The 72,089-nt window shown below is 38.4% G+C and overlaps 1 protein-coding gene across 1 annotated transcript; it reads right to left on the bottom strand.

Annotated features, from left to right (window-relative positions):
• Nucleotides 1-13,242: 13,242 nt before the first annotated feature.
• Nucleotides 13,243-68,602, bottom strand: LOC139712377 (steroid 17-alpha-hydroxylase/17,20 lyase-like). The gene is made up of 10 exons (XM_071624203.1): nucleotides 68,414-68,602; nucleotides 33,045-33,170; nucleotides 32,147-32,282; nucleotides 29,926-30,018; nucleotides 26,669-26,833; nucleotides 22,056-22,271; nucleotides 19,400-19,552; nucleotides 18,946-19,055; nucleotides 16,418-16,778; nucleotides 13,243-13,421 (listed from the first exon to the last, which is right to left on the bottom strand). Exons 1-10 carry the CDS (start codon nucleotides 68,528-68,530, stop codon nucleotides 13,243-13,245), a joined length of 1,656 nt encoding a protein of 551 aa, XP_071480304.1. The 5' UTR covers nucleotides 68,531-68,602.
• Between the last annotated feature and the right edge of the window lie 3,487 nt (nucleotides 68,603-72,089).

Here is a 72,089-nt window from a genome sequence, read left to right as displayed (position 1 = left end):
AATGACGTAGTGCCGGGTTTATATTAAAATCGCTGTGTTCTTGCTGCATTTTTCGTGTAAGTATAGATAAAATAACATAAAACGTCGCTATTTTTTAGTATAAAAACTGTCTTACATTAGCGTAAAGTGTGCTAAGATAGCATAGCGCTCCACGGAGGCCTGTCTTCACAGTGTTATCAAAAGTGGGATCGCAGCTAATGAAATGCAATGAATGTTGCTACCGAGTTTGTAATGACTGCAGTGATTACTCCTGGGTTTTTTTTTCCGAACGCATTTTAATAACTGTGCATCATTTCTTCAAACATGTCAAATACTCATTTTGTTGTTTCACACCCCTGCGAAACGTATTATTTCGCATACGCCCGGCCCCTCCCCCAGCCTTGCTCATACAGAAAAGGAAAATGCTTGGTCTCACCCAGAGCATTCTTTACCTCACCCAATCCAGGCAAAGATTGTCAGTAAGTAATGTAATGTGAGCTGAAACAGAATTGCTCTGTTCAAAGAAATTGCTGTCCAACTCCACAAGTGTATTTTGTGAACAGAAGGTACTCCGATGTGTTCTGTTGGCTTAACTGTCGGCAAGGGAATGGGGAGGCTGCATTATCATATGACTCGTGGAGAGAATAAGTAATTGACCCTGTTGTGCAAGGACACAGGACCATGGACATGGGAACGATTTTGTCACCATAATTGAGAGTCACAAAACTTGCAGACGATTGCCAAAGTAAGAACGTTGAGTGTAACCTAGACATAATCATGATGGAAAACCTGTTCCTGAAATTCTCTAACGTGTGTATGTATTTATATGAAATAGTTATGGAAATAGTATGAAAGACACTGAATTAATGAAAATACGCAATTTGATATCATGGTGCGGAGAAGGTGAGATATTACTCCTATCTTGTATAAGCAGGCGGAAAGACGTAAGAATAATGCTTATCAAATAAGTGACATAAGCGATTAATGTTATAGGAAACAGAAGTATGAAATATGCCAAAGTTCTAATCTTGTCAACGTGTAAAGTTTCGTATAGCTTCTTGTCATGCTTTCCGTGGACGTTTGATTAGGCTTTATCTTGGGATTGGTATTATCAGTGAAATAATCTGAAGACAAACATGACAAATTTAATTCCTGGTCCAGAACTTAATTACTGTTTTTCATTCATTTCTGGGTTGTTGTTGTTTTTTTTTTTTGTCTGATTCGACAACTACTAAGGTAAAAAGTATACTAAGAGGCTCTGTCACAGAAAAAAATAATGAGTTTTCCTCCACCTAAAACATTTTGCTGAATAAAACAGACAGCCAATAATAAAATCAATAGAGCGACGATGCTAGTGATATATTATGTGAGCAATATTGGACAGATAAAGGACATACGGCGAAGAGTTTGACATTTGTGCAATGCTTAGTATTAACAAAACAAATTGGCTGTGATCTTCAATTACCACACTCTTAGTTTCTTGTGCACAAAATGACCAAAATACCATGTTTTTGTTATACATGTATTTGTTTAATTCTCATCGTGATAATCCTTCTTGACTTTGGTGTTTTGTTTTGTTTTGTTGTTTTTTTTTTGTCGTAGATGGCGTTATTCAAGACGCCAGTCTGCTGGTCAGAAAAAAAAAAATGTAACTCGTGTAGTCATCATTGGTGCTTCGATTTCTGTTGAAATGAGATTTAATTTGATTCGGTTGATTAAATTACTAAATATATGGGCTGCATTGTGATCATGCTGCGCATTCGTGCATCAGATTATTGTGAGCCGACAGAATCACCGCTGATATAATTATACATAGCCGATACTCACCTGTACTTCAACTTGTGAAATTGTGTACGTTGCGATGCAAAATGAAGTACAGTGCCATTTTTTTTTTAATGGGACATCAAAAGTAGTACATTACTATTACTAGTAGCTTATCATGGCTATTTGTAGGCAGGTATATGATAAAATGCAATACATGTTGTTACTTTTCCATTTTTTTTTTCGTTTTCTCGCTCGAATTTCTTTTCGTTATCATCTCGGATGTTTTCGTTTTGATGGATAGGACGAAATGACTCATGAACTCGCAGTATCTTTTTATCATGTACAGGGGCTCTAAGCCAACAGAGGTATATATTTTTGTGAAGAATCCAAGTTGAAAGGTCACACATGGTATTTCGCTGACTCCGGATCGAAAGATGCGTATCACATTGATAGTAACAGTTATCTTCACATCTTCATTTTTTCTTTGTTTTACTGCTATGGATGCCTTGACATTGAAATGAAACAGACACAGGTCACAATTTAATACGACAATGCATTTTGTATCACAAGACAAAAAGTAGAAAAAAAAGTTGTTATACAGTACAAGAATCAGGTATTAACAGAGTGAATGGATGTTTTTTCGTAGATGTTCATCTTGTAGAGTGTACAAGGGTTGTTCAATGGATGGTCCTGACATTGTGGTTGTCAATAATTATTGCTCGCATGTTACAAGCTGTACGTTGATTGGGAATCTACGATGGATCACCGGGTATGTTGTGACTGTGATTTTTGGAGTGGGGAGGAATTCACAGTGGGTTATTATTTTTTTCTATAGTTTTTCATCTGAAGTCTATGTGTCTTTTCTATTTCATGGTGTGCATACGTGTGTCTATGTGGTCCTTTGTAAGTTTGTATGTGGTTTAAAATTCACGGTGTAGTGGCAAAGGTCCAGGTAACCAAACAAAGATACCAGGAAAGATGTAATAATTGTCAAAAAAAAAATAGGTGGAAATTGGGGGCCGACAGAAAGAGAAAATGAGGTGGAATTTTGAATGTGGGAGGATTCGAACCACCAATGAATGAACACTGAACAAGAAGAAACATATCACGACTCTTTTTGGACAAAGTCCAGATTGTTGAGAGCAAAGATGGTGGGATCGAACTTGCAATATCTGCATGTAAAAGAGAGATAAAAGAGAGATAGATAGAAAGAGAGATAGAGATAGAGAAAGAGTGAGTGAGAGAGAGAGAGAGAGAGAGAGAGAGAGAAACCAAGAGGTGTGCTTTCGTAATGATCGAGAAAATTCTTTTAGGGATTGAAGAGAGGAGTGCGGAATCAGAAATCTTACTCTCTTTTCGTTTCATGCGGAGGAGGACAAATCAAACGTATTTTGTATTGAACGGCTAATGGAAGTATCCGTCCGGGATTTGAAGACTCGCGCGATCGGAGGTGTCTGTTTTGTAACAAACTTTGATGAGTTGACAATTTTGTTATCAATATTATTATTATCATTATTATTGTTATTATTATTGTTATTATCATTATTGTTATCATTATTGCTATTATTATCATTGTTATTATTATCATTATTATTGATATTCTTATGATTATTATTGATGTTTGTTGTTATCATTATTTTGATTGTTTTGCCGTTCTCATCATTTATACCTGTGCGTGTGTGAATTGATAATAGTACTGTCTCGCTAACCGTCAAGTAAGTGTGTGCATTTGATTCAACGCTACTGCTATACAGTATTTCGATCTTAAATCCATTGTTGTGTGAGTTTATGTAGAAAGGATTGATTAAAAAAAATGTATCAATGTGTATGTATACCCTGTTTACGTAATGAAAGGCGGTAGCCCTCATTTGCATAGCTGAAGGGAGGAGGCGGTCCTTGCAGCAGCAGCTGCAGAACGCAACCATGTATAGACTGATGTGGGATCAAGTCTACTGTCGAATGCATTGTATCATTCGACGAAGACACTTTGTGACAGCAAAAAAAAAAAAAGATGATTTTTCAGAATTTTATCTATGAATTGACTATACTGGGTACACAGTTTCAGAATTCATTGCGAATGTTTTCAAAATTGATGAGAAAATCACAACGAACGAGGATGATATAGCAGCTTCACATTCAGAGTGCAAGATTGAATGCTCAACAAAGCAGAACAAAAGAAGAAAGCATGCATAAATTCTACACAGGTGAAGTTATAAGCAAGTGGCATGGTAATGGATTACCTTGCTACGTTACTCTGTTATAACTTAGCCTCCTATGTCATCATCCTTGTTCAGTGTAATTTGTTTTGGTATTTTCAGCGTAATAGTTAATCTGCTCAAGAACCACAATAAATTTCACAAATCTATATATACATGGCACAATCGATCTATGTTCTACATGATGTGAAATTATGAAAATCGTCTGGAATGCCCCTTAAACGAGAGGTAAATTATCTTTTTGCCACTCCAAGGACTTTCGGTTTTCTCTGCCGATCCCATGAGAAACTAGAACTGAATTGCGATTGTCGATTAATTTTGCATTTGGATTCATTCAATTTTTGCGCGCGATAGAGTGAACAAGTTAGTGAGGGCTACTGCTTTTTCATTTCCAGGGGTGCTGTTCGGTAGGGGGCGCGGCCCACATTTTTATGCTTCTAGGACTGTACGGAGATGTGGATCGTTGTTAACTAGTATTGAATTGTTGTGCCACTATAATGCATTTTTCGTATCTGTTAAGCACATCATCACCACGGGATCTGTCACAACATTATATACTCCTGTCTACCAGTCTTGCCATCATATTTCTAATTATTGAAAGCACAGATTATTGATATGGTATTATGAAAGCGTGATGGGATAAAGTTAGCAAAGGCATTCTGATGAGCAATAACAAACTGTGGATAGAGTGTGCATCAGGATCCGGATGTTCATTATTATAATTATTTTTGTTATCATTATTTCTGTGTTATCTGGTTGTGTGGTAAAGAGTAATGACAAGCTTGGTTACCGCGACCAAATGTGACTGACGTCTTACCACATCTAAATATAAAACATAATACCAGTTAATCTCCTGTTATGTTTAGTCCACACCCCTTTTTTCACTGGAAAGGAAACTTTTTCAATATACACTGTTTTGTGATTGTAAATCTTGAACAATAATAGCTCAAGTGTTGTCGATGACGATGACACCGAAAAATATCACATACCTCATGATATGTTTTATATTTATTCGCCAGATTATGTACGTGTAAACAGAGTTAGACGTGTTGTGACGATTTTCGTACGTATTTTGCTCTCGGAAAGTTTACATGGTTAGAGGCTCAGGATCCTGTGACTCGTGGTCCACCAATAAAAGTAGCAGTCTTTCTTGGTTGAGTGAGGTCCTATATTGGACCTTTCGATCGACATGCATGCGATCACGACAAAGATATGACTGTTCTCATCCACACGTCTTATATCATATTCCTTTTACGACCACGTTCATCCAAGAAAGGAAGCTACTTTACTTGGTGGGAATATGTCACAGAGCGCTTTGTACAAATGAGTATTCCAACACAGTATTTTGAGGACGCCACTCAACTGTATGGGTATGCAAGTATGGTTAGTCAGAACAGTATGTTATAGGAATCGTTTCTTTTTGGACCATCGTGTCCATACGCAAATAAGCGTTGGCAGATCAGGGTAAAGACAAGTCAGAGATTGTGTGAAGGAATCAAAGAATGTTGCCTGTGCAAAATCAGTCGTCGTAAAGTAACTCGTGTGTATACAAGAGCTCAGATTAGTGCAGGAAGGACCTTGAGGGAGCTATTTGTTGCTGGCGTTTTTTTTTTTTTTTTTTCAAACAAGTTTGCGGCCTATATCTGGCACCGTGCACGCAATGCATCTTAATGTTTTTATTAGCTACTACACGTCTCTCTTTAGATGCATGTTTGTTGGAATCGGATGAGCACGCATATTATGATAATATGCAGGTATTTCCATTCGTCATTACCGATTTTCATTCTCGTCAAATTTTTAGTTGAAAAAAAGAAAGAAAGAAGAAGCTTCAAAAGTAATCCAGTCAAGGTTCGTGTAAAGTGTGTGACACAGATTCTGCGTCTGTCTACGCTCAAGCCTTATGACATTCAAAGTATGATTGATATCCATGTATTTGTGGAATTTGTTTTGACGTCTGGTAGGAAAAAAAAAGGATGTTTAATAAATTGCTCAATGAATGCAAAAAGTGGAAAAAAAAAAACCCACCACAAGTTATGGTGTGCAGAGGATTGTGAGTCTTTATATTTTTCATCATTTCCCTTGCATCATTGTAGCTCACTGTGATGTTTGTGCTATACGTGAAGTGGGATGTGCGATCTTCATTCATTCATTCATTCATTTATTTTTTCATTTCCAACAAAAACATATAAATATATTACAAAAATTGAATACAGTGCATAAATTTCATCATACAAAGTAAAGGATAAATTTACAGAAAACTTGTAGGTATAGGAAAATGTTGGAAATGGGGAGGAATGCTAAAACGCTGAGCTTCTTAGCATGGCTGCATTCCCCCCACACGTAATACAAGAAATTATATGATCGATAGACTGATAAGCATTGAAAATGGATGAAACAAAGAAACTAAGACAAAAAGACCTATAACCTAACTTATCCGAATCTTGTGAGGGTTCTAGGACATTATTACCCCCGAGACAAATACTCCCGACCCTTCCCCAGTGTCCTGACCCTAACTCTAATCCTAATCCTGAACCTAATCCTAACTCTAATCCAATTTCTACCCCTAATCCAATTTCTACCCCTAAACCTAACCCTAGTCTTTACTCCTTACCCTATCACTAACCGGTATTTAGCCGGGGGTTGGGGGGAGGGGTGATTGGCCTGATACGCTTGTTAGATGCAAAGACCGTTTGAGGGAAGATAGCATGTGGGTGTGTCGAATGCTTGCTTCTTTGTCATAACCAGTCAAGATTTATATGCAGATTGTTTGAGATGCTAGTGTGCGGATTTGCACAATGAATGATTATCCTATCTGATGATGGTGATGATGACCGTCAATGTGGTGGTAGTGACGGCTACAGTGCTAGCTATCCCGTTATAATCAACAATCACGGTTATAAAGAGATTCTTGTTAACAACGAAGTCAAAATTCAGGTCCCAAAAGTATTATCTGAATATCTTCCTGTATTTTACGGTTTGGCTGTGATAAAATTTTGATATCATAACGGAAAAAAAAACAACTGCCGGTCACGGGACTTCGTCATAACTATAGAATCGCGTTTGTAGCTTGTTTGAAATACAGTCTGTACCAATACTGTGTGTGGGCTTCCTCAATGATTGATGATAATGATGATGATAATGATGACGATGATGATGATGATGATGATGATGATTGCTATCATTGTTATTATTGTTATTTTTATTATTATAATTATTATTATCATTATCATTATTATTATCATCAGCAGCATCTTTATTTATTCAGCATTTGCAAGACAATACAAGTGAATTGACCAAACAACAGAACAAAAACAAAAACAAGCGTAAAGGGTACAAGATGTCAGGTTTTCCCTGATGCACTCTCCTACTGAGTTTTCGGGTTGGAAAAAAAGCAGTCAAAATCATTATGGCCCTTGGGCCTCTTAAGGAAGTACATCAGGGAATAGCTGAAACACACACAAAGAACTTGATACATTAATTTCAAATTGAGCTTGTATACACCAGGGCCCTGTTTTATGAAGAGTTAAAATTGATTGTATAGTTGATTTCAACTGAAAGTCAGTGGCAGCCTGTGTGGTAAGGAAATTTAAAATCGATTTTATCTTTTGATAAAACGGGGCCCTCGGTGAATCACTGTACATACGAACAAGAAACATCACTATTATAGTGAGTGGTGCTCGTCCGCCATCTCGTCCTTCATGTGTTCCGTAACAATTAAACCTAAAACAAAAACAAAGACAAAATATATCGACAATGCTAGACAGCCAACTGTAGATAAACAATAACAAATTAAATACTATCATCCTGCGTAATGATGGTGGTATGGTGATGACTAAGATGAATATGGCTATAATGACTAAGATGGTATAAAGATTATAAATGGTCATGGTGATAATGATCATTGCTTCCTAAAATTCTACTCAATTCAATTCAATCACTTCATTTCCAGCGACCAATAAACGATACACAGTACCAAGTATGCAAGTAAAGAAGTACTACTTACAAACCAGAGTGAATATATATACGCAAAGTGTCGCATGGTCTCTTTTGTTACGAGATCAGTCATTTCGTTGACGAAATAACAATTTCGTTAACGAAATGTTCACTTCGTTGACAATATGTTCACTTCGTTGACGAAAATGTTCACTTTGTAGACGAAATGTTCATTTCGTTACGATATGTTGTCATTTTGTAACGAAATAATCACTTCGTTCGACGAAATGACCATTTCGTTAACGAAATGGTCATTTCGTCTACGAAATGACCGATTTCGTAACGAAAGAGACCATGCGACACTTTGGGCCCCATAAAAATGTAGGAGGTACATTGACAAAATATCGTTCCGAACATGCAGAGCGATAGCCTATAGATATGGAATATCTGCTAGGTCAGTAATCGGCCAAAAAACAAAAGCAACAAACAAACAAACAGAAAAAAAAACCAACACCCAATCAGAAATACGAAACTTCCACATTCAAAACACCTGCCATGCATCATAGTCCCGGTCACGACCTCAGCTGCCTGAAGATCACAGCCATGGAGACGATCAAAAGGCGCTCTCGTCCCACTATCCTGCGGCGCGCGAATCGTTCTGGATCTAGTCGAGTAAACGGTGACATAGACCATGTATTACATTGTACATGACCTGGAAAAGTTTTTATGTATAAGGTTTTGTTGTTGTTGTTGATGATGATGACGATGATTAGTGTTCTAGAAGGGTATTGGAGTAAATTTAGCTTGGTTACCACCTTGGCAACCTTGGGCAACTTGTTTTATTCGCCTAATTAGCATAATTACGTAACTTGCATATGTAAAAAAGTGCAATATACTGCATTGTTAGTACCCATCTAAAACACAAATCTACAAAAATCTTGTCCATACCAACTTTTCCTGGTCAGATACAGTACATGGCATACGGTACCATCTACTGGACTATTGTACACTGTACACTGTACATACATAATATGCTAATTACCTCATTATGCAATATTATGATATCTAAGACACTTCCATCGTACAAAAGTACAAACCAGTGTTATAAATGGATTCCTGGTCATAGTAGGAAACCCTTGAAGAGACGTATTATACCTGGGTTTCTGCGGTGAAATTAACGATATGTTACGTCCTGCTCCAATTAGCTGAATATGCTAATGAGACTAATAAAATGATTGATTAAGGTTTCCAAGGTACCAACCACACTCAGTTTACTTCAATACCCCTCTAAAATATGAATCTACAACAACAACAACAACAACAACAAAACTTTGTGCTTAAAAACATTTTCAGGTCATATACATGGTACATACAATGTATTGCCATTTACTTCGCTATTGTACATTTGCAAATTAGCTACTTATGCTAATCATGATATCTAAGACACCTGCATCATTTGAAATTGAAAATTGGTGTTGCGAATGGATTCCTCGTTACAGAAAACCCCAGAAAAGTTCTATTCCCCATGTTTTCAGGCTTCCTGTATTATGATTAGCATAAATTACGTATTTTGAATATGGTAATTACATGATTATGCTAATTAGGCTAATAAAAAAAGCTGCCTAATTTACTTCAATATCCTTCTAGAACACGAATAAAAAAACACCTTGTGATTTACAGCTTTTCCGGGTCAGAAAAATTTATGTTGTTGGACTAATCGCTAAACTCAGAACTCTTCAACCTTATGAATTAACGCTGACCCATGGTAGGCACAGGTATGTGGTTTATTTGATTGTCTCTTACTCTGATGCATGCTTATTGTCATCTTCAACTGCACATGTTATGTTTTTTTTTTTCTCATGAGATGTAATACATGATTATTATATTTTATTGACTGTAACTTGAAATGCTTATGAAAACAGTTTTCATAGGCCATAATTAGTGATCCTCGTCGGTCGAAAGGTCCCTTATCACGTCACGTACAGTCAGGGTGGACTTTGATCCCCTTGAAAGTCACGTACTGCCTGGCACTCCTACCTTCCCCAATTCCGAAGCCATCAGATGACGGATAGCATCCAACAGAATTGAGCCTCAACTCGTTGAGTTGAGTGTTGTTGTTGTTGTTGTGGCAAAAGGGAGAATAATCAACACACCAATTTGTATCCAAACTGGTAGCACCAACGTGGGATATATCGAATATAGTCAGTACTTTGTTCAGACGCACGCATTAGTTATTCCAATGCGTTCAGCAAGTATCTACATGTATATTAACGTCGAGTACAGGGTTGAAGAAGTCGTGAGCTGAAATACGTAGGAGCAAAGTACACGGATGGATAATTTAATGCTTGTCAAAAAGTTTCAAAAAACTACCGCAAAAAAGTTCCAAACCTGGTAAACGCCTCACTAAAGCAATTACTTCTGTCTACAAGGATCATGGATCAGCATAAAACATAGGCCCTATATCTACTGTCAAGACAAATCGACTGTAATGCCGTCATGACGAGAAACCAGACATTTATAAAACAATAAACAACACCACCAACAGCAAAAAATCTGCAACGTGAGAGAGCAAAGGGTCAGCTGTCTTTATGGCTTGTACGGCACATTTTCTGTTTGGCTAAAGTCACAGTCAAATATACATTATGTCAATAGAAAGTAAACTGTAGCTATTGCGGCTCTCTCTTCAACTTAATGATTTTGTCTGACTCATTTGTTTGTGTGTGTGTGTGTGTGTGGTTTTGTTTTTGTTTTTGTTTTTGTTTTTGCTAACGTACATGACGAGTAGGAAGACTACGAGCGGTAAGGACACACGGGCCAGGAGGCACATTTTCCTCCGACGAACAAACCAGACAGTCAACATGAAACTGTACATAATTCCACAGTTTGAATCCTTTCATTTCCCTGCTCAAGAAAATAGAGCAGGGTCACAACTTTTATCAGGATCGCGTTAATTTGGATATCTCAGCCATTACAAAACCAATTCCTCTTAGAATTATATGCTCCTTTATATTTCATAAGATATTTCATTACCTCACAAAATCACCGTCAAAAATCGTTGAAATCCTCAAGCCCAATCTCAACGGAAACTGTAGCATCCTTTTATCTCTTACTTACTTAGAGTGGAAGTACGAAATTAAACAAAGCAAGTATTAACATCTGTAATTTGCCCAATTTTGTGATGAATGAAACGATCCTATTTGGGGGTGATAAATCCGAATCTTGGTGATTCAGCTTTTGCATCCTTGAGGGTTTTGAAATATTCAAGATGGCACAGTAAAATAAAGGTAACTCCTTGGATAGTGCCCAAAGTTACCCCTATCAATCATAAAACGTATTATCCACACGGCCACTTACAAAACATGCATTAACCCCAAGGCGATTGCAGTTATTCCAATGAAAATGTATTTGATTTTGAAAAAAAAAAATGTCGTTCGGCCGTCTAGCATTGACACTTTTACTCCCATGAAATGATAATGGCATTGACAGCGGAAACAATTTTCAACAATACCTATAATTAGGCCCCTAAAAAAAAAAAAAAAAAAAAAAAACACACACACACACACACATTCAAAGCGACCTACGAGGTCAGGAACCCGAAGTTATCACGGTACCCTCACGGCCCGGTACAATACAAGGCCTACATTAAACGAACGCGAATACAGCAGCTTTAAGCGTAAAAACCTTTTAAACGTCTTGCTTTTATTGAAAAGCAGTTTTATTTCCATTAATATGCCATGGAAGTTACGGTACAGACATTGTTCTTCAATATCTATCATGTCTATGAAGTGAAAATGCTTCACATACGAACAATGTGGCAGGTGCCAAAAATTACCCCATCCCTAGGCAGTGTAACACAAGCAATAATCATGTACCAACGCAAATACACATGTTTCATGGGTACATGCCCTTAAAAGGTCATTCCTGTCCTCTAGCAAAGACACTTTTATTTCATGAAATTTAATGGAGTTAATAGAAGACTGCCTTATACCCCTCGACAAGTGCCCACGGTAATTACCATTATCCTATAACGCACAATACGATTTGCAATCGAATCAAATTTTCTATTGAACGCTTTTAATTCAAATGAAAATTCTACTAATTGTATTGCAGTGATCTATTGTAAAATCGTTTTCAAAACTTTACTTTAAACGATTTCCCCCCAATCATACCGTTTGAGAGTTGGAATTCCTTACCAAAAATAAAGAAGCCGCTTTTAGTCTTTATATGAATCAATTCATTGTCTTGCATAGCTGGTTCGTTTTTAAGCCATTTTTTATACAACATTGATATTTTAAATATGAATTATTCCAAATGATTTCATTTTCATAAATTTTCAAGTTGTCAAAATGCATCACTCTGTCAATATAACGTAATTCAGCCCATGGACATGATGGAGTTGGCAATCCCAATAAAACATTTTGGTAGCGAATATATATTTATCAAAAATAGTACCAATAAGAAAACTATTTCGCACTACATAATGATCATAGTAATGATGTACTCCCTAATTTATTCATCAAAATCGATGTAAGTATACTTTCGTGGGAGGTCATCAATGTTTATAATATAGACAACCAAGAAAATTTAAGAGATTTCTTTTCCTCATGTAGGGTCCTACGTCAATCGAACATGAACCCATACATTGAAGGGGATAAATAGAATAATCTCTCTCGACTCATTCTCCCTTCATTTTTAATTCGATAGAATTCAGCAGATATTACATCTACTTCTTTGACTTAACTCTTAAGCGTGGTATATCATGTATCTTATGATATTGCCAGTGGAAATTGTAAAAATTTGATGATTTTTTTTTCTCTCCGGTAATATGTCAAATTGTTCTTCCTCAAAGGTTAATTCTTTTGATTTATCCTGCCTCAATTAACTGACAAGCTTATTTCGTTAAAGACATTTGCCATCGTGTAAAATACAATAGAACAGTAAGATTTTCCATTGGTTCTACTGACCGATTCAAAGTACGTAATACTACACAGTTTTTCATCAAAACCCGTGGTCTTACTGTACTTTTCCTCGGAGGCCATTTACTGACCGGTAGTGATATCTCCAACTCGATTTTTACTCTTCCAATGTAGGAAAAGTGCCTTATGCTAAATTGTCGCTAATTAGATGCATTATAATAGGGTTTCTCACATCTCCTCCACATTCTCATCATGATACCAATGGCTCCGTTAGCATCTGCTCAGATGCCACTCTATAAAGGCCAGTACCAAAGTATCTTTGGTGGTTTTTTTCTAGAGTGTGGCTTAGCATAGCAGTAGTGCGACAATCTCTTATATTTAACTAACACTCCTCACTAGCATTGCTTCACTCTCTTGGCATAATTGAGTGAGATTTAACGCTGTATGGCGCATGTTTGATACTTCGTTGGTGCAGTTGTAAGTCCGCTGACGCCCTGCAAGCTTGGCTGGGGTTGACCGGGTGGAATTAGAAACTCAAATCGCTGGAATAGATAGGTGAAGAAGAGATAGATCTCCATTTTGGCCAGCTGAAGTCCCAGACACTCCCGGCGACCTGAGCACCCAGCAATCGAGATAAAGTGACACAGAATTAAAAGAGTTCAACTTAAAGGGAAATGGCTTATGCCATACACAGATGTATTCGGCCTATTTTAATTCTTGGTGTTCTTATCTAATACAAATGAGACATTGCTATGAATCAGTCTATTATATAACAACGCCATTGGAAATAGATCGGATAGATGTATGATAGATATAATAATAGTATGTGATGATATAGACAGATGAATAAAGAAACAAGTAAATGGATGAATCAACAAAAAAGAAAATAGTTGAATAACTAAATAACTATAATCAAAGATAGAGCATCGTCGCAATTATAAAAGCCCAAAAGCATATTTTATGTAGGCCTATACCATCAGAATCTAGCAATATCCAAAGACAGACAGACTCATCTGCATGATAATTAGTGGCTTGTTGGAGCGTTTACTGAGAAACGACAAAACAAACTAAAGAGAGAAGTTGGAACGGGAAGAGCTCATGGTTCCATTTAGGGTGTCGTATTCTCTTACATTTCATTGTGGCAATAACTCTATTTCGCCTATATACTGCCATTTATGCTACACGATGAATATAGATGATAATGTGCATGTTTCTGAGAGTGAATGGTTAACAATGTGGAATGCTGTGGGGTTTATCACTATTTCAAACCCATACATTGTATATTCAGGGCTCGACACTAACTTTTATTTTTGGTGGCCCGATCGGGCCACCAAAATCATGGATTTGTATTTTTTGGTGGCCCGAAAGTAATATCAGGTGGCCCGAAAAAAAAAAATCAAGAAAAACATTAAAAAAAACTAAATCGGTCCTACTAAACATAGAAACATAAATACAGTGTATAAAGCATTCATGAAGTAATACAGGTACTCATGTCCAAAACAAGTGGATAGAAAATTCAATCATCTTGCCGTTATTCTGAGTTCTAAGATTTAGCAAAGAGGCTTATATATTTAAATTTTATGCTATTTTCGTGGTCAAAACTTCCGTTTGAAATGAGAAAGTGGGAGCATTTACAGACATTTGTAAACATCCGACATTTGTTTTAGCATTGTAAAGAGCCGAAAGTTACCGTTATTCGTTTCTGATTGTAAAAGCAATCATCCAACACTTACTAGTATTTTAGCACCTTACGGAGCCGATTGTTACCGTTATTCGTTTCTGATTGTAAAAGCAATCATCCAACACTTACTGGTATTTTAGCACCTTACGGAGCCGATTGTTACCGTTAATCATTTTTAAATGTAAAAGAAAACAACCGACATTCATTTTAGCATCTTACGGAGCTGAATGTTATCCCTATTCATTTCCGAACGTGAAAGCAAACATGCGCTATTCATTTTAGCATCTAACTGAACCGATTGAAACCGTTAATCATTTCCAAATGTAAAAGCAACAATCTATTATTCATTTCCAAATTTAAAAGCAAACATCCGGCATTTATTCTATCATCGTACGGAGCCGAATGTTACTGCTGTCCACTTCCGAAAATGAAATGAATCATCTGACAATGTTACTGTTTTTCATTTTTGAACGTCAAGGCAGACATCAGACATTTAATTTTATTTTACCATCACACGCAACTGAATGTTACTGCTATTCATTTCGAAATGTAAAAGCAAATATCCGACAAAGCATCATTCGTATGGAGCAGAGCGTTACTGGTATTCACTTCCAAACGTAAAAGCAACAATCTGACATTTATTTTGCCATATTCAAGAGCCGAATGTTATTGCTATTTACTTTCAAAAGTAAGAGCAAACATCCGACATTATTTTATTTAATCATCGTACGGAGTTGAATATTATTGTTATTCATTTCCGAACGTCAAAGGGATCATTCGACGTTTATTTTAGCATCTTACGGAGTTGAATATTATTATTCACTTCCGAATGTCAAAGCAAACATTCGACATTCATTCCAGCCGCGGAGCCGAATGTTATCCCTATTCATTTCCGAAAGCAAAATCAAATATCTGACATTAATTTTAGCATCGTACAGAGCTGAAGGTTACCATTCTTCATTTCCAAAAGTATAAGCAAACATCCGACATTTATTTTAGTATCATACGAAGTCGAATATTACCGTTATTCATTTCTAAAATAAAAAGCAAACATTGACATTTATTTTAGCATCTTACGGAGCCAATTGTTACCGCAGTTCTTCCAAAATTAAAGGCAAACATCCGACTTTTTTTTTTGGTTTCAAATTCAAATTTCAAATTCAAGTTTATTCCGTTTCTCGACAGTATAAAAATAACATAACATACATCACTCTTTCTTCAGTGATAAGAATCGTACAAAAAAACAAACAAACAAACAAACAATCAAAGTGAGTTTAACAGAGTAAAACAGTACTTGTATACTTGCAGTAAAGATACATTACAATGCCTGAAGTAAATGAAAGTAAAGTTGAATATCAACGTACACAAGGCGAAAAACGGAGGGACCCACTAATAAGACGAAGCTTGTAGAGTGTGGGCCCTCAGGAGAGAAAGAATCAGTGAAAATATTGGTAATAATTATCGGTATCAGGACAGCAACGAAAATGTCTGAAGCAACAACAGCGAAAATAGTTGTAACAGCAGAAAAAAAAATAGAGAGGAAAAAATGTTTAAAAACATTGAGAAAATAGAATTAGAAATGGAAGCCCATAAAGAGTCAGACAGAAAAGGAAGAAAAACACAGTTGGGCCACCAAAATCTTCATTTCTGATATTTTGGTGGCCCGACGTGCGTTTTTGGTGGCCCCGGGCCACTGGGCCACCGTTAGTGTCGAGCCCTGGTATATTCATGAGACTCCAATACGTTTCGTTGAGTTGGTTTTTTTTTTTAATTGTGTGGAGACGGGTGCCGAGCAAAAAAGCAAACGTGCCTTCTGAATGTCAGGTTTCTTTGATATACGAGCAACGATTACATAATTTCATGAAGTTTGACTGCACTCGTTACACCGAATCAATCAAGACGAAGATTTACTGTTAAGATGCACTTACCAACGCCAAACGGCATCCACGCGTCACTTTTAATGACAGTTTTTCCGTCATCAGACAGGAATCGCTGCGGCTTAAATTCCTCTGGATCGGTCCACTCCTTGCTGTCATGGTGAACAGCCCAGATGTTAGGGATCACAATGGTTCCCTCAGGAATGGTGTAACCAAACAGTGAAGCATCGCATGAAGTTTTGTGGGGCAATAGGATGGGAAAAACTGGTTTCAGGCGCATCATTTCAAGTACGGTAGCCTCGCAGAAGGGCAGATTCTTCTTGTCGCTCAGTTTTGGCAGGGAGGTGAGAGGAAACCTTCCTGGTTTTGGCTGTCGTCCTCGCCCAACAACACTGTCCAACTCGGCCTGTACCTGTAGGTTCACGACAAGACAAAAGCACTGTTCAGTTAAAAGTTGCATACAGTTATGTTTCCAAATTTATCATGGGGAATAGGGTTCCAAGGTGTTAGAAGCAACATTCTTCAATGTATACATCTGTATACATCTGTACTATCAACTTTGACGAACTTTGACGAATTCACTCGCACTTGCAATGTTGTGTGTAAGCATACAGTCCCCTCTAGCAAGAGGCAAAAACACTCTGTCCCTCGGATAGGATATAAAATGGAGGTCCCGTGTATGAGAGAGTAAAAACTCACGCACGTAAAAGATCCTGCTTCATTCATTCATCGCAAAGAGCAGGGTGTTTAACCCGGTGAGGTGGTCCCACCTCACATCCAACTGGACCCCATGGAAGACCAGCTTAACGTAGCTGAATATGGGCTATCCAGCCATCTTCTCAGATGGAAAATGAACAAACAAACAAACAAACAAACAAACAAGGAGAAATCTTAAAGGTAAAACATAGTTCTCGTATCACGCCGGCAGAACTGTCAAATTTCGATCCTAAATGTACACGTATGCCTAAGAAATGTGTGGAATAACGCTGTAATAACAAGATATTTGTTGGGTAACTACGAAAATGCGAAATATTAACCAAAAAGGTTCGCCGAAGTAGCAATATTAGAACTTACTCGATCGGAGTTAGGTTAACTCGGCCCCCGCCCTCAAAGCGAGGCCGAGTTGCCCCTCTGGATTGTACAGTGCTGTACTACATGGAAGCGCTCGCGTTCTGGCTGGTCCAAAGAGATTACACCACATCTCTTTGCTTTAACATGAACGATTGCCCCTATTGAAAGTCGCCCTGAGAACATTTCTCCCCCATCCTATAGTAGTGGAGTCAGATACCGATGAAAGAATAATGGGAATAATAATTGTTAAACTTCGTTTCTTCAGGGAATATTATTGATGTGTTTTTAGTCAAAGACAATGTCATAGCACATGGATAGCAAGTTACGGGTGAGAATATTCACGCTTCCATTATTCTATTCCTTTAACAAGAGAGAGAGAGAGAGAGAGGGAGGGAGAGAGAGAGAGAGAGAGAGAGAGATGACAAGCAGGACTTGCTAGACAGCTTTGACAAATCTTTATACACCTCCTCATCTAGAAGAAATCCCCTGCGTCAACACGCTATTATACCTTTCTAGACCTTACCCTTGCCCATCGCATGTATATCTTCGAAAATACCTATCAAGAAAACCGACTAAAAAGTCCTGAGAGTTGGGATATTCTCGGATATATATCTAATGACAGTGCATTACAAACCAACAAAAAATCGCAAAGCGGCCCTGACTTAACATGAGGGCTCAAAATATGTGACGTGGGGCAATCTACTAGTAGTTAATTTGTACGGGGGTATCTCACTGAGCTGCAAATATTTGCGAGAGTAACGAATTCTAGGGAATTTCAGGGTTCGTTAACAGTTGCAATTCAATTCGTTAACAATTGCGATCACATTCTTAAACAACAATTTTCATTGTCATGAACGGTTTTTCTTGTCGCAAAGAAATTTATGTCAAAATTTTCTTTGCGACAAAAAAAAAAGTGACTGCGGGGAATTAATTTGCCTACATTGGTGACAAGCTCCATTCTCCTGTCTAATTCGTTGAAACGGTGAAGGGCTGGATTCCTATAGCTGGATATATTATTTGCTGGATCATCATTCACACATTGACTGGATTCTACACGTGTCGCTGTTGATTTATACTTTGGATTTTAGAGTAGTAACCTGTGCCTATTGATTAACATCGGAAGGATCATTTCATCGGTGCATCAAGGATCATTCATCTATGCATCAAGGATCATTCATCTATGCATCAAAGATCATCTGTGGACATTTCAAGGGGATTGCAAGGAACTTGCGATGATTCCATTCTACTGTAACATAATGTGCAAGTGATTGCATTGCTATTCTGATGTATAGGTAATGGTGTATGATTGTCCAGCTTGTCTGTACACGAAATATTGTTAATAAACTGCCTGAACATTAGTTTATTGGTTCTTCTTATGTGCGATCATTCTCAGAGTAATTTTGTTCGTAACAATGGAGAGAGGGTAAATACACCAACACCGTCATTTCATTTCCACTTTCTAGCCAAAGTGTATTTACGTAGTTTGCAAACAAGTGCAAATAGCATACCTTTCGTTGTACATCTGGGTAGGTCATTAGGTAGAGAATCATCCACGACAACGTCAACGAGATCGTCTCCAAACCTCCCGCATAGAGATCTAGTACGGACCGCCAGAAGTCTTCCAGAGAGATCACATCAGATATGTCGTGAGCAATGAATGCGTCTACCAGGCTACGAATGTCGCTCTTTTGAAATGTGTCGCGGTGACGATGCATTTCTGAAAGAATAAATTCCTCGATTCCGAAAAGTTCGTTTGAAACTCACGGCACCAAGGGGTGTAGAGAAGGAAAGAGAAGACGTTCACGGGATCAGAATCCGATATGCTGGTGAAGAGCCTCGCTATCGAGTCTACTACCTTCCGATATTCCACGTCATCGTAATCGAATCTCTTACCACACACAAGTTGGCAAATGATATTCGGAGATGCCTTGTTGAGGTAGTGCAGTATTTCGATGGATTTACCTTGGGTAGCCTCGATTTCATCACCAAGGTACTTTGCCTCAAGGTTGATTTGAGGTTCGAGGCTTTTCTTACCCATGCCAAAAGCCCGGAGAGTGACAAGGCCGAATTTTCGGAGATCACTCCAAGACTTCCCATTGCTCCATACCACGGAAGCTGAGAAATGATAATCACAAACCACCAAACAAACAACATGTTTATTTCTAAACGTATCTGTAAATCTTTCTCCCCATGCATATGTAGGCCTGTTTTTCTCTAAAAAGTAATGGTAGTACATAGAAAAGGTTCAAGCTTACTTTGAAGAGTAGAGTATTATGATTGATAAATATCCATATATGTCGGTGTATAATATATATATATATCTGATAAGATATTTCAGATTCCTTCGTTTTTATCGAGCATTATTGTTCGTCAATAATGCAAAATATTATGTCAAGGTTACATTTTTCTCTGATTCAGACTGTAGACAATTGGTAGAGGAGACATTTGAGGGCAAGGATATTTCACATACATCACGTGACTGTGAGTGACAATGTGTCATGAAAGCGTGGTAAAACATTACAGCAAATTTGATACCTTCATATAGCAATTTGAATGCTAGAGTCACACACGGCCGGATTTCGTACCGGGTCCATAATTCAATGGTTTTGTTGGATCTGTCTTCGGCCTTCGACACTGTAGATCACAGATCGAATTCTTGTCGATACTCTTACAATTTTGGGTATCCGGGGACAAGCTCTTGAATGGTTTAAATCATACTTATCACACCATTCACAGTCTGTTCTTTTGAATGGTGTCACATCGTCCTCAAAGCCATTAGGCTGTGGTGTACCTCAAGGCTCTGTTGGTGGGACCACCCGTTTTTCTATCTATATGATCGGTCTGCAGAAAATATTTCAAAGTCATTCTGTTCGGTATCATCTATATGCAGACGACATACAAGTTTTTGTAGCTTTTCCACCGCATCAAATCCAAGCATCTCATGCACTGCGCTGCCTATAGCATCATTGATATTGATGCTGGGATGAGGTCTTACTCATCGCTTCTAAACCACAGCAAGTGTGAATTTATCCTTTTTGGTTCTAAATCTCACTTGAATAAGTTGGATATTAATTCTATTTCTATTGTAGGTAACAATATCCCTCTGTCAAAGTCATGTCGCAATCTGGGTGTTATGTTTGACTCTCACATGGCTATGTCTGATCAAATCACCAACATTTCTAAATCAGTCTGTTATCAATTGCGCAATATTGGTTTTATTCGCAAGTATTTGACTCGCTCTGCAACGGAAAAACTTGTTTATTCATTTCTTTCTTCACGCCTTGATTTCGGTAATGTTCTGTTTTTCAATCTACCAAACTCACAAATTGCCCAATTACAAAAGCTACAAAATGCCGCTGCACGTATCGTTTCTTCGTCAAGTAAACGCAGTCATATCACCCCTCTCCTAAAGAGTCTTCATTGGTTGCCTGTATAGGAGCGTCTAGGTTTAAGGTACCTTTTCTGGTTTATCATGTTATCGAGGGAACAGCTCCTGATTACAATGTTTGTTGTTTCGTCAATACCAACCTACACGAACTCTTCGATCCTTAACTTCTGGTCTCTTACATATTCCGTTTTCTAGGAAATCTTGGGGGGGGGGGGGGGGGAACGAACTTTCGCTCACGTTGGACCAACACTGCGGAATTCACTTCCTCGTGAGCTGAAAGACTCAAGCTCCATAACATCTTTTAGGAGTAATTTAAAATCCTATTTGTTAAGTAGTGTATTTTGAAGACAGACTTTCATGTCTTCTTTTTCATCTTTTTCTATTACAGTGTATGTACTTGTATTTTCAGTCTTTTTGCTTTGATGTAAAGCGCCTTGAGCATTTAATCAGAGTGGAGAATGGCGCTATGGAAATTAAATGTATTATTATTATTATCATTATTATCATTATTATTATTATTATTATCATTATTATTATTATTATTATTATTACTAGTAGTAGTAGTAGTAGTAGTATAAGGAATTAAAACCGTATCGACCCGGTTCGAGCCGTAGAGACCCGCATTGACCCGCATCGTAATGCATGTCAATTCCTGATGGATTCCAGGGGCTACGATACGTCGGTGACAAATTTTTGGTCATGTTCAAAATTTTCTCACGGATTTCAAATCCGTATTGATATCCGAATTGACCCGGTTCGAACCGCACTGACTCGCGTCAACCCGCTGCAACCCGCAGCGTAAAATCGTATGGACCCTTGCCGTATGCCGCATTGTCTTCAATGCAACGGATGACGACAAGGTTTACATCCGGGTCGGTACGGGTCGAAGCGGGTTGGCACGGGTCGATAGGGGTCGAAAAGGATTCAGTTAAGGATTTAAAAAGCGAATTTTTATACGGTTCGATACGGTTCAATACGGCCCTCTACGGTTCGAACTGGGTCGATGCGGTTATAATTCCTTGTGTGACTGTAGCATAAATTACCCTCCATTCTGGGACTATTCCGGCTCATTTTCACCCGGATCAAATCCGTTTTGTCAAACGGCCGTGTGTGACTAGCATATGTAATCAGTCGCCAAACGTGCAAATTAGTTAAATAAGTGAAGAGTTCTTTATTTTAAATACTGAGGAAACGAGATATGGATAAACAGATTTAAATATCATGACTTACAACTCTTGTTCTTGCCAGGAATGCCTTCCAATATATATTTTGGAACAAAGCGATCAGAAAAGACCTCGCCGTTCTTTAAGAGAGCCTGTCTGATGGAGAGTTTGTCATTCAAAACAACGGTCAGGTACGGTCCTCTCCGCAAGCTGAATACGGGGCCGTATTGTTTGGCGAGATCCCGGTACGTCTCGTGGCTCGGTCGTCCGCCAAAGCGGTAGCCTACAAGTGGTAAGGACCACGGACCAGGAGGCAATTTTTTTTTCTCCGACGAACAAGCCAGAGAGTCAGCATGAAACTGCACAGTCCGACGAGTAGAGCCGTTGAAATAACTGACATGTTTCAATCTTTGGTATCCCTGTTCTGGCATAAAATCAGAGAGCTTGTATCCAAATGCGACGTCACGCTACAAAATGGACTTCGAAGCCTTTTCGTTCATCGTTATCAGCAAAGAGCGTAGAAACCTAAGAGCAAGGTCCGCAAGGAGCGTTAACACCTTGCCGAGAGGGACCGTTTTCCCGATTTTACACGTAAACGGACGTACTAGTACGCACTGGAGCCCAACGGTGGCCATTTTAGGATGCCAGTCTCTGTAGACCGATTCGGGTTCGTTGAGGGCAGCAGACAATTTGTGGCACTGGGCACTGAAATGGGCGCAGCCATTAGCTCAAATTGCGGTGTCCTAGCCTACCCCCCCCCCCCTCCTCTCCCCCACCCCACGGCCAACATGTTTATCGCGCACTTGTAGCAGGAGTACGCGCACTTGTAACAAAGGTTCGCGCACTAAGCAAGCGTTCGTGCACTCAGTACGAGACGCCTATTGGCTAAAACAACCACGCATCAGTTCTTCATTCCGTGCGCATGCTAATGTAGGGAGGGGGGGGGGGGGGTCGGCCGGGACACCGCAGTAATGGCGCTGCCCATGCCGATAATACACAAACCGCCTCACAGAATCGGTCTATAGATCGTCTGGAGCGTATATATGTACTTGTATCACGTAACCTATACCGAGTCTGCAGAGTGAATTCTGCCTCCTTTTTTTTTTCTTCTACGGGACATACAATGTTTCAGATGCATTTAGGACCTTTCTGTGTTATCATACAAGAGTATCATAACAAAAAAAAATTATTTTATCTTCTGAAGTATGTTATGGAATTGAGGAAATGCCCTTTACGTTCCAAAATATAGTCCCTCAAAGTTTGAGCTAACTAATGAAAGTATTCAGGTCCATTTCTGTACTCATAAAGCACTCCTTTTTGTTCGCTCTCCCTCTCCCTCCCCCTCTCCCTCTTTCGTCTCTGTTACCTGGTCGTCTTGGCTGTTAGTAAACCCTTATGTAACATTATTTGAATAATAAGAATATCGATTCCATCATTCATATCCTCATGTCGTTCGTTCCTGAAAGACATGATTGACAACTTCAGCGACACTAACCCAAGAAGGATCGTGCTGATGGCTGATACATACGCTTACGAAAATTACAAAAGTGAAAAAAGTCTGCACTTACGAGTTTTGAAGCCTCCATTAAAAAAAAAAAAAAAAAAAGAAAAAAAAAATATATATATATATATATATTACGGATCTGTTTTATTGTTCCCCAAGAAATTTTATCATGGAATAATAGGACATGTATATGTAAAAATACGGGGAATAAGCGGATGAGCTAAAAACATGAATGATACTGAAATTCTCTTCATGCCCCCCCCCCCCCGCCGCCCTAAAGAGAAAGTGGAAAAAAGAGAAGAAGAAGGAGGAGGAGGAGGAGGAGGAGGTGGAGGAGGAGGAGGAGAAAAAGAAGAAGAAGAAGAAAGAGAGGAAATGAGAGGGGGAAGTTGAATGGGAGAAAGAAAGTGCCTTCAATAGCATGAGCACAGTTCCCTCGTCATTCTGTACATAAACACAACATGGCTTTTAGGAAGGCCTACATTGTATCGGTCATAAATTAGTCCGAGAATATTGAGGGACTACATTTGGAAATTGTATTTCATGATTAGGCAGGAATCCAAGTTCTAAAAAATTATGCTATAATGAGGTCCCGAATACATCTTACCATGCCCCGTGAAGAGGAGAACTGAAAGCCGTGACAAAAATACGCCCTCTATCGATCACCCAGCGGTTTGCTTCCTAAAATGACGCCCGCGCCTGAGCGAACTACTCAAAGTACTCCGCAAAGTCGGGAGAGTGTTCTCTCTCTATACTACATTGGTTATCAGGCTATTAGTTATTCAACAGTGTTTTCATAGTCTTATCTTTCACACGATTCTTACAAGCACATGCAAGAGAAAAAGGCCACATGTGATATCCATGATATCAATTTAGGTATGTTAAAGAAGTGGACATTGCACTGATTATATTGAATACATCAACACAGCTTTGTCATAGGTACGTCAATAAAGCATTATGCAAGTACTAGTATACTTTTGATCTAGTTAAGGTGATGTGTTAGCATGCTTTATCTTTTTATTTTGCTACCTCTTCAAACGCTATTTCCTATTCCGTTACTCCCATCTACAGCACGTTGATTGTTTCCATTATCGTAAAGTTTTGTCTAGGCAAAGAACGTTGTGACTTCACGGCAAACGTTTCGTCACTAGTCCCTTTAAAATCCCTTCTAAGTGATGGATAGTAACAAGAACAGTCGCTGTAAATTATGTAACGCATGACAGTTATTGATTGACAACATCGGCAATGGTATAACACCCTTATGGCATAGAAACAATGTCAACAAAGGTACATTTTATGCGGACGGATGGCATCGATTGATCATTAAATCACGTTTACGTATGGTATAAAACAAATTAGAAACTCTAGAAAATGAAAATAAAAAAGAGAAATATTATAAAGATTAAGCAAATGTACCCATCAATATCTTTTATGAAAAATATGAACTCAAAAAAGTGTTTACTTTCTTCTTTTTTTTTCGCTGACAGTATGTGTATGATTATAGCTCCAGCTTTAGGGAAATGGTAAGTCCATGATTACTTTATTAAGGAGACACACACGACCTAAGGGAGACAATACACATGTATTTCTGTCTCCTCAACGTTTCGACTGTATTATATCCCATTCAGCTGCATGCGTTGCTGCTGACATGCTAATGCACACAATGTCTCTACAAAGCTGGATCCATGGATATCAATATCTGTCTAGGTACAATATATATATATATATATATATATATATATATATACTGTATATGTACACGTATACACGTATATTCATATATACATAATTATATGCATATACACGAACCAATGCACAGTATAACAGAAACAATACATACAGTACAAAATGATGTTTTTTATTTTTTGGGGTCACGGTACATGCATGTATGTTAATATACTAAACGTAGTATATTATTTGTGCCTACAGCAACATCAGCAGAAAGCTTGACAATAGAGGTAATTTTATTTTCTTCTTTATTCAATGTAGTCTTGAAAACCTCATGTATAAGTAGGTAGTTACGTATTAAAAGAAATGAACATAAAACCGTAAAAAAATAATTTCCATGTGAATCATTCCCAAATGATTCGTATTACACAGTTACAAAATGCAATGAAAGCCCCTATCACATGATCAGGTTCATTGCTTTTTCTTTGATGATTAAAATGCATTTACGAGTTCTACATAACTCCGCACATCATTGTATATTGTAGTTTGCTTAAAACTACAGTGAAATACATATCGCATTAAATGTCCAAGAGGATGCGATAGTGAAAAGTATGGTCAGTCCTGATGTTCCTGTCATAAAACTTACGAAAACCAGGTTTGTAAAATAGATAAGTTATACAACCGTCAACCCTGTCTCTCCGTCGTTCAAAAAATCATAGTAAAATGGAATCTCGTCAACAGAAAACAAATCAAGGAGAGCATGTAAAGTAAATGACATGATATAAGAGACCGGCATTTATACCTATTGATTATCTGATCATCTCTTCTTTCTTATTTGCCATTTCCCCCTTTTCCTTCTTTAACCTAGTTTACGTGTTCATAATAATTATCTTTTCTTAATCAGAATGCTGCATTTTTCAAAGAAATTAGCCGGGTACCACTGATATAGAAACATATTGTGTGTACAAAGATGCTATAGCAAAAGTGATCAACTGTACATAGAAATGATGAATGGTGGCGATGAGAGCGTTATAGAAAACTAAGACATTTTTACATCTTCAAAACTCATGTTCATTGTGTTCCCATAGTCTTGATTGGGTAGCAGCTGACAGATAAAGTAAAACATTTCATGCATAATGTGTGTCTTTACTCATCAGTTTGCGAGTGAATCTCGATAAGAATTCCTGAACATATTTTCTTAAAAAACAACATGTATTATTCACTTTATAAACTAAAGACAAAACGTCGAAATAACTGCCGGCAGTTCAGACGAGTGAAAATAACAGTAATTGACAACGTCGATAACGGTATAGCGGATACTGGTATAGAAACAATGCCAGCAGGGATGCAATTATCATCTGAAAAGATGACACAGTTTGATCACTAATAAAAATATATATAATCATACATACATACGTCCATGTCACTTTCAAAAATGATACCAAACATATTACAAACTATATAAGAAATGAAGCTGTCAGTCAAAATCACCGGTACACCTACCAAACCAGCTGCGTTGTCAGCCATAGCTCCCTGAGAATATTCTTGGATCTGTTCTTGGTCCACGGTGAACGCCCCCTCCAGCTTTAGATGGTCCATGACGTCGGCAAAATCAAAAACCTCCCGAGGATTCTCGAAGTGTGTATGTCTCATGGCAATAACGATAAGGCCACCTGTGTTAATGGCAATTATGCAGGACACATAAAGATCCTTGCCATGTGATTGGATAAATGCGGGTCACATGTCAGTTATTCAGAAGAGTCAGCTATCCCACGCTCACTCGATGGCAGTGCATTTGGCATCTAGTGAACGGCAAATCAAGGTGTGTATCGTAAAGTATTGATGCATGTGCGCCAGATATAAATTTAGGTCTAACCGTTAGTCCTCCTCCTACCTAGCTAGGCTTAGTCTAGTTTTGGACCCTTTTTGTCGATTCTTTTTTCGCCAATTTTACGTGTTAAGCAGAGTGATGGCGCGATCCCGAGAATTGCTGCCCCGAGTCTATTTTGGTCTATACCAGGCCTATATCGTGTGTTGTATAAACCAAATATTCAATGTTTCCATTCGTGCGACGGTTCGAATATTACATTCGGTGCAAATTTAACTGTTCTACTTAACTCCGCTTCGCATCGTTGAAAAGAACGTGCACGCTCATGTAATATTCGCAACCATCGCACTCATAAACAGTTTGTATATCAATTTATATTCCACATACTATACGAATATTGCTATAGGATTGGCTAAGAGCCGATTGCGTGATAAAGCGTAGTTTTGCCCATCACATCACCTGAGAAGAAAAGTTCGTTACACTCTATGATGATAGTCATTTCGTTTCGCTGATCTCTTAGTCCACACAGTCCTAACGCGCGATACAGCTAACAATTTTGAGTAGGTGGGAAATAAAAGTGCGTTGCACTGTGGTCTATCACTTGACCTAGGTCAAGTGATAGACCACAGTGCAACGCACTTTTATTCGTTGATACGCGCGGGGCGCGGAGCAAATTCGTTGTTTTGTTATTTACGCGCATACGTCTAAAGTACACTACGTAGCCTAAGCCCTGAGGACACCCTAAAGCCCGCCGCACACTACACGATTTTGCCCCGATTCACCGGTCTTAAGACCTTAAGACTAGAAGTGTGACGTCACAGTCTTGCCATTTTCTAGTCGTACGACTGGGTCCTAGCGCCAGTCGTAGAGATTTGACATGTTGAATTTCTACGACCTGGTCGCACTGCGCGCGCTTTACAGTCGTAAGCCTACTCGTATGGTTCGGTCGTATAGTGTGCGGTGTCCGGTCGTACGACTGGTCTTTAAGACCCAGCTTGGCTTAAGACTTTAAGACCAGTCTGATTGTGTAGTGTGCGGTGGCCTTAAAGCCCGCCGCACACTACACGATTTTACCCCGATTCACCGGTCTTAAGACCTTAAGACTAGAAGTGTGACGTCACAGTCTTGCCATTTTCTAGTCGTACGACTAGGTCTTAGCGCCAGTCGTAGAGATTTGACATGTTGAATTTCTACGACTGGTCGTAGGCTTTCAGCCATTCACAATGCAGTAAAATGCAAGCGCACGCAGTGCGCACTGCGCGCGCTTTACAGTCGGGTAGTATAGTGTGCGGTGTCCGGTCGTACGACTGGTCTTAATAAGACTTTAATACCAGTCTGATCGTGTAGTGTGCGGTGGCCTTTAGACAACTAAAACGGTTTCAGATGTGAAATATCGAGGACCCTAGATGTGGAATATAAAGCAAATAATCAACTTTTAGTTTCAGGCAATGAGACAAACTATCACTTCCTCGGCGATCTGAATGTGTACGCTATCTTTCCTCAGCTGCGCTTCGGAAAGATAGCTACATCCAGATCACCTCGGAAGTGATAGTTTGTCCAATCACCTTCACCAACGTTGATTATTTGCTTAATTTCACCCGAGGGCAGTCAGGTCACGATTAATCATGATATACAACAGCGCTTGTGGATTTGATTAAATACGGCGTGTTCATTTAATTCAACATCTATTTTTTTCTTTCATGGCAGGAAATACGGTTAGGAAAAACAACTCTTGCTTGAGAAGCAATGGATTTGATATGCTGAAAGTTGTGCTTAATGATTATGTGAACTTTCGAAATTGTAAAAGCAACGGCGAAGAGCTAATGCCAGTTACAAAATGTAAACGCAGGTGCGAGTATATGCATTACATGTAATGTCACGTGTCTTTCACAACAAATTAACATGTCAGAGTACTGCTACTTGACATATGTTCGGCCTAAATTGAACACAAATGATGTTTTGGGGGTTGGGAAAAGTGTGGAAAGTGTTTGGGAAAAAACACTCACACACGTACACACAAACAATAGAAACTGAGACGATTTTTTCCTTTCGTGAAAAAAAAAATTGTTTTCTTTTGGATTTACTGATATGGTTAGTTTTGCACGTAATAGGTGAGGTGAGAGAGGTTGTTTGTGTGTGTGTGCGTGAGTGTGCGTGCGTATGTGTGTGTATGCGATCCGTCACCACGGTAGTACATGTACCATGATGCTGCCTTGTTTGTTTCAAGTCGAAAACAAAACAGAATTGCATTAATGTAAAGATTTAATTGTATCATCATAATTCACGTGTACTTTGTAAATGCAAAAGAAGTTCTGTAGTTAGACACGACTGGGGAAAATAGGACAATCCGTTCAAAAGTTGTGAATTATAATGTTTCGGCACAGTCACTGCTGGATGAGAAGACTACTACAGTGTATGACGTCACATGCCTAGAACGATATAAGGAAAATATAAAGAGAACTTAACAATTAGTTTATAATTTTTTTTTTAAGTGCTCATTTCCTCGACTTGTCACTGCCATATGGGAAATATCATCCCCCTGCCTTCTGAAAGAGGCAAGTCAAGTGTTCTTTTATTATGAGAGGAAGTGAAAATATGTTAAATTTTCTTTATATTTTCTGTTCGTCATTCTACACAATCAATGTAACATCACAAGAAATAGTTGTCTCTCATCCAGCAGTAATTGAGCAGAAACTTCAAAGATTTATAACTTCTGAACGGACTGTCCGATTTTCCTCAAACTCTCCCTGATGATTTCAACTAATATGGCTGCATTCACTCAATCCACATTTCTATAAGGGTGAAATAGTCCTTTAAAAATTGAACATATTAGACTAATTCAAATCGACATTAATGTGCTTTATTAGCATCTGAACATAGCCATTCTCATCTTAATATTGATCAACTTGGCATACATATCTTGTGACCAATGTTTACCTGGTTTAACCAATCGCACTAGCTCCTTGAGACTGCTTCCATCGCAATGGCCGGCTAGAAACGCACCACTCGACACAGCAGCGTCAAAGGAATCTAATTCGGAAGGGGTAAAACATTCACATCAAACAAATCACACAAAGCCTTTAAGTCAAACTAGGGGGGGGGGGGGAGCTGGAAGAGAGAGGTCAAACCACATAATCACTGCAAAAGTTGAATGATTAACTCCATTCTCTTTTCTTGGAAATAATTATAAATAAAGCTGGTGAAATACAGAGAAATAATAATAACACATTTTAGATATTCTTATTATAACTTCAAAAATATTTTTGTTAGGTTTCACTGGAAATTTTTCGCTATCTGATCATGGACTATAATTAAATACGTTTGTACATTTTTGCGATCAATTTCTTCATTTTGTAACATCGTGACTTAGAATTTGCAATTAAAAGGAAAGCAAACCCAAAGAGGAATGTGGATTGAGTGAAAGCAGCAACATTCACTAGTAGAACACATCAGTGAAAGTTTGAGGAAAATCAGACAATCGATGCAAAAGTTATGAATTTTTAAAGTTTTGGTGTAGGAACCGCTGGATGAGGAGACTACTAGAGGGACGATAATATTAAGAAAATACTGTATAAAGAAAATTCAACAAAAATTCACTTTTCTAGCATTATGAAAGAGCATTGACTAACCAATTTCAGAAAGCAGTGGGAGTAACTGCTACTCTTAACATATGTCAGTATCAAGCTGATGGAATTTATAATTTTCATGAAAAAATTTTGCGGAATTTTCTTTATATTTTCTTTATATTGTTGTCCACTTATACATCATAACTTCTGATAGTCTCCTCATCCAGCGGTTCCAACATCAACACTTTGAAAATTCATAACTTTTGCAGGGATTGTCCGATTTTCTTCAAACTTTTACTGATGTGTTCTACTAATGTTGCTGCTTTCACTCAATCCACATTGCTCTTTAGGTTTACGTTCCCTTCTATTGAATCGAATGTTAAAAGGATCGTATAATTTTGGTTGAGACTTAATTTCAGGTTTCTAACATTTTTTTTGGTGAGATAATAAGAAACCTCTGATGAAAACAAATATGAAAGAGCATGTAATTCCATGAGGAATTCAATGTTCATGTGATGAAAATTGGTTTTGAAATGGCTGAGATCGATTCTAATAAAGTGTGGGACCCACCTTTTATTACGATCGCTTTGTTTTACTTTGTTTTTGGATGTTTCAGTCATTCCGTACCCGATTTTCATCAAATAAACTATAAATTCTTCTTAAAATGGTATGCTCTGTGCTATTTCATAAGTATTTTCTTGGTATCTTGCAAAAAGTTAAAAGTCCAATTCTCATCTCCACCAAAACTGTACCACACCTTTAATTCTACTAATAACATCCACAGCATCATGAACAATGGCGTTACAAGAGCACCGATAACTGAATCATTATCGACTTTTGGGGGGCTGACAATATACATGATAAATCATATTTCCCAAATCTTTGTGCTTTCCTTCACTTGTCCGCTTCCGCTCTGAGCGATGACCTAAGTCATGGCCTTATGCGTATCCTTAACAAATATTGATTTCCTTCATCCAAGATATCAAGGTATTGCGTTATCCTGTATTTATGAGACCAAACTTAATTCATGGGACAAATATCAAACCTTGGATATTCATTTTTGTAGCACCATTTTACGCAATCAATATTCCAAGCTCGGTAATGATTGCCTATCAGTAGTATCTGCACTTTTTTTTTCCTGCCAGGATTACACTGACTCGTCTGAATTTGGAATTCGGAAGCATGGATTTAGACATAAGAAATGGTACTCTCTAGAAAGAGAAGAGTGAAAATAATCACTCTTGATGGAGTGAATAACAGACAAGAGTGATTTTGGAGTGAAATTGGGGTGAATTGAGTGAAAATGATTTTTCACTAATTTTGGAGTTGGAGTTGCAGTTTATAAGATCCCATATACTTTTATGTGACTTTGAGTTAACTTTAACAGATATATTTGTAAGTCTTTAATTGATATATTGTGGACCCCTATAGAAACCAGCTCTGCTGATCAGGGTGTTTCATCCCAAAAAGTGGCAATAAATTCAATTCAATTCCATTCAATCTTACAACATTATGTTGCAGAGTACGTCACTACATTATGAAATTTAACACTGGATTGCCGCGGTCTTGAAGAATTCTCGTGATTTACTAACCGTCTTTCAGAAGGAGTGGTGTTGGTCCGATGAAGCTCTTGATCAGCTCCGTGTAACATCCTTTTGATTTGCAGACGTCGAGAAGCTTCTGAGAAGGGTCGACCGCGCAGATGTTGGTAAAGCCGCTCTTGCAAAGCTGGATCAAAGAAGGAGTTAAGTTACTTTACCCGATATGACGTCATAGAATGCAGTTGAGAGACAGCTTGTGTAGCTCTGGTCACAATATTGATTAATTTATAAGTAGAAGTTCAGATACAGCACAGTAGACATCCGGCAGAAGTTAAAACTGGACTCAGCATATGAAGTTTATTTCAACTTCCGAGGCTCTTAAAGTATGCAAATTGGATAAGGCAATTATGTTATTCAGTTCTGTTTTCAATAAGACCGTTTCTGTAATGTTTATGATCTATGAATGTTTATTTTCCTAAGCATTTCATTCGCCTGTTCCCTTCAATGAAGCTTTATAGGCAGGAATTCACTTAATTGTTGCTAGGTTGGGCAAGTCTCTGGGGCAGACTTTACGGTTGTTATGGGCAACCTTTCAAAACATAGCAGGCATACAATTTGAATACATTACCGAAAATCACATCTTTCACATCTTTCAAATTATGATGTCATTTCTAAAGATATGTAAAATTGATTTGAATTGAATTGAATCGAACTGAATTGAATGGAAGTGGAATGGAATTCGCACACGTCGCAATTGTGAATTGTGAAAACAATTTAATGAGCTCAAGATTTCGGCAGGATATCCTCATTTACGGGATTTTAGAAAAATCCCAAAATGTACACATACACATACACACGCGCACGCACACACGCACATAGACAGACAGACAGACACACACACACACACACACACACACACACACGATATGACGCCTCAGCGTTCACTGACCTCCTCTCCGACGAGTCCCGTACCGGCGCCGGCGTCTAATATTCTGGCATTCTTTTTGTCCCCGAGCAGGGTGTCCAGCTTTCTCGCCACAGCAGTCGGTCCTTTGTAGCCGGCATCTTCATGAATCTTCGAAACAGAATTAGGCAAGGTTTTCCTTCAATCACTATCAAACATTATTATCATTGGATCATGTAAAACACTCTGCTTGCCGTATCAAAGTTAGGAGCAGCAACAACAAGATCAACCACAAAATAAATGAAAGAAGAAGAATGAAACGTAAAAAAGGGGGCTTTTGTCGAAAACGACGACAAACGCTTTAATACCTTGCAACATTATTATGCCATTCAATGGCAGGCATTGATGGACGAAAAAAATGAATTCGACCTTCTCGTTTTATATGTTTTCCATATAACATCATCGGCTTCGTAAATGCATACTCGATAGCAGCACGATTACTATGCCACGTCATCAGGGCACCTTTCCTGCTAAATACATGCCAATACTCAATTCTCCACTTCTCGAGCTTGAAAGGGTTATACGCCAGGCAAGGATTTTGTTTTTGCTATTAAATGTAAATCACATCTGATTAAATCACAAATAGTCTATTTTCATATGGAATTTTCTTACGACTCCCCTAAAGGACAATGTCCACGCAGTCGACTTCTGGTAATATCATAGGTCTGCCTGGTACATGGTCCGGGAGCTATAGACCCTAGGCAAACAATGTCTACGATTTTCACACTAGGCAAAAAAAAAAGGCCCACAAGCTGGACATTACACCACGGGGCTTTATCTACATTCTACATAGCGTCGTGCTTGCAGACCCCCCCCCCCCTTCTTTTTTTTTTTTGCCTATAGTATCGAGCTGATGGAACTTTATTTCCTAGTGTCGAGCTCATGGACCTTGTGATCCTAGCATCTACAGCTCGGGGGCTGTATGACTCGTGTGTGTGTATGTCCAGTGGACCTTTTTTCAATGTCTATCTTTGGCTGCGTTTATCAACTCCTTTTCTCGGCAGAAACAGGTTATCCAAACAGCTTTCTAGAAATTTTTACGAGTTGATAAACGCAAAGCTGTTTTGAAAGCCCTTTAGGAAAGCCTTTTACGAAAGGGTGCGTTTATCAACTCTCCTTTCTCGGCAGAAACAGGTTATCCAAACAACTTTGAAGGAATTTTCACGAGTTGATAAACGCAAAGCTATTTTGAAAGCCCGTTAGGAAAGCCATTTCGAAAGCCCCAAATTTGTGACGATCCAAACAGGTTTCCTAAACAGGTTATCAGAAACCTGTTTGCAAAAGCCTTTCGAATTGATAAACGCAAAGTTGTTTTGAAAGCCCTTTAGGTCGCCCTACTCCGGTTACGCAACCATGCGTTTCCGGTTTCTGAAAAGACGCGCGCCACGTAAAGTGCACACGAGTACGTGTACACAGGTGTATACATACAGCTGTGTGTAATGCACGCATATGCTTGGAACAAGGAGGTGTTTCTTTCACCAACAAGGTTTAAGAAATAGAGTAACAACAGTTTCATTCCCTTTGATCCCATGTCTCATGCCGCCACTCAGAAATATTTGAAGTATGTGCTAAACTGGAGCTGCCTCACAGATAGGAAGATTGATTCATGTGGCATTGTATCATGACTCGTCACTCTCAAAGGAAGACAAATGACTTTATGATGGTAACTGCTTTTCGCCGTCCCTTCTTAGAAAACAAGCGGCACATTAATAGTAAAGGCAGTCAGGGCTTTGAAAAGGACTCTCGAAAGGGCTATGGAAAGGGCTTTCGAAAGGGCTATCGAAAGGGCTATCGAAAGCCGTTTAAACAGGGGAAAGTTGATAAACGCAGCCGACGAAAACAAGCGGCACATTAATAGTACAGGGAGTGGACAGGGCTTTCGAAAGGGCTATGGAAAGGGTTTTCGAAAGGGCTATCGAAAGGGCTATCGAAAGGGCTTTCGAAAGTCGTTTAAACAGGGGAAAGTTGATAAACGCAGCCTATGATAGGCCGTATGACCCGTGGGTATCGAGGTCGTGGGGTGACCCTTTCAAATAAACCATCTATGGGTGCAGGTGGTTGTGTCCGCGAAATGATAGCTATATCTAGGTCTAATAGAATATGACAGCGTCTCAACGATCGTACGCGTAATGTAGGCCTATAGCACCCCTATTCTGAAACAGAGACGAGTAAAACAGATCAGTAGCCTCCGTGTGTCAGTATGTCCTTGGTATGCGTTACACTCTAATGAGAAGATTCTCGTCCGCGTGTCCAGTGCAGAATGTATCTTCTTCAGTTGCATGTGTAATTTAGGCCTGGTTTAGGTTTGATATGAGTAACAAAACGCACAAGAGGACATGGTAAAAAGTTGCATATTTTTAGATCACGTACACTGCAAAAAGTCCGGTGTTAAATAGTGAACACCGAGCTGGTGTTAAATTTTCGGTGCTCATTTATGGTGTTACATTAACACCTCCGGGTGTCATTTCCAAATATAAAACTGTTTTTTGAAGAGTTTCTTAGTAATTGCACTTCTTGTTGATTTTTAATTTAAACAAGACGATCAAGAATTTTACATTAAAATACTAGATTTTTGAAAAAATTTGAAAATAAATTTACACCACAGTAACACCACCTGGTGTGGTCTCTTATTGAAGCTGGACGGGTGTTAAACCATTGATATTAACACCAACAAATATCAAATCAACACCATGTGGTGTCATTTTTGAATTAACACCAGTACAGTGTCAAAATAACACCAGTGCAGTGTCAAATTAACACCACGAAGTGTCAGGTGAACATTTTTCAACACCATCACAGTGCATTTTCTACACCTGTGGGTGTGGTCCTCTACTGAAGTTTGATCGGTGTTAGATTTAACACCCATGGTGTTAAATCTAACACCAATGTTTTTACAGTGTACCACTACAAGAAAAAAAAATCGTTCCACATGCGCATTAGGGAACCCTGGATAATTCAGCAAAAAACCAGTGTCTACAGCTTTGACATTGTGTTTTAGAATGACGAATCCATCAAGTTTAAGTTTGACGCCACTCTACCTGGCCATGACCCAGCTTATTTCAAGAAGGATGAAATCTCGATCTGAATATAAGGCCTGCGTTCAGAACCATCCATAGGTATATTATGTAGGTATATAAAGTCCTGCATACTGAATGAATGCTACTAGTAATCGAGAGATAAGCCATACGTCCCGCAGCGGATCCGTCCTTAATTTGAGTGCCCATTTTGCGACCTTGAAAATTATACTCCCTTCATAAATTGGCACATCATAGGTTGAGAGAATATGATCTTTATAAATACATATGTTTATGCAGTAGAGACAAATAGTCTGTAAAAAATGAAACATTCCAACAAATGAAAATATTGTAAAGAATTTTCCTTCTGGCGCAAGCGTAATTCTTGCGTTTCAAAACCAGCCCTACATCGGAATTTTTATGCTTGAATGTCTATGTGGTGGCGTGGCCGTGTGGTTAGATTCAATGAAATTATTGTGTTTGTGGTAACCTTTACTTCAGTTGGAGGATACAGCGCATAATGAGGGCTTCACGCAGAGTTGGTTTATTGTTAACCTTTTGAACACTTACACTACCAAAGTTACTGCCGTATAATCTCTTTGGAAACTCGATTTGAAAGTCCGAAAGGTTTCCTCCTGCAACTCAAGTTCTCCCGATAAAAAGTACCCACGAGACTCCCGTGTTTATAGCTGCAGCGGGTTGACCTCACTAAGGTCAGCGGCTAAATTCAATCTATCGAGAGTCCCTGTCTTACGTAACTCAAGGTCGTAACAACGATGTCGAGCGACGTATGACGAAGGTCGCACGCGACCGGACCACATCAAAAGGCCGAGAGTGAATTCATTAACAAGGTCAAATAAAACCCACGTGTTTCTTTCCAGAACTTGCTCGGACAGCCGAGACAGCATGCCAGGTCAGTGTTAGCCTTTTGTCAAGGCCCTCTCGCTGTAATGGGCCGAAGCGAGCCCAGCCGAGCGCGCCAGCGCGAGGACCCCACTCAGCTTGCGAGAGGGCCTTGACAAAAGGCTAGGTCAGTGTGCGAGGTTGCCAGATTTGAAGCTCCTTGGTTTGAGCGAGAACGAATAGCGAGGCCGTAAGGCTACGTTCACATAGAAGTATTCGGTATTCGGTATTCGGTATTCGGTATTCGGTATTCGGTATTCGGTATTCGGTATTCGGTATTCGGTATTCGGTATTCTATTCGGTATTCGGCATTTGCTATTCGCTATTCGAGCACCGAATACACCATCACCCGCACCGTCAACTCACCATCCCATACAGTGAGGATTTCTTCCTCCTACATCCCAGCAAATCTTATTAACAATTTCTACACTGCATCAGAATGTCAGTCTGCATGCTTATTTTTGCTAAGGCTGCGTTCACATAGAAATATACTATTCGGGTATTCGGGCTCGTTTTTCGTGGGCACGCGAATAGCTTGAATCGAACGATAGGATTTCCTCACACCGGTTCACATAAGAGGGCACTATTCGAAAGTACCGAATACCTGCGAAAAGTATGGCAAAGTGGGAATCGAGCTTGTTCGATTTTCTTGCAGCGTATACCGCCCCTCGTTTATGAAATAATGACAGTTTTGGTCTGGATTTGCCCGTTATCAAAAATAAGCATGTAGACTGACATTCTGATGCAGTTTAGAAATTGTTAATAAGATTTGCTGCGATGTAGGAGGAAGAAATCCTCACTACATGGGATGGTGAGTTGACGGTGCGGGTGATGGTGTATTCGGTGCTCGAATAGCGAATAGCGAATAGCGAATAGCGAATAGCGAATACCGAAAACTTCTATGTGAACGCAGCCTAAAGGGCAAATCCAGACCAAAATTGTCATTATTTCATAAACGAGAGACGGTATACGCTGCAAGAAAATCGAACAAGCTCGATTCCCACTTTGCTATACTTTTCGCAGCTATTCGGTTCTTTCGAATAGTGCCCTCTTATGTGAACCGGTGTGAGGAAATCCTATCGTTCGATTCAAGCTATTCGTGTGCCCTCGAAAAACGAGCCCGAATACCCGAATAGTATACTTCTATGTGAATGCAGCCTAGAGCAAGGATGTAGCGAGGACGGAAGAAAGGACACAGACGCGAGGTCGAAAGCAAGGATGAACTAGCTCGTCAGAGAAGCACAGCTAATAATTAATGGGTAAATCTTACAACACAGAGAGCACCGCAGTTTACATGAAAGCAATCCACAAATCATTTTGGATGACCTAAATGAAAAGCAAGTATACTCTTCTATCACTTATACTTACAGGGGCATCGAAGACGATTTTCATTTAACATCATGTAATGAATAACTCGACAACTCCATGTAAAGATTTGTGGAATTTATTGCGGCCTTTGAGCAGGGAAACCAGTAAACCATGGACCTACCACACGCATGGACTATACTATGAACGGTCTTTATTTGATCCCATCATCACCACCACCACCTGATCATGTGTTTATTAATGAGTACATTCAGACGTCTGGACAATGACGATTGTGTAATTGTGCATCGTCACTGACAAAAGAACCGTTTCCCTCATTTCGGTCCTATTTGGCTGAGGTGTCTTTTCAGACTCAACTGCCTTTGAATAAACACCAATGATGGGGAGTAGCAAACCTCTAACAAGGACAAATTTTGCGTCACAAAATTGGTAATTACTGAAGCGGACACTTTTTTTTCTTAAAGATTTCTCAAAGCGCCGTCTTGTTTTTATCCAGGCTGGCTGTTGGTGGACAAGACTGGATCAAAGCAGGAAAACATGTTCAAAATGTTTTTGTGACGCTTTTGACAGAAACAGGTGCACGAATGAATTAACGATTGATGAATGTCCACGGGTGTGGTAGGTCCATGAATAAACAAATAACACCGAAATTCTGTACTCAGCACAACTAATTTATAGTAGTTATTCAAATGTAAAAGTCTGAAAATCATCCGGACGAGGTCTCCTTTAATACACAAAATCTAGCTTTCAAATTCCATTACAATACTCATTCCACGCACATCAAGATAATCTAATACTGACATGGATAACAGCTTACGGAACCTGATTATAGTAATAATAAATAGTCGAGGCTCAGTGGTATAGGAGATAAGACGAATATTATGATACACAATGAAATTATACTCATCTGTAAATGCAAACAAACAAATAAAAGTGCATGTACTATAATAATGCAGGTATAGGCCTAATATGTATAGGCCTGACGAAAAACGTTTGTAGCTGATGTAAAAATGAAATCAGTCACGGAGTTTGCGGATACGCTGCAGTACGACGAATCCAGTGTGCTTTCAGTATGCTGACTGAAAAATTAAAATATACCACTTCTAGATGCAATGGGCTCACACTGTAGTGCAGGACCCTATATCCTTTCGCTGATTTTTGGTGAAAGGGGTCACAAACATATGGGCAAACGTCCCATTTGGGACACCACCCAAATGTGCGTGCGTGCATCCCATGCATAAAGGCCGTGTCACACCATTGCGGGCAAGCTACGCGGGCTTGTGGCGAGGAGGTAGTTTCCAGCACTTAGCACATTTTCAGCGGGCGAACAAGAATGTTTGCAATTTTCATTCATGCCTTGTCATACCGTACGCGGGAACTTCTGCGGCTTGACATGCGGGGAAACAAATTTACTCCCCGGGAGCTCTCCGCAGTTGGTCCGCACCTGACAGTATCTAGCGCGTAGTTCGATTTAACCGCAGCCAAGTTTTGAGCATGACCAAAACTTTTTCCGGGTGAGTCGCGGGAATGCCCGTAGAGGTCCACGCAGAACGCCAGTAGGAGACCCTTAGCGGAAGTACTTCCCAGGCAATTCTCACGCAGGTACTTCGCAGTCCCGTATGCAGCCAAGATAATGAAATTCTGTGAGATTTCAGCCATTCCATTAGAGGAATTCCTTCACTGAGTTGTCAGCCCCCACGCGACTGGTACAAAGGTCACACAGTATACTCGCAAGTATAACGCGTCCAGCAAGTAAGACACATGCGCTGACTCGCACAAATCCTTTTCCGCCCTCAGGAATGTCCGGTATGCTAGAAAATCCCTACACGTAACAAGCCCGAGTAGCTTGCCCGGAAAGGTGTGACAGGGCCTAAACACGGTTGCGGGTAAAAAAAATATGCGTGCGCACCTCTGGGCGACTACTTTTGAGATACATGCTATGTACTGTCATGTGCGGATCATCTACGGGGACCACCGGGTAGTCAAAATTGTTCTTTGCAAGTCGCACGCAAGGCTGGTGTGACACGGCCTTTAGATATCAAGGGTATGGGGTGGCGGGGTGGCTGTCCAAAGGAATTCTTGCCTATACGTTATAGCGTGCGCGCAAAAGAAATTCCTGCAATTGTATTTAGTGTGACGATGCCTCCGATGTTGATAGATGAGAATAAATGAGCTATGAATTCTCTAACCTTGTCATAGCTGCCCTCTTCCGCCCAGTCATCGTAAAGTTTAGTCAATGCCTCGGGATGCACGTCTCTGCCGTACCTGATAAACTGCCCGATCATGCCCGTCATTTTCTCATCCATTTTTGCGTCAGGAGCCCTCGAGACACGTAAGTCAGTGTAAGCACAAACCAACAAGACAAACACTCGTTCTGGTCGTAATGAAATCTGTATAATACACAAGCATCTCTTTCGGGGTCGTCGTTGCATGTATAATCCCTCCTATGGACATACGTAGTAGTAACTGCTCCGGACAAGGGCAGCTACAGTACACGGCCTACGGGTGACGGGTTATTGCTCCACTTCCCTCGTTAATTTCAATGCTGTTTATTCGTTCTGAAACGTGTAAAAACTGGCTTGAACACCACGAAGAGTCTTTTACGTAACAATCTTTTGAGTTTTGCTACCCCGGCTCCAAGAGCGAAACGTTTGCGATTCAAACGTGAATTTCGTTTAGTAACATTACTATTGTGTGCTAAAATGGGGACACGTGTCATCGTAATATTACGTAACAAAGCATTGTTGTTTGATAGCTAACAGGTTGTTTGGCCAGCTCCCTGGTTTAGCTGTTATATTATATTGTTCTTTTGCTACTCCGAACACACGGTCGTCGACACGAAACATTTTATCATCTTTGTCATATCACGTGTAACAGGCCAGTTTTCGTTTGGGGCATTATGTACATAACATCCTGGATTCGATAGAAAAGCTCAAATCAATGACTCTCGCCATTTACAAATCTATTCGAAAAGTGAGAGTCAACGTGCCCAACATATTTCATACGGTATATCTTTTGGCAACGAAGTCTTACGTAAAACACATCATTGTTATTCATTTATGGTTGGCTGGTCGTTGCCTTACTATTCAAAGCTGTTCAGTTCAATCTTTTGCACATGGGGCTGCAAAGTTTCACCCTTTCAGAGGGTGCTCACCTCTTAGGTGTTCGATTGATGTTAATCCCTAGGTTAATTTTAGTATACCAAGTTGCGTCTCAGTTAGCTGTATTTTAGTTTGTCTCTTTGCTCTTGTTTTCCATGAGGGAAATTACAAAGCAGAGATTGTTATACTTTCCGAAACGTATGAAATGACTACGGGCTACTGCCGCCCCCCCCCCCCCCCCTTGGGATTTCTGTGACGTAGGAGACCGGAGGTGTTTAGTGATTATTGATTGCGAGATAATTATATATGCATATACATGTAAATGTTTGATATATTTGAAGAATAATTCAGTGATATGGATGATTTCTTTTCCTGCCAAGCAAGTGTATATCGGTAAATAGCTGATTGTTTACATTTTTTTTCTTGTCAGTGGGAGCTCTAACCACTTCCATTCTCCACTGCCTAGTACGTGTAGCACACGTCCTTGCTTGTTAAATAAGTTCATGTTAGGCGTTGTTGTTCATTTTCCATCTGTGAAGACGGCTGGATAGCCCATATTCAGCTACGCTAAGCTGGTCTTCCATGGGGTCCAGTTGGATGTGGGGTAGGACCACTTCACCGGGTTAGACACCCTGCTCTTTGCGATGAATGAATGAAGCGGGATCTTTTACGTGCATGAGCTGTGACTCTCTCATACACGGGACCTCCATTTTATGTCCTATCCGAGGGACAGAGTGTTTTGCCTCTTGCTAGAGGGGACGGTATGTTTACACACAACATTGCTCAGTCCAGACTCGGGTTCGAACCCGGGCCGCGTGATCGTGAGGCAGACGCGCTACCGACTGAGCCAACTCACCGCCCTGTATTGTACACGAGGCCATGGCCTTGTGTACCATCCGCAACGATGTTGATTCTGTGTCATCTGTGTTCATGTTCGTTTCCCTGTTTTGTGTGTGTTTCATGTTTCTCTGTACGCATTTCGGTTTCCTGTCTTCTTTTAGGTCTGCATACCCCCACCTAGCTGCTGAGCTAGGACCAGGCGGGAAGCCAGCTATTAATTCCCGAATGTTTTATATTTTAACCCATGGCTAACACAACAAATTTTGCTTTTAATTCTTTGAATAGTGATATATTCTATAACACAGTAAGGCACTCTGAATCTGATCATGTAAATATTATTTCCAGTATATATGAAGATTACATATCCGATAAATACAATACCTCAGCACAAGAATTTGAATATAACTTTGACTCAAATGATCCAGTCCAGAGTCCATCGTGTGTTTATTTGACCGAAAATCAGTATAAAAATCGGATCACGAATACGGTTGGTGAAACATTTTTGTTAGCTCACTTTAACATACGCAGTATCAACAAAAATTTTGATAAGATGCGCTTACTCTTAGAAAACCCAGATCATAAATCTTGCTCCATCATAGGGTTAACAGAAACATGGTTGAACTCTATCTAATATCAGTCATTTATTTTCTTTACCCGGAATCGAACTTGTATTTAGAAATAGAAGCGAGAGAGTTGGTGGTGGAGTTGGTTTGTACATCTCGAAATCAGTCATGACGAGATTAGTGTTATAAGCGATGTACTTGAATCCCTTTTTATTGAATTGATAAATCCACATGAAAAAAACATTATGATTGGCGTAATTTACAGGCCCCCTCGTTCGAACTTGAATGATTTTTTGACAGTTTTGCAGGATGTAGTACAAAATCCCATGATACTTAATAAAGATACATTTTTGATGGGCGATTTTAATATCGATCTCATGAAATGTAACTCCCAAAACAGTTCAAAAGAATTTATAGAAACATTAATGTCTGCTTCGTTTTTACCATTAATCTCCAAGCATACCCGTGTCGCCAGCCAATCGGCTACCCTCATAGACAACATTTTTTGTAATGTTTTTCCACTTCCCGAGTCTGGTATCGTCCTCTCAGACATCACTGACCAGTTCCCTATATTTGCTCAGGTACCAATTAAACTGATTAAACAAAATAATTATTATAAGCGTCGTAAGATTACTGCAGATAATCTTACAAGTCTCCAAAACAGTTTAAAAGAAATCGACTGGTCTTCTGTATACAACACTACCGATGTCAACTTGTCTTATGACTATTTCATATCTACTCTTACCTCCGAAATCGATAACTATATTTCCCTGCGTAACATAAAAATAGATATAAGCAAATTCCAAGACTCCCGTAGATAACCCAGTCTATATTACGATCTATAAATAGGAAAAATAATTTTATAAATATAGATGCAATCCCACTGAAAAAAAAATAAGAAAAATATGTTTCATACAAAAACACACTCACCAAATTATTACGTACGCAGAAGAAAATGTTTTATGTTAATCAGATAAGCAAATACAAAAATGATATTAAAAACACATGGAAAACATTAAAGAATGCTATGAATACATCTAACAATTCATCTAATATTTCTGAAATTCGGTGGGGCAATGCCTCCAGCAACACTCCCGCTGGCATGGCGGAAATTTTCAATGACTTTCTCTCTTCAATTGGAAAAAAATCTTTCTCAAAATATTCCTCTTTCTAGTAAATCTTTTAATGATTTTTTAGATACACCTAACTCCAAAAGTATATATTTTTTGACCCAACATATAAAGAAGAAATAATAAAGATTGTTGCTAATTTGAAAGAAGGAAAAAGTCCTGGCCATGACGGAATTGACAACTATTTGATAAAAAACATAATTCCTCAAATAGTGGATCCCTTAGTACACATTATCAACTCATCGCTTACAACTGGCCATGTGCAAAATAGCATGAAAATTGCGAAAGTAATTCCTATTTACAAGAAAGGGGAGAAGGATGATGTCAATAACTATAGACCCATATCTTTATTATCTTCTATTTCTAAGATTCTTGAAAGAATAGTTTATATCAGGACAGTACGTTTTCTTAAAACCTGCGACATATTCTCAAACTTTCAATTTGGATTCAGGGAAAATCACAGCACAACACACGCACTACTTGCCCTCATCGACAAAGTCACACACGCACTCGACACACTTTCACACACAATAGGTATCTTCTTGGACTTCTCCAAGGCCTTTGACACGATTAACCACGGAATACTTCTCGCCAAACTGTTTCATTATGGAATACGTGGAAAGGCCTTTGAGTGGTTCACGAGTTACCTATCAGAAAGATCCCAATTTGTACATGTCAACGGCTTTGACTCTCAAAGTAAAACAATTGCATGTGGTGTTCCACAAGGGAGTTTATTAGGCCCATTGTTATTCATTATTTATATTAATGATTTTCATAGATCCTCGGAGAAACTGTCATTCATATTATTCGCGGATGACTCTAACCTTTTTTTTCTCACCCTGACCCAAACATTTTAATAAGAACAGTCAATGAAGAACTGAAAAAGGTTATACAATGGATATACGCAAATAAATTGTCATTAAATATTCAAAAAACAAAAGTTATGCTTTTTAGTAATTCTTTAGATAGCCTCCCAGGCAAAATAACATTTGATACTACTCCCTTAGAAGAAGTTTCTTCCTTTACATTTCTTGGTGTTTGCGTCGATAACAAGCTTTCATGGAGGAATCATATTGATAACATATGTAAAATTATATCACGTAACATTGGCGTAATGAATAGATTAAAATATTATCTTCCTTCATCTACATTATTAACTCTTTATTCTAAATTTAGTTTGATACTGCCTTATCTAAACTACGGGATTCTTGCTTGGGGTAATACATATCAGATGTTACTTGATAAACTTCTTTTATTGCAAAAGAAAGCGCTTAAAATTGTTTTTAATTTACATACCCGAGAACATACAGGCGCTTTGTTTTCTGACCATAAAATATTAAAAGTAAATGATTTGTATGAGTTTCAACTTGGCCACTTCATGTTTAATTACAACAGTAACTTTTTACCTAAAATATTCCACGATTTATTTCATCGAAACAGTCATCTTCATAACTATCCCACGCGACGATCCGACGAGTTTCATCTTCCATTAATGAGAACCGCACATGCCCAAAATACATTTCTTTATACCGGACCCAGACTTTGGAATAATTTAGATAATAGTTAAAAAGATTCCCCCAAATTTGTTACATTTAAATACAAACTCAGAAAACATTTATTTTCTACTTATAATCTTAGATAATTTAAATTGTTTAACTCATGCTTGAGCTTTCACCTGTCCTGATGTCACAGCACTTGGCGTGTTCTGTGTGCAGACTTCTCTTCTTTCTTCTCTCCTCTTCCTTTCCTGTCTTTGTTCTTCGTAGACTTGTATTGTTACCGTCTTCTCTCCTCTCGGTACTGTCTCGCGTCTTACAGTGTATATACGTGTGGGTAATCGAATGTGTGTACGAACGTGTTGTCCTTGTCATATTTTCCCGGTACACGTGGTTCAGTGAGCAGTGTCCGGGCACTAACATTGGTATTCTATATTTTTTTTTCCCCAACCGGTCTATCTCAAAATAATTACATGTATATTGTTATAGAATAGTATATCATTTACTCATTATTTATCTAGCGATCCATGTCCGACAACCTTTGCTTTTTAGTGGATCACTCGTCGTCGTCGTCGTCGTCGTCGCAGCATACTCTTGTCAGAGCGTAGCTTCCCTCACGACAGCATGATACAAACGTCTATTTTGAGCCATTCTAGTTACTTTCTCCATAGAACCAAATGTCTCCCTCACCGTTCTGTCCCATCTATATCTTGGTCTCCCTCTACTACGCTTTCCAGGGAATTGGGCCATAAGGACTCTCTTTCCCATCCCACTGTGTCTCATAATATGCTCCAAAAATCCCAGCTTCTGTTTCTTTACATACTTCAGTAGCCAGTCACTCGGTACATTGAGTACCTTTCTGATGTCTTCATTTGTTCGTCGTTCCACCCACGGGACTCTCAAAATTGTGCGATAACATTTATTTTCAAATGCACAGATTCTTTTCTCATCTGCCTTCCGTAGAACCCAAGCTTCGGATGCGTAGGTTGCAATTGGGAAAATGCAGGCTCTGAGAACTCTTGAGTTTTGTCTCCTTGTCTTGTCCTTGCCACAGCTTCTTCATGGCATTCAATGCCTTCAAACCCAAAGCTAGTCGGCTTTTAATATCCCTGCTGTTATCACCATTTAGCTGCATTCTCACCCCAAGGTACTTGAAGTTGTCAAACTCCTCCAGTATTGAATCATCAATGCTAACTCTTTCATCATTTCCCCTCTTCTCTTTAGCCACTGATATAACTTCTGTCTTTGATGCGTTCATTTTCAGACCATATGAGTTGCTTCTCTCATTTAGGGTTGTGACAAAACTTCCCAGGCCAGTTTTTGATTTAGAGATTACAGCTGCATCATCTGCATATCGCAAATCTCCTAGCTCTTTCCCTCAAACATGTAGGAGATCAAAATTTTCTGCTTGTTTTCTGTCCAGTACTTCCCTAATTATGTTCTCTGTGTAGATGTTGAAAAGTGCTGGAGAGAGTGTACGTCCCTGTCGTACTCCTTTCTTGATGCCAAACCAGTCTGTAGTGCCACATTCCAATCTAACAGCTGACTGTTGCTCTGCATACAAAGATTTAATCAACTTAATTACATGATGGGGGAAGCCCATTTCCAGCATCACTTTCCAAAGACGGTTATATTTAATACTATCAAAAGCTTTGGAATAATCTACAAAACAAATGAATACCTCCTGGTTCATTTCATGACATTTTTGAACGAGCAGTTGTAGGTTGAAGATGTGGTCTCGAGTGCCCCGGTGTTTCCTGAAACCTGCTTGGGCATCATTCAATTCCATCTCTAGTTGTTGAGTGACCCTACTAAGAAGTATTTTTAGCATGATCTTGCTTGCATGACATATGAGGGAGATTGTTCTGTAATTTTCACAAATTTGTAGATCACCTTTCTTTGGGATGGGCACAAACAGAGCACGGCACCAGTCAACAGGCCATTCCCCTGTCTGCCATATCTTCACACAGAGCTTGTGCATCAATGTAATGGCTGCTTCACCACCAGCAAGGAGTAGTTCTGCTTGAATCCCATCACAGCCTGGTGACTTTCCTCCTTTCAGAGCTTTCATTGCCTCTTCTACTTCAGATCGCAGAGGGGTCAGGCCACTGTCTTCTGATGTCTTTATCTTCCAGTTTAGCGGACTTTCTTCTGCTTCTTCCTCCACTTCCTCATCCTCGTACAGTTCCCTACAGTATTCTTTCCAGCGATCCAGGACGTCATTTGTTTCTGTTAAAATATTGCCTTCTTTGTTCTTAATAACATTCAGACTGGGTTTAAATTTTTTGGTCAAATTCTTAATTTCACCATACATTGCTTTACTGTTGCCTGCTTTACTGTGCGCTTCTATACTACAACACTTGTTTAAAAGATATTGTCTCTTGTCTTTTCGGCATGCCCTCTTGATATCCTTTGTTGCATTACGGTACTCCAAGCTGGCAATGCTAACACCTTCCTCTTTCATACTCTCCTCTTTTCAATGAGATTGAGTGTTTCTTCTGAGATCCATTCTGATTTTTTCCTCCTTCTCCGTGATAGGTGTTTTTTGGCTGTTGTGAGTGTTGCTTCCTTTGTTTTCTCCCAAAGATCATTTGGTGACATCTCTTCATCTATCGCTGCTAGGGCCTCATATTGGTTATGTACCTCCACTGAAAAGGTATGTGGTATGCTTGACACATCAAATCTCATGACTGGTTGACACTTCTTCTTGGCTTTGACTTTGCATTTCATATCTAAGCACAGTAGCTGATGATCCGACCCACAGTCTGCGCCTGGAAATGTACGGGTGTTTCTAACACTTGATCTCATGGTTCTGCGGACAAGAATATAGTCGATCTGATTCATTGTTGTCCCATTTGGGGCTGTCCATGTATACAGTCTCCTCTTGTGGTGTTTGAAGAGAGTGTTGCATATGCTAAGATTATTTGCTACAACAAATGACACAAGTTGTTCTCCCCTGTCGTTTCTTTCACCTAGCCCAAAGCCACCAACTGTAGTTTCCTCACCCGGTTCAAAACCCTCACCTACTTTTGCATTAAAATCCCCCATCAGGATGATGATGTCGTTAGTTGGGATTGAGTCAAGCACTTGTTGTATGCTCTCGTAAAACTGTTCAACATCCTTCATCAACGGCTGCACTCGTCGGCGCATAGGCCTGGATGACCGTGATGTTTGCTGGTCAACCTTGTATAGTTTCAGTGTTAATACCCTATCGCTAATAGGGTTATATCCTAATAAAGAGTTTGCAACATTATCTGTCAGGTAAATACCAACACCCCCTATTCCAGGTTGTTCTCTACCGGAGTAGATAAACATACCTCCTTCCTCAGGTTGGAAATGTCCTTGACCTGCCCATCTGTGTTCTGCGATACCCATTATGCTGATATTATAACGCTTACTTTCATTTATGACCATTTTGAGCTTTCCTGACCTCAAGCTTCTGACATTCCATGTTGCAACTCTCATGTGGTTTCTCAGCCGTATTCTTGAGTTTTCCACACTATCGCCTTCAGGTCGTGTACTTCCTGCAGGATTTGGTGCATGGCCGTCATCTTGAGTAGTGGTACTTGCATCAACAATAGGCTCTTCGCCAGTAGCAACTTCTAGGACTTCAGGCCTGGTGGAGCCACCCTCTGTCCTAAAAACGTGATTTCCATGTCTTTGTGCTGCCATTGGGTGTGTAAGCGATACAATTGAAATGTGGTAGGTCGCCATTACTTTCCACATTCGCAGTGCTCAACTAACTAGAGCAACAGTACCAGTCGCTGATGATACCATTCATCCGGCTGCTACTAATAACCAGTCACCATGTTGGTAGTCTGTCACCTCATGCTGAATTTTGGTTCCTCGTCCTGCTGCCAGCGAGGGGCCTTGTCAGTTTTATGGCGCTGACTACTCGCCAGTTACAGTGTAGGTAATAATGGTCAATTATGCACGCACACACTCACACACACGCACTTTTTTTTATAATACTTAGTATTCTTTATTTGAGTTTCATTCAATGTGAAATCCTTATTAACAATAAAATTAATACGTCCACCAACAAAAAGGAAAGCAGCTGTATTCTTCTTTCTTGTGCTGCTAAATCATTTTTCAAACATACAGTACGATATATTTGATTCTTTTTACCAAATCATACCCTGTTTTTATAAGAGAAATGATATAAAAATCTGCATAATTCTCAGAAAAAGCTATTTTGATCAGCCTAATCGAGCCAATCCGAATGTACCTTATCACTCACACACCGAATAAGAAATGTGTGCTGCTCAATCACTTTTTTACTTAACTTCCTTCTTCTTTTTTTTTTCTTTTTTTTTGGCAGAGCACACGCTACATACATAAATATATCGGATAAAGTATAACTCTTAAAAGGGAAAAAAATTCTTGATCAACTTGATCAGATTGCTCAATATCCACTTCATTACATAAATTCTCTTACACTCTCTTGAGAATACAGCATTTCCTGAAACATATCATAAAAAAAGCATTCTTTACTTAACCGAACAAAAATTAATCATTTTTTTCTATCTAACCTATCAAAAACCCCTCCCCCCCGTACAGCACAAAATAACCATATGTGTATAGCATCAAAATAAACCATATTCCTGCCTAACCCCATAACCATTATTCTACTATTGCCTAACTACATCTACCTAACCCTAACCATCATCACCTATATTTCCCCACTAACCATTATTCTACTCTTACCTAACTACATCTACCTATAACCCTACCCATCCCCACCTATTTCCCCACTAACATACCCCCCCCCTCGTACCCTTTCCTCAACACACACCCATAATATGCACTAGACATCAACCAAAACAACAACAACAACATACCCACCAGTGCGCACTCACAAACACCAACATTTGCACGCCAAATCACACTACATACTTGTGGTATCTTGGTTACCTGTTTCTTTGACAGTTAAACACACACCAAATTAAAACCGAAGCTAACTAAACATTTTACATGGGGAGAAAAGTGACCACCATAATGCTGATACATTAACATATACCAATTCCTAAACATTAATACGGCTAAAACCTAAACTGACCATACATCTGACTCTATGAAAGTTTCAACTGCTCCCATTTTTGCAAATGAAAACCAAGCTTACCTGCTTTAACCGCAACGTTCTTTTCCTCCTCTACAAAATCCAAAACAGATTTCTTTATCTTTTCCCTCTTGGGTAACTTATTTTGTTCTCTTGACCGAAATATTACAATTTTCGTCAAAATTATCAAGGCATTCACGCATTTGATTCGATTTGAACTACCTCGTAAACCCAAGAAGATATTTCTCCATTCTAATTCTTCTAACTCAACTAAATCATAAAACTCAATAAGAAACTGCCATATCGGCTTTACTTTCACACAATCAAAAAATATATGTGAATAAGTTTCCCTTTCCAATTGACAAAAAGAACAAAGATTATCATTTACAAAACCAAACTTAAACAAATGTTCCCTTGTATATATCCCCCCGTGTAACAACTTAAACTGAAATGCCCTATGTTTACTAAGTAAAGTCGTGCTTCTAAGTCTAATAAATAAATTTCTAATTTCCTTATCACTGAAATCATACTTCACTTCACCATATCTTATTTCCAGGGTATACAATTCTTGTAAAGCTGTAACAAAGTACTCATACACTATTTTTGACTTAATATTTTTAAATTCTAATATTTTACCAAAAATCTTCACCTGTATATCATAATTTAACACATCAATTTGCTGAAACCTTACACTCCCTGTGGACTCTTTCCACCTTTCTGGAAAAGCATAAATATCCTTTATCTTAAATATACCATTTCCCATGATACCTATATTTCGAAAATACCCAACGGGTTTAATAAAACCTCCTCGTAAAATATGATGTACATCATAAACACCCTTTTCATATAAATCACAATCAAAAATACTCTTCCCTTTTATACATATTTTTCTATTATTAAATATAACTGGATTCATCACTTCATCTTCAAAATTTCTACATTTATCCATCCATTTCCTGCCATACCTTAACCATTTCTAAATAAAAAGGTGGAACTGGATTTGTCAATGTCAATCTAGACCATTCATAATCACATAAAAATAAGAACCTTCCTCCTACTGATCGAAAACTAAAATCAAAATACATTTTCCACCCAGATTTCTTCTCACCATACAATAAACGTTTCAACCACATAATACGTTGCGTTTTGACAAACAGCTTAAAATTTATCATTCGCAGTCCCCCATTAACATAATCTTGATACATAATATTCCTTTTTACCCGGTCTTTACCATTCCACAAAAATTCAAAAATCATCTTATCCAATTCAGGAAATATCCATTGAGGAAAAACTATCCATTGAGGAACAACTATGAGTGATGAAACAATTTAACCTTGATAATGCATAAGTTTTCAACAAATGAATTTTTCCCATGAGTGTTAAATCACGCTGTTTCCACCATCCTAACAACTTTTTATTCTACTTAATATTTCTTTAAAATTGATCTCATTCTTCCCCCTCACATCTCTAGCAAAATTCACTCCCAAAATTTTAACTGCATCAACATATTTTCCAGATACAGATAATACAGGTTTCTCTGTATCCTTACCCATCCACAAAAAATTGAATTTTTCTTTATTTACAATTAAACCGCGTATTTTCCCGAATTCATAAAAAATATGCTGTAACCTATTTAAAGATTTTATGTCCTTTATAAACAATGAAATATCATCCGCATATAAAATTTGCTTTATTTCATTTCCCCCAAAACATATTCCTATTACAGTGTTATCTTTCCTTACTACTTGTGCCAGTGTTTCAATTACTAATAAAAACAAATACGGAGACAGGGGATCACCTTGCCTAACCCCTCTCTTGATTTCGAAATAACCAGTAGAGTGCCCTCCATTCATAACACAACTGCTAATATCCTTATAAAGCACCTTAACCCAGGAACAAAACGATTCACCGAAACCAAACCTATGTAAGACCCGAAATAAAAATTCATGTGCAACTGAATCAAACGCTTTTTCGAAATCCACTGTGACCAAAAACCTACTTGTGTAGTGCAAAGAATGAAATAACATATCATCTACTAATCTTACCGCTTCTCCTATATTCCTATTCTTTATGTACCCAACTTGATCAAAATGAATAATCTCTCCCAAAACTTCTTTAATTCTATTTGATAACACCTTAGATAATATCTTATAATCTACATTCAAAAGTGTAATTGGTCAATAATTTTTGATGTCTAGTACATCCCTTTTTTCTTTTTCTAATAAAGTAATAACATCTTGCTTTTCTGATATTGATAAAGCCCCTTCATCATATGCCTCATTCAGAGCATTAACAACCATTTGCCCCAGAACCGACCAGAAAGTGAGATAAAACTCCACTGTGAAACCATCGTTTCCAGGAGCTTTATTACCTTTCATTTCTTTTAAAACCATAAAACATTCATTTATATTAAATTTCCCTTCACAACTTTCTGTACTCTCTTCATTTAATTTCGGAATATCATCAAAAAAATACACAATTTCTATCATAAATATTTTCATCATTATTAGAATACAACTTTTCATAAAATAACCTAATTACTTTCATTATTCCATTTACATCCTTTATCAATTGTTCTTTATTATCATATATTTCCTTAATAACACTTTTCTTTTTATTAGATTTTAACAATTGTTCAAAATATTGTGTTTTTGTTTCTCCTTTTTCAAACCATTCAGCCCTAGACCGAACTCTCAGACCTTGTCGAGAATACTCATATATTTTTCGTAACTCCGATTTCTTCTCCTCTATATCATCTACTACCGCATTGCTGGATGAAACTAATATCTGGTTCTCTAATTTCTCAATATCTCTTTCTAACTCCTCTATTCTACTTCTTCTCAATTTTGCTTTATCTTTAGAATAACTTATGATATATCCCCTCATTTTCATTTTCATAAAATCCCATAACAATCGTTTACCCTGAATACTCAAACTCAATTCTTCCCTTAATCTAAATATTTCATTACTAAATTTTTTAACAAATTCTCTATCCATACATAAACTGTTATTAAATTTCCAATATGACTTACCATAACAAAATGTATCTACCAACTGTTCAACCTGTAACAAAACACCAGAGTGATCAGGCGTTATTGACGTTATTATTTCACACTTTTTCACAGAATGCTGTAAACTAGAAGAACAAAACCAGTAATCTAAACGGCTTTGAATAACAGGCCATTTTTGTCTGAACGTAAATTGTTGTTTGTTCAGATTTCTCTTTCTCCATATATCTATCAAATTATATTCATTCAAAAAATCTTCAAATTTTTCATTAAAAACAGTTTTCAACACCTTCCTTGGTCCCATATAATCTAAACTTCCATTCATTATCAAATTAAAATCCCCTCCTATAAAAAAACAATTGATTAGGATTATACAACCTAGATACACTAATATCTAATTTCTGCAAAAACTCCACTTGCATTCTCTCTTTATCTCTTGGAGGGAAATAACAATTTCCCATTACCAAAGTAACCCCTTGCATATCACCTTTGAAAATAACATATCTTCCATCATCATCTGTTACCACTTTTTCAATCTCTAATTTTAAATGTGAAGATATCAACGTTAATACACCCTCACTATGATTTGATCCATGACTGAAAAACATAGGTCCATCCCAATCTAACTTCCATATATTTTCCACCTCCTGTGTACTATATGTTTCTTGTAATAAAATTATATCACTCCCTTTACTTTTTACACCATTCAAAAATATTCTTCCTTTTCAACTTATCTCTTATTCCTCTTACATTTAAAGACATAAATGTACAAAAAGACAGACTATTCATATAATACATCACATATCCCAAAAATTCTAACAACCTTGTTCCCAACAGATTGTTCAATCACACCCCAAACATACTCACAAAGAACTTTCTTTCCCAGGACATTTCTTCCCAAGTGATTACACAGACAGGAATTCGCAAAGTGCGAACTTGCGCTGACTGAAAATAACTCCTCAAAATGGAAACAGGCAACCCTACCACGACTTGACATCCCATAACATTCACGCTCACAACACCTCAAGCACACAACACTCACCTCACATTCTTCACTCCTAGAATTAATCCCCTCTCCCTCCCTCCTATTACAGCCTAACTTATCCCAATATCTAATTCGGTGACAAAAAACCTGATACCCATGTGCTACATATACCTACCCTGTACATTACTTCAAACTCTACAAAAATAAACCTCCATACCAAAACAACTACCCACTTTCCATAACATAAGGAGATGATTGAAAGCGGCCCTCCACCAAAGCCATACAAAATAAAAAGGAGTTTCTGCAAAGTCTGCGTACTTTACACACATAACTTAACAGTAATTTGCTTACCCGACATACATGAACTGATTTGAACCGGGTAGATAATAATAACTTCTTTTATATTAGATACAAAAAAAAATATTCAAAGTTATGCATAAAGAATGTGAAGCATGCCGAACCAAGAATTCGTACATTCTGGGTGTGAGTGCGACACGCACCAAAACCCATGTCGATGGGCAAAAAAAAACACACCACCCCATTGTATATAAATATAGTGTAAAAATCACCCCAGAGCCTGACAATTTACATATGGCAGGCATCCCAGTGAAAAAAAAAAAAAACAACAACAAAAAACTGGTTCTGCCCATGCCAAACCAAGAATTCGTACATTCTGGGTGTGGTGTAGTACTCACCGAAAATTATATCAATAGGCGTCCTCACACCAGCCCCGACGCCCCAAAACAGCGCGCCACCTCCCGACTCGGAGATGGATAACCCGATCTCGAAACAGATCGCCATTTAATGATATACCTATTAGCGCGCTAATTGATCGAGAAATCCTCCCGAGTCTATAACTCTGGAAACCTCCGAAACAGCAGTATAAATCAATGCGAACCATCTCGCCACTTGATAACGGTGCGTTCCCACTGCCGATCAGATCAACTCGATCAATCCCGATCAAGCTTTTTTGGCCTGGTCGGGGCTCGCTCGGCATTGGTATTCGGGGTCGATCTGCCTTGATCGGCATCGCTCCTGCTTCCTTCACGATAATTTTGAACATGTCCAAAATATTCGAGTAGGAAGCCCGAATACCAACAGCTCGGGTAGTGATCGAGAAGAGATCGAGCTGATCGGGAATCGGTCGTACAGAAATCTAGTGTGGTCGGGACGGATTTTCCCCCGAGCTCAGTTCCCGATCATCTCGAGTTATTCTCGAATGCTACACGATTGATTTCAGATCGTCTCGATCCAGAATTCATCAGTTTCATGAATAACTCGACCTCTACACGACCGGTACAGGACTGCTATCGATTGATACTCGACTAAACTCGATCACGCTTCGACCGGCACTCGATCAAATACCGAGCACTTTTTGACAGTGGTTGCAGCATGTGCTGACGTACTTTCTTAGCACTCATTTATTGTTGAGGTATTAAGAAAAATCACATGCAGTCCTTGGCAACGTTAAAAAGTTAAATGTCGTAAGTATCTTCAGCCACTCCTGGCCCACTGAAGAAAAGAAAAGGGCCACGAAAGAGAGAAATGACAACAAACAGCAGACATGGCAGAATTAGACTCTCCAGCCAAAAATACCAGGAGAAAGAAAGGAAACACGACTGAAACTGAGAAAAATTCGGTATTCTGGCAATATGAGTGTAACGTGAAAGGAAATTTCTAGATTATTTACTTTACTTATAAACTGAGAAATGTTTCTTGAATTCTTTTTGCTAGCTTGTGTGTTTTAAAGTTGAAGTTGTTTACGTTGATATAAAATCTATTTCTTACGCTGATCGTGTTAAAACAGTAGTTGTAACGGAGACTCATAAATGCTCAGTGACTTACTTTACTTCTATTTACGTAGATGTTACACTTTTGCTTCTCTTAATAAGGTTTTGCCTGGTTATTGAGAGTTGTATGCACATTGCTTGAAGTCCACCTTGGCATCGATTGGCGGGGTTGAGTTGAGAAAAAAGGAAACAACCAAGATTTTCAGCATTATTTTTGCTATTATGAAATGTTATATTGTTTTATTTTCATAATAATGTACTCTGTTCCACATATCAACACCCTTCATGAATTTAATAATGAATATGATACATGTATTTTCTTTTACACACTCTTGGGCCTACACTTTATCAATGAATACATACATATCTTTCATTCACTTTTTCATTCTTTAATAATAAGAACAATAATGACAAAGATAACACGACTCATTAGGGTTGTAGAACAGTCAATTTTTTCAACTCTATAATATTGTATGGGCATTTATGTTTCATTTTAGACCAAATTAATTTCAGCCCACCTATGTAATGCACTTACGAAGCGTGGAGGTGCGCATGTGACATTTTTTTTTTTATGAGACATCAAATTTAGATTTGCTTTTCTTCACATCCACTGCAAATATTGAATGCATATGAACGAACCTATTATATTATGCAAGGGTGTCCCGGCACACAGAGTGCTACAAAACTGTCTCTTATTTAAAAAGATATGAGCGACTAAATGAAATCGTAACAGTATTTAGTAGTTCCTAAAGAACACCTTAAATTTTATTTGACACAATGAATAATCAATGCTCGTCCTGGCGCTTTTATCTCATGGCCATTTCCCTGAAAAATTGTGATTTACAAAATCTGTAACTTTGGGCACTGATATCTCACTTGACTGGGCGACAGTGAAGCCATAAAAACTGATGCATCCAAAATAGCTACTGAAAACGGATCAAGTGAATGAATCCAACTGAATGCATTTTCACACCTTTTTGAGTGGCTCACAAACAGTAGTGATCAGTCTTTGTCATTGTTTTATAGACCAGCGCAGCAATTTCTGTCGGAAGCTTAATCTTGCAAAGTTGTCAAAGTTGTCCCTCAGTCAAGAATGGCTTGGGTGGCAAAAGTATCAAGAATGCAAATTACAAGTTCTGAAGAAAAATGACTATAGAATCGAAACGTCTGCACGAAAATTGGTGATTGTGGTTTCAAAATAGGAAGTGTTCTTCTATTAACTACTAAAGATAATCATTTCTTTCATTAATTCGTACTTTTGAGATGAAGAGTCAGTTTTATAGCACTCTTTTGGGCCACGCCGTATACAAGTATAAATACTGAGTCTTATATAACCAAACGAATAATTGCAACAAATTCTTATATCACTCTATCACTGTACGAACCTGCCGACCGGTTCGATGCAAGATCTTTCACAGATCGTGTCATGTCGAACTGGTCTAAGAAGTCTAGTAGAAATCGAGTATTGACCGTGTAGTGATCGCGTATTGATTGTGTGTAGATCGGGATGTTCGAGTAGGGATCTGTGTGGTTGTCGAGGAGAGATTCTGGAGATGTCGAGAATGGTCGGGTGTGGATCGTAAAAGATCGAATAGCGGTCGGGATGGGATCGTGTTGAAGGACAATCGAGTATTTGGTCGGGATTGCAGTGCGCCAATTTGCGATCGCGAAAAGAAGAAAAATATATATATATATATATATCCCGGGCCCAGATCCCCACCGGGCCGATGTGAAAACGCCCAATGAGCACACACACACACACAAAACCCAACCAACCAACAAACAAGACATTAGGCGTCTCCACACCAGCCCGACAAGAATCCAAGCCCGAGACACTTTCCAATCTCCCAAGTCAGAAAACAGCGCGCCACCCCGAAACATCGGCCGATGCGAAAACGCCCATTGTGTATTAATGTAACGATAACAGCATCACCCCCGAGCCTGACAGTTTGCCTACATGGCAGGCATACCGGCAAGAAACTGGTTCTGTCCAGTTGGGAATTACAAAACTGTCTATTTTGATTTTCGAAACATGTCATACGCAACCGCCCTAAAACTACATATATTTCCTCCCTTTTATTGAGTGTAAATACAAGTATGCAAATTAAATTCCATAACTTAAAGACAAAACTTTCTATCAGCAATGGTATGGGTGGACTGGGAATCTACAGAAATTTGATTTAAAAAAAAAGGAAGAAGAATTAACCATACCTACAAAGTAAGTGTTTAAGCATCTTTCACCACACCCCTACCTATCATCAGATATTCTTTCTTTCATTCTCTTTGCGGATGATTCAAATTTGTTTTTTTTCGCATAACAATCCTTTTACCCTTGTAAATACATTAAATTTTGAATTAGAAAAAGTTGCTCAATGGATAAAAGCTAATAAATTATCTCTCAATCTTAAAAAAAACCAATATATGCTTTTCAGCAACTTAATTGAGGGCACTACCTGTTGATATTATTTTTGATGGCACATCATTGGAAAATGTTTCTTATATCAAATTTCTGGGAATAACAGTTGATAATAAGCTTTCATGGAAATTCATATTGATAGTATATGTAAGATTATTTCTCGAAACATCGGTATAATCAACAAGATTAAATTTTGTCTTCCTTTGTCGTCCCTGCTTACATTATATTCATCCCTCATATTGCCTTATTTAAATTACGGTATTCTTGTATGGGGAAATACATATCAAACTCTTTTGGATAAATTACTTCTGCTACAAAAGAAGTCACTGCGTATCATATGTCACACACTGCATATTTGTCTCATACTGATCCGTTATTTTTTGAAAATAAAATATTTAAAATTAAAGATTTGTATTTGTTTAATTTAGGACAATTTATGTATAATTACAATAAAAATAATCTTCCATATATATTTGAATCAATGTTTTCAAAAAACAACCTGTTCATAATTATCCTACAAGGCAATCTAACGAATTTCATTTGCCATTTTTTAGGACTTTGCTGGCTCAGCAAACCTTCATCTACGCGGGGCCAAAGTATTGGAACTCACTTCCCAACGACATAATAACAGCACAAACTTTGAATTCTTTTAAGAACAAGTTAAATTCTTTCTGTTGAAATCTTATGATATACAATCAAATTAGGTTCGGTTTCATTGTCTCAATCAAGTCGTTTGTTTGTTTGTTCTGTTTGTTTTACAAGTATTAAGATATCACACGAGAAATCATCTTTTAAGGAAAACAATCTGTCTAACATAAGTTTACCTCAGATATTTCTTTTATTGTACCAGTAACAGTGAGTCTATTCTCTTTCTCTTTTTTATATCCATTCCTATGCATTCATACCGGCATATGCACCCAATCAATCGCAATTCAAACCAGGGAGCGTTGTATTGTTTTGTTATTGCATTTTCATCATGAAGTACAGTATGCTTGTGTCCACGATGGCGTGTGTTGTACCATAGTCTCATTTCCCCCTTTTTGTTCTTTTTCCTTTCTTTCTTTTTTCTTTTTCTTCTTTTTTCCCTTCTTAAGTTAATTTCATGTCAGTTAACATTGGTTTCTTTGACTTTGTGTACGTATTTTTTGAGGGTCCCATACCCTACAAGCTTTGCTTTTTAAGTGGGACCCTTCATTTCCATTCTAATCTTCGTATTAGGTATATACCTTAGAAACGAAATTCTGTTGTTACTCGTGACCACTCGTACGTTTTCTTTGAAATTGTTATAAATTTGTTCTGTAAATGTATTGTATATATTTTTTCTGTTTATTCAATGGAAATTGAAATAAAATTGAATTGAATTGAATACCTATAATTTTATCTACAAAGTATAACCATGCCCTTTTCAATTTCAAAATGGCATTAGAATTCCACCAAGTGAGGCGGAACTCTCATCAATGGAGTGAACTTATAAAGACCCACTGGAATTTAACAACCAGATTTAACTTACATGCATAGCAAACCATGAACACATCTGAGCCTATTGCAATAATGGTTCTAAAATGCACGACTGACTGCCCACGTTTTTGGCGCCAAACCTGGCTTTATTCATATAAACATAGCATATGAGAAGCTACTTCACACTTGCTGTATGTTCTGGGGTATAATTCAGCTCACTCATCAGGCCATAGACCCCTTTAGCATCAATGAGCATACAATCTCACAACTTCAATAGGCCACAGTCACAAGGCTCAGTAACTGCATAAAATTTGCATCAAAGTGCGTCAAAAGAAATTTGCATCAAAGGAATTTGACAAGCAGATTTAACTTACATGCATAGCAAATCATGAACACATCTGAGCAGACTGCGATTATGGTAATACATGACTGACTGCCCACGTTTTTGGCGCCAAAAACCTGGTTTATTCATATAAACATAACATGTGAGAAGCTACTTCACACCTGCAGTATGTTCTGGGTATGATTCAGCCCACTCAGGCCATAGACCCCTTTAACAATAAGCATCAATGAGCTTACAATCTCACAACCTCAACAGGGCCACATTCACAAGGCTCAGTAATTGCATGAAATTTGCATCAAAGGGCATCAAAAGAAATTCGCATAAAAGGAATTTGACAAACAGATTTAACTTATATGCCATAGCAAACCATGAACACATCTGAGCCAACTGCAATTATGCGTAATGCATGAATGACTGCCAACGTTTTTTGCGCCAAAACCTGGCATTATTCATATAAACATAACATGTGAGAAGCTACTTCACACTCGCTGTATGTTCTGGGTATAATTCAGCACACACACATACACACACATAATTCAACACACACACACACATACATACATACACACACACACACACACACACACACGAGACAGCACCCAAACCGGATAGGTAATTATAGCTCCGAAAACGTTTCAATATGTCTGTGAAAGGAACTGGCCGAAGATTACCTTTAATGAGAGCTTTGGTACCCAATACCAAAGTGTTCAATCAATTCTCATTGAATCTGGGCAGACATGTAAACTCAATTAAGACAACAAATGCCATCCAATTGTTTGAAGAAACTACCTAATTATAGTGTTTAGGAATGTAGTTATTCTTCACGTCAAAAATATTGGTGTAGGTGCACGTGAGGACTTTTTGCAATTAAAGATGACAACTTCTGGCAAACTTTGGACTTTGGAAGAGAAATATGAGTGTTGCACGATTGAGCTCTATCTTCATTCCTCAAAAGTGGTTGCAAGAGAGTGGCTTAATTACAATATCCCAAAGATTCTTTTGAAATGTAATGTGGAGCAATTATAAAGAGGATAGTAATACATTTTTGGTTGAGATGGGCGCATCAGGTTTCCAATGTTTTTCATGACAATTCTTTGAAAAACTGAAAGGGCGTGTAATTCAAAGAGGAATTCAAAGTTTATTTCATGAAAATTGGTTTTGAAATGGCTCAGATATCCAAAACAATAACACCTAATAACTTTCAAATGGAAAAAAAAAGATTAAACTCAAGAGTGAATTCAAAATGATCATTACATTGTGATAGGCGAGGATTTCGTGCAACGAGCGTTCCCTCTTTTTCTGAGAGACCGTCACTTCAGTAAAGCTACAAATCCTGACAGATTATTGGTATCTTATATCTACTGAGATAAAGTAAGATCTGCATTATATAATAATTATTCATGAAACCCCATAAATGGTGCCTGTTGGCGCAAACATCTGACGACAAGCCCGCGTATTTGGTAGCCTTTTGTCAAGGCCCTCTCGCTGTATGGTGGTGAGCGAATGATCAAGGGCGAACGAAGTGACCTCAGCCTGAGTTGGACAACGCGAGGCCCTCGCGCTGTTGCGCTCGGATATGGCTCGCTTTGCTCGCCCGTTATACCCATCATACAGCGCCAGGGCTTTGACACAAGGCTGGGTATTTTGGCAGTATTTACAGCAAAAGTTTGATGCTGTAATACTTTCAATATGCAAAATAATGAAATGGATGCTTCCACAAGTGTGAATGTTATCGATGGACCAGTCTCAATTAACCCGGTCTACACAAATTCACTCTTTACTTGAACATGATTATTTGATGAATTCCATTATCATGTTGAGCAGGCTTATGCAGTATGTCGTTTTGGGAAAAAAAGTCAAGTGCCTAACCAAATGAGAAAAAAAGAACGAGACGTCATGTTTATCACCTTACACATGAGCTAAGCCTAACTCCGGATTGGCTTATTGTTATCGCTCGAAGTGACTTAAAATTATACGGGAACAGGGAACTTGAGACGATGACTTTTTAGATAATATGCAAGTAGAAATTTGATTGTCTTTCAATTTGTTTAAGTGTACCAAAATGTGAGCCAGCAGAGTTTGTTCATCTATCATATAAATTGTAATTCCTTTTTCTGAAATATTGTTACGGTCTTAACGCTCTACGTTGTCACATAATGTGTGGAATACGCAGATGATTGTGGGAGCCGGGTTCCTATGTATTGTTCTTTACAGACAAATGTCGCCATATAAATGCTGTTTATCATCATCATCATCATCATCATCATCATCATCATCGTTCCGTCTTCATGCTTTGATCGTATGCGTGCAAATTTAACTATTCGGGGAAGTACCATGCCACATTTTCGCATATTACATTAGCAACTCCATAAAAAAAAAACCACAAACATACGAAATGTTGACATGTCAGTCGTTCGTAAAACAGTTCATTTTGCAGTTACAATTGTGATTGATTTTCATTAATTTTCTGCAGACAATACTACACGCATAGTACTGCATTTCAGTTTTGGTCTCCACGCTCTTGCAACTTTCAGAACGACGTACAAACGGGAGACGTAAATGTTTTCAATCATAACATTTTTACCCATAGATACATATGATAACATACGAATAATTACTGCATCCAAGAACAGGCCCGTAGCCAGGATTTTTCAAGGGGGGGGGTGCGGTGACTAAAAAAACGGACCTTCGGCTACCAATACCAAATGATGACACACACAGACACAGACACACACACACACACACACTATTATATATATATATATATTCTTTGGACGACCGAACTACAAAAGTTGTATAAGAATTTGCGCGCTTAGCGCGCCGCCAAATTGTGAATTTTGACTGTTTTTAATGACGTTTTAAAGTCTCGAGGAAATTTGTATTTTTGTCTGGTTGCATGCAATCGTCGTTACGGTATTTCATCTAGGAAATAGTAAAAACTCATTTTGCCAGGAAGTTGCAAAGTTTAATTGTGTTCGAGACTCTGCGCGCGTAGCGCGCTGCAAAATTGAGATAGTGATTTTCCATGGTGTTGTTTTAACTTTTATTTTTTCTATTGTATACCCGCGTTACCAGGCCTGAAGCCAGGATTTTTAAAGGAAGGGGGGATTGCGTTAATTAACAAAACGGTCCTTTGATACTGTCCCGGGAGGGGTAGCGACAATTAAAAGGTGGACACCATGCTCATACATGGACTTTCAAAATGGCCCTCTAAACGAGTAATGATCATATGATTTTTTCGGGCCTTAAAAACAAGTATTCCTTAAATGTTTCCTGCACCCTAAAGAAGTACTTCATCATGATTGAACAATATACCATTTTCCCAAATTTCGGCCTTTTTGATACCCTTTGATTATATACGCTCGTACATCACACTTTCCATCTAATCCGTGAGAAAAAAACGACCCCTATTACGCGTTTTCTTAAGCGAGTATGGTCACGGTGTCCACCTTTCAGTTGGAGTTTTCCATCCCATTGGATGCTGTTTGGAAGATGAAACATTCACTTTACTATACAGTATATCAGCCGTTGGTTTGCGAGTTTGTCAAAAACGAAAATAAATAAGAAAATTTTTAAAACAAAATGAATTGTATATGTGAACCATTTATATTTTGCCTCCTTGTGGTAGGATATTTCCAGCATTTCCGAACTTTCAAATAATCATTTTAGATTTAATAATATTAAAGGTAGTAGATCCGATTCGCAAACATCTCCAATATCAGTCAAATGTCATATTAACCATCATGCTAAGAAGGTTTTCTTTGTGAAATTTTGAGGTCAGTGAAACTCAAAAATTAAACATCCGTTAGCCATTGGAAGAAGTTGAGTGCAAATTCAGACCTCAGGCTTAGTGCTCAGATGTTTTCCTATTTGATTTGATCTGTCTTACTGTGCACACTAAGATACATACTGGAATGATTATTTCTTATTTATTAAATCATAGTAGCATATTTGGTTACTAGCTGTCTCTAGGCATTTTCGAATTTAGTGGGCTGCAAAGAGATCCACTACCTTTAAGTTAGAAGAGAGATAAGTAAATAATGATAAAATAAACAAACAAAAAAGAATGAGTTTCTTTTGTAATACTATCTGACAAACTTTTTACTTTACCATTTTACTTCATAGCTCAGCACTTTCCATTCTCTCTCATACCCTCTTACCCATTACATTTAAATGAAATACAACTAAAATGAGTTTGCGTGCCTGCATAATACTCTTTGGAAATTATAAGTGAAAATGTTCTTAGGTTTTGGCTCACTTTAAAATGAGAACCAATAGAACTGTCACAACATGAGAAAATGTATAAGTAATAATCAACACTACATTTCCGAATTTGGCCTGCAAAGAAATCCGCTACCTGTAAGTTAGAAAAGAGATTAGTAGATAATGATAAAATAAACAACAAAAAAGAATGAGTTTCTACCGCCGTATCCAGAACAGAGCCTGAAACGGTGCAGGCTCAAGAAATCGTTTGTACTATAATACGTCTTGAAGTACTGTGTGATACTGTTGACTCAGACTTCTACAAAGCTGTAAGTGAGAATTGTAATCCAATCCGACTCATTACCTGAGATATTTATGAAAATATATCAATGGAGAATGTAAATTAAATAACGATGCGTCACAATGCAGTCTAACGCTCTCACAATGCTATCATACATAGGGTTTTTCACTGACTGTTTTTACTCCGGAGCTCTTGCAATATTCAGGCTTTTGTAATACTATCTGACAAACTTTTTACTTTACCATTTTACTTCATAGCTCAGCACTTTCCATTCTCTCTCATACCCTCTTACCCATTACATTTAAATGAAATACAACTAAAATGAGTTTGGGTGCCTGCATAATACTCTTTGGAAATGATAAGTGAGAATGTTCTTAGGTTTTGGCTCACTTTAGAATGAGAACCAATAGAACTGTCACAACATGAGAAAATGTATAAGTAATAATCAACACTATATTTCCGAATTTGGCCTGCAAAGAAATCCGCTACCTGTAAGTTAGAAAAGAGATTAGTAAATAATGATAAAATAAACAACAAAAAAGAATGAGTTTCTACCGCCGTATCCAGAACAGAGCCTGAAACGGTGCAGGCTCAAGAAATCGTTTGTACTAATACGTCATGAAGTACTGTGTGATACTGTTGACTCAGACTTCTACAAAGCTGTAAGTGAGAATTTTAACCCAATCCGGCTCATTACCTGTGTTTTTTATGAAAAATATGAATAAAGAATGTAAATTAAATAACGACGCGTCACAATGCAGTATAACGCTCTCACAATGTTATCATACATAGGGTTTTCCCTGACTGTTTCTACTCCGGGAGCTCTTGCAATATTCAGGCTTTTGTAATACTATCTGACAAACTTTTTACTTTACCATTTTACTTCATAGCTCAGCATTCTCTCTCATACCCTCTTACCCATTACATTTAAATGAAATACAACTAAATTGAGTTTGCGTGCCTGCATAATACTCTTCGGAAATTATAAGTGAGAATGTTCTTAGGTTTTGGCTCACTTCAAAATGAGAACCAATCGAACTGTCACAACATGAAAAAATGTATAACTAATAATCAACAATATATTGAGACAGGCAAGTAATCATCCAAAATAGAAAATGATGATTACATAACAGGAGTTAGAGGGGAGCATTTGCCGGTCCTTTGAATGTGCACTTGTGCAGTGTGATCTTTGCCTAGTCTTTTTCTAGTCTTTAAGCATTGTTTGAAGTTCCAGTCTTCTGGGATGCTTTCTGGCGAACAATTTCACCACCCTCTCGTTATCAACGTCAAAGTTGTAATGGATATGCATGAGTGCCAAAGCAGACAGCCTGTCTTGTGTCATGCTGGCCCTCAGATAGGTGTGCAGTCTGCGTAAGGCACTGGCGCTTCTCTCGCATTCGCAGCTGGTTGTGGGGATGGTGCAGCATATTTTTAGCAATGTAAAAACATTTGGAAACATGTCTGCATCACACTGTTTTATTGTTTCCGCTGCAGTAGACGGACGTTCATTGGGGGGTTTTGTTTGGTACTTGTGCTTCCATCGGAACAACTCCTGCGGAAACACTTCCGCTGATGGCATAATGTGTGTGTAGGCGACAGAAATCGGGTTAAATCTACAGTTGAAATGATATAGTCTATGACCTTATCATTCCTTTACAACATTATTTCAGTTGATTACCTGTGTACAACACGTGTATATAAGCGCCCGATTGCAGACAGCAGGTGGCAAGGTGACCGTTGCAACTACTTACATTATTACCACCTCCGAAGGAAATGCACCAGTCCGACTACAGCCATCATCGAAAAATGAGATGGAATGTGGAATGTATTTGGTCGTTTTTGCTCCCAAACTTAACAGTTATGTTGTCAATAAGGCTGCTACGTATCTAGATAATGTCTCACATACAACTGTGTCTGGATATTGCGTTGAAAATGATATTTGGCGAGAAACAAAAGCTTGAAATCACAGGAATTCACACTGCTGACAACGGCAGACAGTGAAGGTCAACGGCTCAAATTTTCGTTGGTAGTCTCGTCACGTGATAGTTCTGTATGGATTGTACACGTTCCCTATGACAGCAATAGTGAATGGGTAGTCTAGCTTTACTGCAAATTTGCGTCAGGACTGCTCAACAAATGGACAAGATTCTTATGTCACAAAAATGGGCAGAACCTGTACTTTCTGAAACCGTGCGCCCCAAGTTTGTGCGATCTTCCGTTCTCGAGATATCCCGTCTGGAAGAATTGCAAGACGGCAAAATATGCTCAAATTCGTCAAATTTGGACTGTTCGCCATAGACAATTCTACTCATAAGGCACTTTTCTGATCTAATTTGCGTCACTGCTACAAATGTTACAATAAAGATATATACACGTAAATAATACCTAAAGTGTCCACTTTCAGAATCCGGGCGTCCCAAGTTTGCTTCTTAAACAGTTTAAAAGTTATGGCAGATTTTGTTGAAAAATGCGTCGATTTTTGACGCGTTTTACGTGTTGTAGCGTTCGCGCGGAAGCGCGGCTTCGCAGATGACCGAAAGTTTTCAATATGTAATAGCTCGCACAAATTGATACATAACATTTGTGTTTGTGTGCATGGGGACGATCCGATGGTTCATATAATCATAATCACACGTAATCTTGCACCCATATATCTTCAAAACCTAGTCTCTCTCCGCTCCTCCTCTTCTGCCAGACCCCTCCGTTCATCTTCCTCTCTCCAATTACTTCATGGCCCACGTACAAAAACCCGTTATGGTGACCGAGCCTTCTCTTCCATTGCTCCCACTCTTTGGAATAAACTCCCTCTTTATATTCAGAATGCCTCATCTGTCGAATCATTTAAAATTCTTCTTAAAACTCACCTGTTTAATCAGTTGTAATTTTTTTTTTTCTGGAGGCGCACACAGTTATCAATTATTGTACCATTGTATCACATGTATTTTTCTTTTCTTTTCTTTTCTTTCTTCTTCTTTTGTTACTGTTAACATTAATTTTGTTAATGTTATTGTGTTTTCTAGTCTATTTGTATGAGTAGCAAAGTGCGCTTAGAAACGTCAGTATGAAGCGCCATATAAATGCAATTATTATTATTATTATTATTATTATTATTATTCATATAACAAAAGGGTTTCGTACAATTATTTTTAACATTGTTAAACGTACTCTTCCACATTTACGTAGCATATAATGTGTCTTTATATTTATTTGGATTGTTATCTTGAGAATTGCTAAAAACCGTTATTATGAAAAAGTGGACCTTTCAGAATTTGGGGGGGGGGGGGGTGCGTACGCACCCGACGCACCCCCCCCCCCCCCCCCCCCCCCCCCCACCCCCCTGGCTACGGGCCTGCAAGAATTCATAAATATATTGTACTCTTTGCCTGTAAAGTGAATAATAGGATATGAATTCTCTAACCTTGTCATAGCTGCCCTCCTCGGCCCAGTCATCGTAAAGTTTAGTCAATTTCTCGGGCTGCACGTCTCTGCCGTACCTGATAAACTGCCCAATCATGCCCGTCATGTTCTGATCCATTCTCGTGTCGCGCACAACCAAAACACGGCGAAGCTGGAACACTTAACTGTGGAAGGACGAAGTTTTGAATGCTCGAGGGTCTACCGTATTGCAGAATGAAACGCTTTGGACTCTAGCTATGTGCAGTCATCCATGTAGTCTGGGCTCCGTCCCCTTTTCCTTGGTGCGACCAAGAGATGGCGCAAATGTTCTTATCGCGATAATCGAGAGACTGCGCGCCCAACACCTCGGGTATCGCAATCCTCGGGTGTCACGCCCTCATACGGCTTGTCGCGTACAATCACGGCTACGAGTAAAAAGAGTCCAGAAGCTAGACTATCATCCATGCTGTGTGGGTATAGCATGCATACAATTGCCGAAGCGAGATTTGCCAGTTTTGAATAAACAACTGCAATTTGTATAAAGCAAGTTATAAAAAAAAGAAGAAATAAACTGAATACGACCTTTCCAAGAGCTGAAGGGGTTTGCTTCCTCTTCCATGTGGAAACTGTGGATGAACAATTACGATATTCTGCCTTTTTCCAAGGTCCCTGGGAAATGCTGTGTGCGACCTCTTTTACCCAAAGGCCCGAATTCACGAAGGTGGTACAAATGAAACCATGGTTTAAGTGTCGTATGGAATATTTCTTTACGAAACTGGTCATTTCGTCGACAAAATGACCGCTTCGTTAACGAAATTATCATTCCGTGGACGAAATGTTCATTTAGTTACAAAATGTTGTCATTTCGTCACAAAATAATCATTTCATCGTCGAAATGACTGATTTCGCAACGAAATATTACATTCGACACTTGGCGCTCCATGGTTTTTGTCCATGGTTTAAACCATGATTTCATTTGTACCACCTTCGTGAATTCGGGCCAGTGTGTCTGAAGAGATGTATAGCCTTGTGACTGTGCACATTCCATGTTCAATGGATTCACAATTAATATTCTGTTTTTTTATTTACATATCTATTCGTTTATTTATTCATTTGCTCATTCAAGTATCTACGTGAAATGTTATACAAGACTACTCTGGTCGATACTGGGAAGCTAGTCTTAAACCTCAGCCCTTTCTACAATGGCACACTTATTTTGTGATGAGACAGAAAAAGAGAGGGATAGAGAGAAGGAGAAAGGTGGATAGACAGACAGACAGGCAGACAGACAAACATAGTGACTTAAAGAGGAAGTTGAAACAAATTCATACTACATGTGTGCATGGATCGAGTGAATGCAGCAATATAGTAGAATACATCAGCGACGTCTGAGGAAAATCAGACAATCAGCTTGAAGGTTTTAAAATTTCATCATCACCATCGTTGAATGGGAAAACTACAATAGTTTGTGACGTCACTGCATGCAGGGCAACAATATGGATGAGATACATAAGGAAAACCTTCAAACGTTATTGATGTGTTCTACTACTAAAGGGATCGTATATTTTGGTTGAGATCTAACTCAGGTTTCTAACATTTCTTAGTGAGATAATGAGAAACCTCTTATAACACGTGAAAAAGCATGTAATTCTAAGATGAATTCAACGCTTATTTGATGAAAATTGGTTTTGAAATGGCTGAGATATCCAAAATAGAGCTATCCTGATAAAAGGTCGGACCCACCTTTTATTACGATCGCTTTGTTTTACTTTGTGTTTGGATGTCTCAGCCACTCCATAACCGATTTTTATCAAATAAACTTTGAATTCCTCTTAGAATGGTTAGCTATGTATATGCTATATCAAAAGGGGTTTCTTGATATCTTGCAAAAAGTTGAAAGCCTAATCGTCATCTCAACCAATACTATAGCATCCCTTTAACATTGGTGCATTAAATCAACCCACATATTTGGGCGTAAACTTTCCCATTGAAGGGATGGTATAGTCTTGGTTGAGATCTGGCTTCAGGTTTCCAACATATTTGGTAAGATAATATGAAACCCCTTATGAAATATGAAAGAGCATGTAATTCCAAGAGGAATTACAGGTTTATTTGATGAAAATTGGTTTTGAAATGGCTGAGATATCCAAAACATAAAAACTAACTTATAAAAGGTGGGACCCACCTTTTATTAGGGCATCTTTGTTTTACTTTGGATATTACAGCCATTTCAAAACCGATTTTCATCAAATAAACTTTGAATTCCTCTTAGAATGATATTCTCTGTAACATTTCATAAATGGTTTCTCAGTGTCTTGGAAAGTTAGGAGCTCAACCCTCATTCCCACCAATAAACATTTATGATCCCTTTAATATTATTACGCGTATATAAACAGGTGAAAAAACAATCGAAATGTTATCCACTTGTGGATACATGGGAACTTACAAAAACGTATCTTGGAATATTCAGACCAAATATCAAATATGCAACATACAACCGACATTACTGTTGTTTTTTGTAACTCTTTCACTTAATTCCACTTCGATTTCGACTTCGATTTCGACCAGTTAGCATTATAATAATTACTGGTTGCAAACCTCTGAAATAGCACGTGAAGGGCAATTCTACTTGTTTATGTGATAATGCACTTTTATTAGTTACAAATTCAATGTTTACAGAACAAATTTGAATATACTGCTTTATGATTTCACATTACGTGCAATTTTTCTATTTTCTTCTTATTTTGAGTAAAATACAGTGTGTAGTGCATAGTTTAGGTAGTCGATATCGTATAACTTAGAACTATCTAATAAATATTTGGCGGCCATTTTGGCGGCAATTTTAGATATCTAAAGATCCTCAAGTGTACACAACTTGCATTAACCAGATTCGGATTCAGCACCCTAAAACAGGGAAAAACTATCTATTTTCATTTTTTTTTCACCATTTACAAAGTTTAGATTGTGGCGGCCATTTTGGGGCCATCTCATATATCAGTAATTATCTCAGAATTTTTCAGGATGCAAGAGTTGCATCAACCATGTCTGGATTCAGCACCTTTAAAAAAGGGTAGAAATATTTAGAAAAAAAAAAAATCTGCTGACGGTATAAACAAGGGTTCAGATTCTCTCACCTCTCACGTACAGGTTGATTTTGCCAGTTCACTTCATACAAGACTGACAAGAAAGCAGCAATTCTTCAGGTTCAAATCTCTCATTCAATCAACTCTTATAACCTTGCAGTTCTTCTGAGTACGCTGGTAATTAACTGAGCATTCTTAACATAACATTTGCCACAGGCTTTGACTATGAATTATGATTATAATATTGTTATAATCACACAAGTAGGAAAAACAAAATGCCAAAGACTCTATGTGTACTGTTTAATCTCAGGTCAGTGTAGAAATGTACAATCTTGTGAATATGAGTGACAGAATGTGGTGTACAGCATATCAAATCAAGTTCATTGAACCAAAGCTGTAGGCACTTGACACAATATCATTACATTTTCACATTTCTTTTGAGGAGGAAAAAAAGTAAAATTATACCTGAAGTCTCGTAGAATAACACTTTTAAAGTATTCCTTTAGTCAGCCTGGCATCACAAGTAATACAAATATGAAGACATGACAAAGAAAGATTGTTTGGAATCGCATACCGAGAAAACACAGTCTACCCACAATGTTATACTGATATATC

The sequence above is a fragment of the Diadema antillarum genome, unplaced genomic scaffold, assembly GCF_040938485.1.
Source record: "Diadema antillarum isolate AM-2024a unplaced genomic scaffold, OU_Dant_1.0 seq00001795_RagTag, whole genome shotgun sequence".
Lineage (NCBI taxonomy): Eukaryota > Metazoa > Echinodermata > Echinoidea > Diadematoida > Diadematidae > Diadema > Diadema antillarum.
The sequence above is the reverse complement of the archived record's forward strand: the minus strand, read 5'-3'. Positions and strand labels throughout refer to the sequence as shown.

Bases quoted from the DNA above. Each gene is read 5' to 3' on its own strand.
- LOC139712377 (XM_071624203.1), bottom strand. From the start codon at position 68,530: ATGGATCAGAACATGACGGGCATGATTGGGCAGTTTATCAGGTACGGC. The intron at 33,171-68,413 runs GTTAGAGAATTC...TCTGTTTCGAAG, and splicing joins AGGAGGGCAGCTATGACAAG to ATTCATGAAGATGCCGGCTA. The intron at 26,834-29,925 runs GTAAACATTGGT...CCATTAACACAG, and splicing joins AGTGCGATTGGTTAAACCAG to GTGGCCTTATCGTTATTGCC.